The 59,618-nt window shown below is 40.9% G+C and overlaps 1 protein-coding gene across 1 annotated transcript; it reads left to right on the top strand.

Moving 5' to 3' along the window:
* Positions 1 to 13,556: 13,556 nt before the first annotated feature.
* Positions 13,557 to 58,184, top strand: LOC128643905 (28S ribosomal protein S5, mitochondrial; the record flags this gene model as incomplete). The annotated part of the gene is made up of 3 exons (XM_053696677.1): positions 13,557 to 13,682; positions 13,830 to 14,063; positions 58,037 to 58,184. Coding segments are annotated over 3 exons (508 nt in total), but the record flags the coding sequence as incomplete, so codon positions are not given.
* Positions 58,185 to 59,618: the final 1,434 nt, after the last annotated feature.

The raw sequence follows: 59,618 nt of genomic DNA, 5'->3' as shown, positions 1-59,618 counted from the left end.
TTCCAGAAATAGATCTGATGGCTTCTCATCTAAACAGGGAACTTCCCAGGTATCTGTCCAGATCCAGGGATCCTCAGGCGGAAGCGGTGGATGCGTTGTTACTTCCTTGGAATTATCAACTTGCTTATATCTTTCCGCCTCTAGTTCTTCTTCCAAAAGTGACTTCCAAAATCATGATGGAACATTCGTTTGTACTGCTGGTGGCACCAGCATTGCCACACAGGTTTTGGTATGCGGATCTTGTTCGGATGGCCAGTTGCCAACCTTGGACACTTCCGTTAAGGCCAGACCTTCTATCTCAAGGCCCATTTTTCCATCAGGATCTCAAATCATTAAATTTATAGGTATGGAGATTGAACGCTTAATACTTAGTCATAGAGGTTTCTCTGACTCAGTGATTAATACTATGTTACAGGCTCGTAAATCTGTATCTAGAAAGATTTATTACCGAGTTTGGAAGACTTACATTTCTTGGTGTTCTTTTAGAATTCCTAGAATTTTATAGTTTCTTCAGGATGGTTTGGATAAGGGTTTCTCTGCAAGTTCATTGAAAGGACAAATCTCTGCTCTTTCTGTTCTGTTTCACAGAACAATTGCTAATCTTCCTGATATTCATTGTTTTGTACAGGCTTTGGTTCATATCAAGCCTGTCATTAAGTCAATATCTCCTCCTTGGAGTCTTAATTTGGTTTTGAGGGCTTTACAGGCTCCTCCGTTTGAACCTATGCATTCTCTGGACATTAAATTACTTTCTTGGAAAGTCTTGTTCCTTTTGGCCATCTCTTCTGCTAGAAGAGTTTCTGAGTTATCTGCTCTTTCTTGTGAATCTCCTTTTCTTATTTTTCATCAGGATAAGGCGGTGTTGCGGACTTCATTTAAATTTTTAGAAATTTAGAAATTGTTGTCCCTTCGTTGTGTCCTAATCCCAAGAATTCTCTGGAGAGATCTTTACATTCTTTGGATGTAGTAAGAGCTCTGAAATATTATGTTGAAGCTACTAAAGATTTCAGAAAGACTTCTAGTCTATTTGTTATCTTTTCTGGTTCTAGGAAAGGTCAGAAGGCTTCTGCCATTTCTTTGGTGTCTTGGTTAAAGCTTTTGATTCATCATGCTTATGTGGAGTCGGGTAAATCCCCGCCTCAAAGGATTACGGCTCATTCTACTAGGTTAGTTTCTACTTCCTGGGCTTTTAAGAATGAAGCTTCTGTTGATCAGATTTGCAAAGCAGCAACTTGGTCTTCTTTGCATACTTTTACTAAATTCTACCATTTTGATGTTTTTTTCTTCTTCAGAAGCAGTTTTTGGTAGAAAAGTACTTCAGGCAGCTATTTCAGTTTGATTCTTCTGCTTATAATTTTAGTTTTTTTCATTATAAAGATTAAAACTTTTGATTTGGGTTGTGGATTTATTTTTCAGCAGAATTGGCTGTCTTTATTTTTATTCCACCCTCTCTAGTGACTCTTGCGTGGAAGTTCCACATCTTGGGTATCTGCTATCCCATACGTCACTAGCTCATGGACTCTTGCCAATTACATGAAAGAAAACATAATTTATATAAGAACTTACCTGATAAATTCATTTCTTTCATATTGGCAAGAGTCCATGAGGCCCACCCTTTTTTGTGGTGGTTATGATTTTTTTTGTATAAAGCACAATTATTCCAATTCCTTGTTTGATGCTTTCGCTCCTTTCTTATCACCCCACTTCTTGGCTATTCGTTAAACTGAATTGTGGGTGTGGTGAGGGGTGTATTTATAGGCATTTTGAGGTTTGGGAAACTTTGCCCCTCCTGGTAGGAATGTATATCCCATATGTCACTAGCTCATGGACTCTTGCCAATATGAAAGAAATTAATTTATCAGGTAAGCCCCTAATCACATGACTTTTAGTTATTATCTATTGACTTGCATTTTAGCCAATTAGTGCAGTGTCTGCCACTAGCCACGGACGTGATCACAATGCTATCTATATGGCCTACAAGAGCTAGCTCTCCCCTGCTGTGAAAAGTAAATAAAATAGAGGCGGCCTTCAAGTGCTTAGAAATTATCATAAGAGCCTTCCTAGGTTTGCTTTCAACTAGAATACCAAGAGAACAAAGCAAACATGTTGATAAAAGTAAATTGGAAAGTTGTTTAAAATTACATGCCCTATTTGAAAAATGAAAGTTTTTTTTTTTTGGACTTGACTGTCCCTTTAAATCCAAATGAAGGTACGGTGACTTCTGGTGTTCAAATTTCTATTTTTTTTTTTATAACTCCTGAGCAGATGTTATAGCTAATCAGAAGTTCATGGGACATCAACCCATGGAGTGATCTGTCCACAAAGGTCATTTTATGGGTTAATTTGTTATGTATGTTTCATTAGCTCAGCATTCAGTAGAAATGCTAATCGGTTAAACAAATAGTTAAAGCTGTACAAATGGGCTCAATGTAGTGCTACTCCCGACACGAAAACAGCCAGTGAGCCAATCAGAAGAGAGATACTGACATATCCACAAATCAACAGCTGTGTCCTGCTTATGAACAGTAAAATTGCTTGCTGGGTGCTCAGTGTTATGCGTTTAACCCTTATTTAGAAGAAAAATAAAAAAAAAGGAAGTGCCTGCTTTAGTGTTCAATTTCCTAATATTAAAGTCTTAACAAAAAAGACACAATAGGATGAAAACATAATGGGACAATATGTAATATTGTTTTCTCTTGTTAAGTGTGTTCAGTCCACGGGTCATCCATTACTTATGGGATATATTCTCCTTCCCAACAGGAAGTTGCAAGAGGATCACCCAAGCAGAGCTGCTATATAGCTCCTCCCCTCATATGTCATTTCCAGTCATTCTCTTGCAACCCTCAACAAAGAAGGAGGTCGCGAGAGGAGCTGGAGTTTTTACTTAACTATTCTTCAATCAAAAGTTTGTTATTTTAAATGGCACCGGAGTGTGCTGTTTTTTCTATCTCAGGCAGTATTTGGAAGAAGAAACTGCCTGCGTTTTTTATCTATGATCTTAGCAGGCGTAACTAAGATCCACTGGCTGTTCTCGACATTCTGAGGAGTGGGGTAACTTCAGAAACTTCGAATAGCATGCGGGGTCCTCCGCAAATGAGGTATGTGCAGTACTTTATTTTCTGGGAATGGAAATGACTAAGAAAATACTGCTGTTACCGTATGATGTAAGTACAGCCTTAAATGCAGTAGTAGCAACTGGTATCAGGCTGATAAATGTATGCGCAGTCGAGTTATATTCTAGGGACTAGAATTTGACTGAGAGAATACTGTTAACACTGAAATAATACTTAAGCTTTCTCTGCAGTGGTAGCGACTGGTAGCAGGCTTAGTGATAGCTTTGCATGACATTGAAAAATGTTGTTTTTTAATAAAACGTTTACTGGCATGTTATTCGTTTTTTTGTGAGGTACTTTGGTGATAAATCGCTTTGGGCATGATTTTTTCCACATGGCTAACATATTTTCTGCATGGAAACCGTTATATCAGGGCTCCCACTGTTGTGATTGGAGTGGGAGGGCCCTTGTTTTAGCGCCTTGTTGCGCAGTTAAAATTATTGCACAGTCTTTCTGCTTCTTCCTCCTTGATCCAGGACGTCTCTAGAGAGCTCAGGAGTCTGCAAATTTCATTTGTGAGGGAGGTAATCAGTCACAGCAGATCTGTGACAGTGTGCTGACTGTGATTAAAAGCGTTAAATCTTAATTGATATCTGTTTTATCCGTTTTGGCTATCGAGGGGTTAATCATCCTTTTGCTAATGGGTGCAATCCTCTGCTAATAGTACACTTCTTGTTAAGAATTGTTTAATTATATCTGTATTTTTGAAGCGCTGCAGCGTTTTTTTATATTACTTGTAAAACTTATTGAAAGTGATTTCCAAGCTTGTTAGTTTCATTGCTAAGTCTTTTTTAAACATGTCTGATTCAGAGGAAACTGTTTGTTCATCATGTTCAAAAGCCAATGTGGAGCCCAATAGAACGATGTGTACCAATTGTATTGATATTGCTTTGAATAAAAGTCAATCTGTACCGATAAAGAAGCTATCACCAGACAACGAGGGGGAAGTTATGCCGCCTAACTCTCCTCACGTGTCAGTACCTGCGTCTCCCGCTCGGGAGATGCGTAGGATTGAGACACCTAGTACATCTAGGCCCTTACAAATCACTTTACATGATATGGCTAATGTTATGAAAGAAGTATTATATAATATGCCCGAATTAAGGGGCAAACGCGATAGCTCTGGGTTAAGGACAGAGCACGCTGATGACACGAGAGCCATGTCTGATACTGCGTCACAACTTGCAGAACATGAGGACGGTGAGCTTCATTCTGTCGGTGACGGTTCTGATTCGGGGAGACCGGATTCAGAAATTTCAAATTTTAAATTTAAGCTTGAGAACCTCCGTGTGTTACTAGGGGAGGTATTAGCGGCTCTGAATGATTGCGACATGGTGGCAATTCCAGAGAAATTGTGTAGGTTGGATAGATACTATGCGGTACCGGTGTGTACTGACGTTTTTCCTATACCAAAAAGACTTACAGAAATTATCAGTAAGGAGTGGGATAGACCCGGTGTGCCTTTTTCCCCTCCCCCGATATTTAGAAAAATGTTCCCTATAGACGCCACCACACGAGACTTATGGCAGACGGTCCCTAAGGTGGAGGGAGCAGTTTCTACGTTAGCCAAGCGTACCACTATCCCGGTGGAGGATAGCTGTGCTTTCTCAGATCCAATGGATAAAAAATTAGAGGGTTATCTTAAGAAAATGTTTGTTCAACAGGGTTTTATATTGCAGCCTCTTGCATGCATTGCGCCTGTCACGGCTGCAGCGGCATTCTGGTTTGAGTCTCTGGAAGAGGCGATTCGCACAGAGCCGTTGGATGAGGCCTTGAGCAAAGTTAGAACCCTTAAGCAAGCTAATGCGTTTGTTTCAGATGCCGTAGTACATCTAACCAAACTTACGGCTAAAAATTCCGGATTCGCCATACAGGCGCGCAGAGCACTCTGGCTTTAATCCTGGTCAGCGGATGTAACTTCCAAGTCTAAACTACTTAACATTCCTTTCAAAGGGCAGACCTTATTCGGGCCCGGCTTGAAGGAAATTATTGCTGACATTACGGGAGGTAAGGGCCACGCCCTTCCTCAGGACAGGGCCAAACCAAAGGCCAAACAGTCTAATTTTCGTGCCTTTCGTAACTTCAAGGCAGGAGCAGCATCGACTTCCTCCGCTCCAAAACAGGAAGGAACTACTGCTCGTTACAGACAAGGTTGGAAAGGCAACCAGTCATGGAACAAGGGCAAGCAGGCCAGAAAGCCTACTCCCGCCCCTAAGACAGCATGAAGTCAGGGCCCCCTATCCAGAGACGGATTTAGTGGGGGGCAGACTTTCTCTCTTTGCCCAGGCTTGGGCAAGAGATGTGCAGGATCCCTGGACGTTAAAGATTATATCTCAGGGATACCTTCTGGATTTCAAATCCTCTCCTCCACAAGGGAGGTTCCATCTTTCGAGGTTATCGACAAACCTAGTAAAGAGAGAGGCATTTCTACAATGTGTACAAGACCTCTTAATCATGGGGGTGATCCACTCAGTTCCGCGATCGGAACAGGGACAAGGATTTTACTCAAATCTATTTGTGGTTCCCAAAAAAGAGGGAACCTTCAGACCAATCTTGGACTTAAAGATCTTAAACAAATTCCTAAGGGTACCATCGTTCAAGATGGAAACCATTCGAACCATCCTACCCATGATCCAAGAGGGTCAATATATGACCACGGTGGACTTAAAGGATGCTTACCATATACCGATTCACAAAGATCATTATCGGTACCTGAGGTTTGCCTTTCTAGACAGGCATTACCAGTTTGTGGCTCTTCCCTTCGGGTTAGCCACGGCCCCGAGAATTTTTACGAAGGTTCTGGGCTCACTTCTGGCGGTACTAAGACCACGAGGCATAGCGGTGGCTCCGTACCTAGACGACATTCTGATACAAGCGTCAAGTTTTCAGAATGCAAAGTCTCATACAGAGATAGTTCTAGCATTTCTGAGGTTGCATGGGTGGAAAGTGAACGTGGAAAAGAGTTCTCTGTTACCACTCACACGGGTTCCTTTTCTAGGGACTCTTATAGATTCTGTAGAGATGAAGATTTACCTGACGGAGTCCAGGTTATCAAAGATTCTCAATGCTTGCCGTGTCCTTCATTCCATTCCAAGTCCATCGGTAGCTCAGTGCATGGAGGTAATCGGCTTAATGGTAGCGGCAATGGACATAGTGCCATTTGCGCGCCTGCATCTCAGACCGCTGCAACTATGCATGCTCAGTCAATGGAACGGGGATTACTCAGATCTGTCCCCTTTGCTAAATCTGGACCAGGAGACCAGAGATTCGCTTCTCTGGTGGTTGTCACCGGTTCATCTGTCCAAAGGAATGACCTTTCGCAGGCCAGATTGGACGATTGTAACAACGGATGCCAGCCTTCTAGGCTGGGGAGCAGTCTGGAATTCCCTGAAGGCTCAGGGATCGTGGACTCAGGAGGAGAAACTCCTCCCAATAAACATTCTAGAATTAAGAGCAATATTCAATGCTCTTCTGGCTTGGCCTCAGTTAGCAAAGCTGAGGTTCATCAGGTTTCAGTCGGACAATATCACGACTGTGGCTTACATCAATCATCAAGGGGGAACCAGGAGTTCCCTAGCGATGTTGGAAGTCTCGAAGATAATTCGCTGGGCAGAGTCTCACTCTTGCCACCTGTCAGCGATTCACATCCCAGGCGTAGAGAACTGGGAGGCGGATTTCCTAAGTCGCCAGACTTTTCATCCGGGAGAGTGGGAACTTCACCCGGAGGTATTTGCTCAACTGATTCGTCGTTGGGGCAAACCGGATCTGGATCTCATGGCATCTCGCCAGAACGCGAAGCTTCCTTGTTACGGATCCAGGTCCAGGGACCCGGGAGCGGTGGTGGTAGATGCATTAGCAGCCCCTTGGGTTTTCAACATAGCTTATGTGTTTCCACCATTTCCGTTGCTACCTCGGCTGATTGCCAGGATCAAACAGGAGAGGGCATCAGTAATTCTGATAGCGCCTGCGTGGCCACGCAGGACCTGGTATGCAGACCTAGTGGACATGTCGTCCTGTCCACCATGGTCTCTTCATCTGAAGCAGGACCTTCTAATTCAGGGTCCTTTCAACCATCCAAACCTAATTTCTCTGAGGCTGACTGCCTGGAAATTGAACGCTTGATTCTATCAAAGCGTGGGTTTTCGGATTCGGTTATTGATACATTAATACAGGCTCGGAAACCTGTGACAAGAAAAATTTACCATAAGATATGGCGTAAATATTTATATTGGTGCGAATCCAAGAGTTACTCATGGAGTAAGGTTAGGATTTCTAGGATATTAGCTTTTCTACAAGAGGGTTTAGAAAAGGGTTTATCCGCTAGTTCGCTAAAGGGACAGATTTCAGCTCTGTCTATTCTTTTACACAAACGTCTGGCAGAGCATCCAGACGTCCAGGCCTTTTGTCAGGCTTTGGCTAGAATTAAGCCTGTGTTTAAAGCTGTTGCTCCTCCGTGGAGCTTAAACTTGGTTCTTAAAGTTCTTCAAGGTGTTCCGTTTGAACCCCTTCATTCCATTGATATTAAGCTTTTATCTTGGAAAGTTTTGTTTTTGATGGCTATTTCCTCGGCTCGAAGAGTATCTGAGTTATCTGCCTTACATTGTGATTCTCCTTATCTGATCTTTCATTCAGATAAGGTAGTTCTGCGTACTAAACCTGGGTTTTTACCTAAGGTTGTTTCTAACAGGAATATCAATCAAGAGATTGTTTTTCCATCATTATGTCCTAATCCTTCTTCAAAGAAGGAACGTCTTTTGCATAATCTAGACGTGGTCCGTGCTCTGAAGTTCTACTTACAGGCAACTAAAGATTTTAGACAAACTTCTTCTCTGTTTGTCGTTTACTCTGGACAGAGGAGAGGTCAAAAGGCTTCGGCTACCTCTCTCTCTTTTTGACTTCGTAGCATAATACGCTTAGCCTATGAGACTGCTGGACAGCAGCCTCCTGAAAGAATTACAGCTCATTCCACTAGAGCTGTGGCTTCCACCTGGGCCTTTAAGAATGAGGCCTCTGTTGAACAGATTTGCAAGGCTGCAACTTGGTCTTCACTTCATACTTTTTCCAAATTTGACACTTTTGCTTCTTCGGAGGCTATTTTTGGGAGAAAGGTTCTACAGGCAGTGGTTCCTTCTGTTTAATGTTCCTGCCTTGTCCCTCCCATCATCCGTGTACTTAGCTTTGGTATTGGTATCCCATAAGTAATGGATGACCCGTGGGCTGAACACACTTAACAAGAGAAAACATAATTTATGCTTACCTGATAAATTTATTTCTCTTGTAGTGTGTTCAGTCCACGGCCCGCCCTGTCTTTTTCAGGCAGGTTCTAAATTTTAAAATTATAACTCCAGTCCCCACTGCACCTTATAGTTTCTCCTTTCTCGTCTTGTTTCGGTCGAATGACTGGATATGACATGTGAGGGGAGGAGCTATATAGCAGCTCTGCTTGGGTGATCCTCTTGCAACTTCCTGTTGGGAAGGAGAATATATCCCATAAGTAATGGATGACCCGTGGACTGAACACACTACAAGAGAAATAAATTTATCAGGTAAGCATAAATTATGTTTTTTAAGTGTAATATTGAAGGTCTGACTGTAATTGATGATCATAATTGTGTGGAAAAAAATGTTTGTGTTGATTTCGACTATATTATGTTAGTGTTGTAGCAAGGGAATTACACCTTTTCTACTTAAACAGGAATAGTCCACAGCTGCATTCATTACTTTTGGGAATTCAGAACCTGGCCCCAGGAGGTGGCAAAGACACCCCAGCCAAAGACTTAAATACCTCCCCTATTTCCCTCATCCCCCAGTCATTCTTTGCCTTTCGTCACAGGACGTTGGCAGAGAAGTGTCAGAAGTTTGAAGATGGTCTCTTATGGAGGGTAGTTCTCTTCGGAATGGGACTGGAGTTTTAAGTAATCCTTTCAGCCTCTCAGCGAGAGCATGGATGAAAGTTAAAGTCCGTAGAAGCAGGGAGTGTCGTCTCTGCTTTTTTTGGCTTACACGTTGCACCTTGTGACCGGGTGTGGTCCCGTTGTATTCCATTTCTGCACCTTGACCGAGTGGTGATGGAGAGAGTCTGTTCGTTAGTTGTCTGGTTCACAGGAGGTGGTTAGTGCCCCAGCCATTGGAGGTGTAAGGTGCCGATAGTGTTTGTCCATAATTACAATCTCCAAGTTATAGAGGATTCTGATTTTTTGGAGACGGATATCTCCGATTCGGAGTATACGTTTTGTGAAGAGTATGAAATGGCGAGGGTTATCCATGCCCATCAGTTATGTTCCGATTGCCGTTCTAGAGTACTCTCTTCTCCCGAGTCAGGGACTTTAGAGAGTGCTGAGCCATCCGGCCCTGAGGATTCTATGTCCCAAGAGGCGCATGTCCCAGGCAGTGTTCCCTCTAAGGCCAGTTTGTGTGCGGTCCAGCAGTGAAACGGTTAATTAGGTAACCACACCCTGCAATTATGAAACACTGCACAATGCAGATGGCAAGGTATGGTTCTCTTGTTAACTGTTTCACTGCTGGGCTGCACACAAAACTGTCCTTAAAGGGAACACTGGTCCCAGAAACTTCCTTTGCTACGCCCTTACTCCTTCTCCAGAAGGCGGCTTGTTTCCTCCAAAGGTTACAGTACGGTTCCGCATGGCCATATCTATGGCGCTGGCGCATTTATATCTTCCTAATGAAGTGTTTTTAAGATACTGTCCATGTTCTGCTAACCGGGGTTCGTTGGGCGTGGGATCGCCTGAGTCATTTAGACCTTCCGGGGAAGCTATGGCCTTTGAGGCTTCAGGGGCCCCACCATCGGGGCCGGGGTCCTCCTATTGATCCGGCGGGGGAACATTTTGCCTTCCGTTATAGACTGGCACATCTTAGTGTCCTACTAAGACATGTCTTGGCGGTGCTGGAGGATTCCAGTCCTACTGAGCCAAGGGATCCTCGATCTGCGGTGCCAGACGGCAAGCTGGGTTAGACATGTAGGGATGAAGACAATCTCTTTAACGACTCTGTTTTTCTTTCCTTGAGCTTGGGAGGATGGGGCCTCTAATCGGCTGGTCTGGTTGATATGCCGTTTTCCTTGGGCGTTTACCTTCGGGTGCTGCCTTCATTTTATTTAAATCCGGATAGGATATATTTAATTTGTTTTAGGAAGCTCATGTCTGTTATAATTTTCCATTTGGGAACATTTCTTCTCTGGAACTGATATTTGTGGTCGCGTGCGCACTTCTTTGGAAGCTGCACATTTTATATATCAGAACTAAGTTATGATAATTTTATGTTTTCAATCCCTTTGGGGCTTAGATTTTTCTTGGACCTAGGACAGTTCAGGTGTTCCTTGTAACAGGCAGGTACTGGTTGGGCGCTAACTGCTGTTCCTTAGGGTTCATGTCACCCACGTGGTGCTGGTTATTCTGTCGGTGTTGAGTCATTCACTTGTTGGAGTATTCGAGTGTCGGAGGGATTATATAGGTCCTCTGCCGTCCCTTATGTGGGGATCCATCTACGACTCCTCGTGGGTCCTGGAGGTTTTTGGCCTCGGTTCCGAGGTTTTCCATTCCCAAAGGATTTTGGAGGTCGGGGTGACCGCGGGACAGTTGGGGTACCAGTTTGGATAACGATTTTCATTTCATTCTTGGTATTTTCCGTGTGTCTTTTTTTTTTTTTTTCTTGTGACCTAGTCGCAGATACTCCTTGAGGTTGAGGGGACTGGTTCTCCCTTCTTGAGTGGTCTGGTCACCTGAGACCAGGAGTTCGGGTATGTCCGTCTCCCCCCATTTTTCAGTTTCTCCCTCACTCTCATAAGTTGGAGCGCAGGGGTTGATTTCTCCCCCTTTTTCCCTGGCAACCGCCGCTGGTCCACTTCTCAGCGGGATTTCTGGGGTTGTATATGTTATTCCTGGTACAGGTTCTTCTGGGAGGCTGATCTAAGAGGCGTATTACGCTTGCCGGCGTAGCCTAGTGGGTCGCCTAGTTGCCCACATGGTTAAGGTGGCGTGTTGAATCCGGCTACTGTGGTATGTCTCCATTTTATGAAGACCTGTCTCTGGTAATCCCCAGGATCCTTGGACTTGGAGTGTTGCCCTAGATCTTATAGGAGCTTTTGGTTTCTGCGGATGCAAGCGGAGGATCCAGGGTTCTGTTCCACCTACGGGTGCGAATTGCCATCTCTGGGGCCTGTCTAGATGTCTTCTATGATATTGGTCTGAGTCTCTTGCGAGAGTCCAATGTTCAAGGCCACGTGGGGGGGTGGGGGGTGGATTGCTCTACCTAGAATGCCCTTCTCCGTATGAGGCAACTTGGTGGTTTCTCAGGACATACGGTCTGTCCCGGGTTTCACGGGGTCTGGCCTAGGGCCATGTCTCTTGTCTGAATTTTTGGGGTCCGGGTCTATGCATTCGGTCCCGGGCAGTTCTGTTTCAAGCTTTAGGGTTTATAATGTCCACTTTTCCCTTGGGAGGGTTGGTTTTATCTCTCATGGGAGATTTGATATCGGCCTGAAGGTTAGTTTGCTGCCTTCAGGTGGATCTGTGGTTGTCGCCAGGAGCTGTTTGTCTCAACTGAGCTGGCAGTACTGACTGTTGGGTTATTACTCAATGGTAGTGTTTTACATTTCTCTTTGGTCCCTTCACCTTGCCTATGGCAGGGGAAGTGGTCCCCTTGACTCTTGTCCTTTTGGGGAGGATTTGGAAGTATAGAGTCTACATGGAGACCCTGTGGGTCCTTATCTTCTCGTTAAAGGATTTGTTTCTTCCCTCCTTGCGTATGGGATAGTCTGTGCCCTATCTCCCTTTTTTGGAGTGTTCCTTCGTAGTGGAATTTGAGCATTGTAGAGCCAGCTGTAGTAGCCTGATGTTTAGCTTTTGCTGTCTAGCAAGCGGAAGGTTCACAGTTTGAAACTAGCGGCATCTTCTTGCACCTGGTATGTGTGCTCGCAACCCTTTTATCGTGGCAGTTGCTTGTAATTGGTCAGAGTGGTTCTCCAATGGGTTAGTTCCTCTTAGGCCCTCCGTTCTTCTTAATGCGAATGTTACCAGCCCCTTTTTAGGTTGGGTCCGTTCCTTGGAGGGGAGATCGGAGATCTATTTGCTCTCTTGGATCTGACCCTGTACTTGCTCTTGTCCCTGCTATCCTCCCTGGGGGGGAGGGGTGGTTCACGGGTGTTCCTTTCTCAACTGGTTGCATTGCTGTTGGGGTTGGATGTCTCTGGGGGCTGAATTCCTGGTGGGAGTTTCCATCAATAATTCAGCACTCTCTGTGCGGGATGGGGTCCTTTGAAGTCTTGGGGTCAGCTTACTGCCCTGGAGGTGGAACTCATGAGTTCTGTCAGTTGTGTTCTGTGTTTCTTTTTCCTTGGGGCAGTTGCTTTTCCATCCTGTCGGTGGGCTCCGGGGTTTCCTACCTATATATGGCTAGTTTTAGCGATTGTGTCTGCTAGACTAGGGTTCAGCAGGAATGCGTGGCTTCCTTGGAGCACCATTAGTTATATAGTGCGGTGTCAGGGGATATGAGGTTGGATTTTGTTCTTCCTCTTGTTCGCTTTTTCATAGGTTGGGAGTGTCTTTTAGGAGAGGGACTTCTCAGAGAGTTCTTTTCCTTGGGGGGTTGTCCTGTAACCACCTTCGTTCGCTTGTCTTGGGCCCTTTTCCGTTGGTCCTTTGGACCTCCTTTTGGGTTCTCCCCTTCGGGGGTAGTTGGAGGTGCCTTTCTTTCGGATAAGTTCGTGCGATTTGGGAGCCTTGCGGGACTTGGCTCCTCAAAGGTATTGTGCTCAGTGGAATCTAAGGATTTTGAGTGGTCTCCAGCATGGCATGCCAGTTGTTTAACTGATGGGCAGTTATTTTTTCAGGTTTTTTTGTGGGTAATTTCAGGCTGTGGTGCCCATCGAAAGAGCCGCCTTCTGTACCCGCCCTTTGTTTGCATTCAGTGTCCTCTATAGCTTGGGTATTGTTTTCCCAAAAGTAATGAATGCAGCTGTGGACTCCTGTTTAAGAAGAAAAACTTAAATTATGCTTACCTGATAATTTTCTTTTCTTCTGACGGGAAGAGTCCACAGCTCCCCGCCCGCGTTGAGCGATGTGACGGCTGTGATTTAATTTCTTCTTCTGGCACCTTTTCACCCTGATATTTCTCCTACTGTTCCTTGTTCCCTTGGCAGAATGACTGGGGGATGAGGGAAGTGGGGGAGGTATCTAAGCCTTTGGCTTGTTGTCTTTGCCTTCTCCTGGTGGCCAGGTTCTGAATTCCCAAAAGTAATAAATGCAGCTGTGGACTCTTCCCGTCAGAAGAAAAGCAAATTATCAGGTAATCATAATTTGTTTTTGGCAACAACAACAGCAGCCTTTTCTTGCCATAGTTGTAGTAAATGAACAGTTACTTTCTCCTTTTAAATTTGCAAAGAGGTCAGCAAATTCTGCGTTTAAACTTTACTTTCTTTTATTGCAGTGACTGCAAATGAACTATGGAAGGGTGTCTTGGCAGAAAGTGGTGCCGGTGCACGAAAAGGAAGGGGCAAAAGAACTAAGAAAAAGCTCAAGAAAGATCTCAACCGTGGACAGTCCCTTGGGGAAGGTGCTATTTTTTTTATTTATTAATCTATTATTTTTTTGAGGAACACTGCAATATTTATTTTCTTTGTTGCTTTTAATGAGAACCGCTATTAGCTGATACATTGTTTTATCATGTGTTTTACTTTTTTTTTTTTTTATCTTTCTTTAGGGAGATCTGGATTTCTTTGGCCTGGCCTGAATACACCTATTGTAAAAAGTGGAACCATTCAAGGTATTGCCAAAAGGGATCATGAGAAACAGGTGGAAGTGCAAGCAGAAATGATAAAGCAAAGAGATGAATGGGAGAAAAAGAGAAAGATGAGAGTTAAAAGAGAGAGAGGTTGGACTGGAAGCTCCTGGGGCGGAGTCAGCATTGGAGCTCCTGACCCTGGACCAAATGGAGGTACTAAAATCAAGATGTTTTTCAGATACATATTTTGTATGGATAAATATTGGTCATGTGAGGAAGTAGACTTTATATAGATAATGAATGCAGATTTCTAAAATGGCTTTTCTCCTGTTAAGTGTGATCAGTCCACGGGTCATCATTACTTCTGGGATATTACTCCTCCCCAACAGGAAGTGCAAGAGGATTCACCCAGCAGAGCTGCATATAGCTCCTCCCCCCTACGTCACTCCCAGTCATTCTCTTGCACCCAACGACTAGATAGGATGTGTGAGAGGACTATGGTGATTATACTTAGTTTTATACCTTCAATCAAAAGTTTGTTATTTTATAATAGCACCGGAGTGTGTTATTCCTTCTCTGGTAGAATTTGAAGAAGAATCTACCTGAGTTTTTACTATGATTTTAGCCGGAGTAGTTAAGATCATATTGCTGTTTCTCGGCCATCTGAGGAGAGGTAAACTTCAGATCAGGGGACAGCGGGCAGATTAATCTGCAAAGAGGTATGTAGCAGCTTATTATTTTCTGACAATGGAATTGATGAGAAAATCCTGCCATACCGATATAATGTAAACTCAGCCTTAAATGCATTAGCAACATCTGGTATCAGGCTGTCATGTATGTATATTTTACACTTCAGTATTCTGGAGGATGGTACTTCACTGGAATTGCACTGTGTAAATAAGACTTTAGCCTTTTTTGCAGGGACTAGCAACAGGCTTTTTAATAACTCTTAATTTATGTTAAACGTTTTTTGCTGGAATGTAAAATCGTTTTCATTTTCTGAGGTACTGGGTGAATAAAATGTTTGGGCACTATTTTTCCACTTGGCAGTTGCTTGATCTAATTTCTGACAGTTTACTGATCTCTCTCACTGCTGTGTGTGAGGGGGAGGGGCCTTTTTTGGCGCTTTTGCTACGCATCAAAAAATTCAGTCAGAAGCTCATTGTATTTCCTGCATGATCCGGTTCATCTCTACAGAACTCAGGGGTCTTCAAAACTTGTTTTGAGGGAAGTAATCACTCACAGCAGAGCTGTGAGATTGTAGTTGACTGTAATAAAAAACGTTTATTCTGTAACTTTTTTCTGCTATCAGGGTTAGTTATCCTTTGCTAATGGGAACAAACCTTTGCTAAAATTGTGTTTTTCTTTTTACAAAGATTGATGCTATAACCTTTTCAGTTTATTAATTTTCAACTGTCATAACTCTTTCTGTGCTTCTTATAGGCACAGTACGTTTTCATATCATAGTATTTTACTTGAATAGTATTTCCAGGTTGCAAGTTTATTTGCTAGTGTGTTAAACATGTCTGATTCAGAGGAAGATACCTGTGCTATATGTGCTAATGCCAAAGTGGAGCCCAATAGAAATTTATGTACTAACTGTATTGATGCTACTTTAAATAAAAGTCAATCTGTACAAATTGAACACATTTCACCAAACAGCGAGGGGAGAGTTATGCCGACTAACTCGCCTCACGTGTCAGTACCTGCATCTCCCGCTCGGGAGGTGCGTGATATTGTGGCGCCGAGTACATCTGGGCGGCCATTACAAATAACATTACAGGATATGGCTACTGTTATGACTGAAGTTTTGGCTAAATTACCAGAACTAAGAGGCAAGCGTGATCACTCTGGGGTGAGAACAGAGTGCGCTGATAATGCTAGGGCCATGTCAGATACTGCGTCACAACTTGCAGAACATGAGGACGGAGAGCTTCTTTCTGCGGCTGACGGTTCTGATCCAAACAGATTGGATTCAGATATTTCAAATTTTAAATTTAAGCTGGAAAACCTCCGTGTATTACTAGGGGAGGTGTTAGCGGCTCTGAATGATTGTAACACAGTTGCAATACCAGAGAAAATGTGTAGGTTGGATAAATATTTTGCGGTACCATCGAGTACTGACGTTTTTCCTATACCTAAGAGACTAACTGAAATTATTACTAAGGAGTGGGATAGACCCGGTGTGCCGTTCTCACCCCCTCCGATATTTAGAAAGATGTTTCCAATAGACACCACCACACGGGACTTATGGCAAACGGTCCCTAAGGTGGAGGGAGCAGTTTCTACTTTAGCTAAGCGTACCACTATCCCGGTGGAGGATAGCTGTGCCTTTTCAGATCCAATGGATAAAAAGTTAGAGGGTTACCTTAAGAAAATGTTTGTTCAACAAGGTTTTATATTGCAACCCCTTGCATGCATTGCGCCGGTCACGGCTGCGGCGGCATTCTGGTTTGAGTCTCTGGAAGAGACCATTAGCTCAACTACTCTGGATGAGATTACGGACAAGCTTAGAATCCTTAAGCTAGCTAATTCATTCATTTCGGAGGCCGTAGTACATTTAACCAAACTTACGGCTAAGAATTCCGGATTCGCCATTCAGGCGCGCAGAGCACTGTGGCTAAAATCCTGGTCAGCTGATGTTACTTCTAAGTCTAAATTACTTAATATACCTTTCAAAGGGCAAACCTTATTTGGGCCCGGTTTGAAAGAAATTATCGCTGACATTACAGGAGGTAAAGGCCACGCCCTGCCTCAAGACAGAGCCAAACCTAAGGCTAGACAGTCTAATTTTCGTTCCTTTCGGAATTTCAAAGCAGGAGCAGCATCAACTGCCTCTGCTCCAAAACAGGAAGGATCTGTTGCTCGCTACAGACAAGGCTGGAGACCTAACCAGTCCTGGAACAAGGGCAAGCAGGCCAGGAAGCCTGCTGCTGCCCCTAAAACAGCATGAATTGAGGGCCCCTGATCCGGGATCGGATCTAGTGGGGGGCAGACTTTCTCTCTTCGCCCAGGCTTGGGCAAGAGATGTCCAGGATCCCTGGGCGCTAGAGATAATATCTCAGGGATACCTTCTGGACTTCAAATACTCTCCTCCAAGAGAGAGATTTCATCTGTCAAGGTTGTCAACAAACCAAACAAAGAGAAAGGCTTTTCTACGCTGCGTACAAGAGCTTTTGTTAATGGGAGTAATCCATCCAGTTCCACGGTCGGAACAGGGACAAGGGTTCTACTCAAATCTGTTTGTGGTTCCCAAAAAAGAGGGAACTTTCAGACCAATCCTGGATTTAAAGATCCTAAACAAATTCCTAAGTGTTCCATCTTTCAAAATGGAGACTATTCGGACAATTTTACCCATGATCCAAAAGGGTCAGTACATGACCACAGTGGATTTAAAGGATGCTTACCTTCACATACCGATTCACAAGGATCATTACCGGTATCTAAGGTTTGCCTTCCTAGACAGGCATTACCAGTTTGTAGCTCTTCCATTCGGATTGGCTACGGCTCCAAGAATCTTCACAAAGGTTCTGGGTGCTCTTCTGGCGGTACTAAGACCGCGAGGAATTTCGGTAGCTCCGTACCTAGACGACATTCTGATACAAGCTTCAAGCTTTCAAACTGCCAAGTCTCATACAGAGTTAGTACTGGCATTTCTAAGGTCGCATGGATGGAAGGTGAACGAAAAGAAAAGTTCTCTCCTTCCTCTCACAAGAGTTCCCTTCCTGGGGACTCTTATAGATTCTGTAGAAATGAAGATTTACCTGACAGAAGACAGGTTAACAAGACTTCAAAGTGCATGCCGCGTCCTTCATTCCATTCAACACCCGTCAGTGGCTCAATGCATGGAGGTAATCGGCCTAATGGTAGCAGCAATGGACATAGTTCCCTTTGCACGCCTACACCTCAGACCACTGCAATTGTGCATGCTAAGTCAGTGGAATGGGGATTACTCAGACTTGTCCCCTTCTCTGAATCTGGATCAGGAGACCAGAAATTCTCTTCTATGGTGGCTTTCTCGGCCACATCTGTCCAGGGGGATGCCATTCAGCAGGCCAGACTGGACAATTGTAACAACAGACGCCAGCCTTCTAGGTTGGGGTGCCGTCTGGAATTCTCTGAAGGCTCAGGGACAATGGAGTCAGGAGGAGAGTCTCCTACCAATAAACATTCTGGAACTGAGAGCAGTTCTCAATGCCCTTCTGGCTTGGCCCCAGTTAACAACTCGGGGGTTCATCAGGTTTCAGTCGGACAACATCACGACTGTAGCTTACATCAACCATCAGGGAGGGACAAGAAGCTCCCTAGCAATGATGGAAGTATCAAAGATAATTCGCTGGGCAGAGTCTCACTCTTGCCACCTGTCAGCAATCCACATCCCGGGAGTGGAGAACTGGGAGGCGGATTTTTTAAGTCGTCAGACTTTTCATCCGGGGGAGTGGGAACTTCATCCGGAGGTCTTTGCCCAAATACTTCGACGTTGGGGCAAACCAGAGAGAGATCTCATGGCGTCTCGACAGAACGCCAAGCTTCCTCGTTACGGATCCAGATCCAGGGATCCGGGAGCGGTCCTGATAGATGCTTTGACAGCACCTTGGACCTTCAGGATGGCTTATGCGTTTCCACCCTTCCCGATGCTTCCTCGATTGATCGCCAGAATCAAGCAGGAGAGAGCATCAGTGATTCTAATAGCACCTGCATGGCCACGCAGGACTTGGTATGCAGATCTGGTGGACATGTCATCCTGTTCACATTGGTCTCTACCTCTGAAACAGGACCTTCTGATACAGGGTCCTTTCAAACATCAAAATCTAACTTCTCTGAAGCTGACTGCTTGGAAATTGAACGCTTGATTTTATCAAAACGTGGTTTTTCTGAGTCAGTTATTGATACCTTAATACAGGCTAGGAAGCCTGTTACCAGAAAAATTTACCATAAGATATGGCGTAAATACCTATATTGGTGCGAATCCAAAGGTTACTCTTGGAGTAAGGTTAGTATTCCTAGGATATTGTCTTTTCTACAAGAAGGTTTAGAAAAGGGTTTATCTGCTAGTTCCTTAAAGGGACAGATCTCAGCTCTGTCCATTCTGTTGCACAAACGTCTGTCAGAAGTTCCAGACGTTCAGGCTTTTTGTCAGGCTTTGGCCAGGATTAAGCCTGTGTTTAAAACTGTTGCTCCGCCATGGAGTTTAAACCTTGTTCTTAACGTTTTACAGGGCGTTCCGTTTGAACCCCTTCATGCCATTGATATAAAGTTGTTATCTTGGAAAGTTCTATTTTTAATGGCTATTTCCTCGGCTCGAAGAGTCTCTGAGTTATCAGCCTTACATTGTGATTCTCCTTATTTGATTTTTCACTCGGATAAGGTAGTTCTGCGTACTAAACCTGGGTTCTTACCTAAGGTAGTCACTAACAGGAATATCAATCAAGAGATTGTTGTTCCATCCTTGTGTCCAAATCCTTCTTCAAAGAAGGAACGTCTTCTGCACAATCTGGATGTAGTTCGTGCCCTAAAATTTTACTTACAGGCAACTAAAGAATTTCGACAAACGTCTTCCCTGTTTGTCGTTTACTCTGGTCAGAGGAGAGGTCAAAAAGCTTCTGCTACCTCTCTCTCTTTTTGGCTTCGTAGCATAATTCGTTTAGCTTATGAGACTGCTGGACAGCAGCCTCCTGAAAGAATTACAGCTCATTCCACTAGAGCTGTGGCTTCCACTTGGGCCTTTAAGAATGAGGCCTCTGTTGAACAGATTTGCAAGGCTGCAACTTGGTCTTCACTTCATACTTTTTCCAAATTTTACAAATTTGACACTTTTGCTTCTTCGGAGGCTATTTTTGGGAGAAAGGTTCTTCAGGCAGTGGTTCCTTCTGTATAAAGAGCCTGCCTATCCCTCCCGTCATCCGTGTACTTTTGCTTTGGTATTGGTATCCCAGAAGTAATGATGACCCGTGGACTGATCACACTTAACAGGAGAAAACATAATTTATGCTTACCTGATAAATTCCTTTCTCCTGTAGTGTGATCAGTCCACGGCCCGCCCTGTTTTTTTGCGGCAGGTAAATATTTTTTAAATTATACTCCAGTCACCACTACACCCTTGGCTTCTCCTTTCTCGTTGGTCCTTGGTCGAATGACTGGGAGTGACGTAGGGGGGAGGAGCTATATGCAGCTCTGCTGGGTGAATCCTCTTGCACTTCCTGTTGGGGAGGAATAATATCCCAGAAGTAATGATGACCCGTGGGCTGATCACACTACAGGAGAAAGGAATTTATCAGGTAAGCATAAATTATGTTTTTAAAAAAAAAAAAAAAAAGCTTCTAAACTTCATAAATATTTCTGAACTGTATAATGTAGAAGACCAGGGAAATATAAATTTTTGTTTGTTCTGTTCAAGTGTAATAACAGAAGTAGCCTATTTAAAGAGAGAGAAAAGTAAAAATAGAACTTTTATGATTTAGATAGAACATGCATTTTCTCTTGCTATCCTTTGTTCAAAACCATACCTAGGTAGTCTCCGGAGCAGCAATGCACTACTGGGAGCTACTTGCTGATAGGTAGCTGCAAATATATACCTCTTGTCATTGGCTCATATGAAATGTTCAGCTAAATTCCAGTAGTGCACAGTTGCTCCTTCAAGAAAAAGTACTAAGAGAGCAAATTTGATAATACAAGTAAATTGGATAGTTATTTAAAATCGTGTGCTTTTAATCATTAAAAAAAGGTTTCATGTCTCTTTCAGAATCAAACTACATTTAAAAATAAAAACATTGATTTGTTGTTAATATTATAATAATACTGTACATGAGGCGATAAGTCCACAATTTGATCAGTTGAGACAGGATGTTTTAGCTCTAACTAATTAAATACATTAATTTAACAATAGGCTTGGAGTTGCGTATATCAGATATAGAGGACAGAATGAATATAGCGGAACAGGATACAAATGTTTACAGATCCTCATTGAAAAAACTTCAGGATAGTCAGGACGATCTTGAGGTTTGTTCCAGAAAGAATAATTTAAGAATCATAGGAGTACCAAAGACATCTGAATTTAAGGATCTGAATAAATTTATAACAGAAAGCTTACCCTCCCTCTTAGAGATACCTGGCTCAAGACAACAGTTCATAATAGATATTCACAGAATAGGGCAGGAAAAAACAAGGCCAGACGGTTCAAAGGTAGTAAGACCAATTATTGTGAAGATGCTAAACTTTCAAGACAAATTTAATCTGCTAAATTTCTATAGAAATAATAAAACTACTATGATAGGAGAATCCATAATAATGATTTCTTTCATGTAATTGGCAAGAGTCCATGAGCTAGTGACATATGGGATATACTTTCCTACCAGGAGGGGGCAAAGTTTCCCAAACCTCAAATGCCTATAAATACACCTCCCACCACACCAACAACTCAGTTTTACAAACGTTGCCTCCTATGGAGGTGGTGAAGTAAGTTTTTGCTTGATTTTTATGATTTCTTCTATGATAAGCGCTTCTAAGCATTCTGAAACCCAATTCCTCTCAGAGTACAGTGTTTGTCAGAGGGATGTGAAGAGAGTATCGCCTATTGATTTTATGGTTTCTCTCACAGGAAATCTTTTCAAGGGTTCTCTGTTATCGGTCGTAGGGATTCATCTCCTACCTCCCTTTTCAGATCGACGATATACTCTTATATACCATTACCTCTGCTGATAGTTTTCAGTACTGGTTTGGCTATCTGCTATATGTGGATGGGTGTCTTTCGGTAAGTATGTATCATTATTTAAGACACTCTCAGCTATAGTTTGGCGCTTTATGTATTAATATAAAGTTTTAAATATATGTATTTTACTTATATTTGCCATAAGTCAGGTCTATGTGTATTTCCCTTTGCAGTCTAAACAGTTTCAGTATAGGAATCATGTTTGAGAAGTTTATTTAAACTTTTTTCTTACCTGTGGTTCAGTCTTTTTCTAATTTGACTTTCATTTTTTCACGGGCAAATCTAGGCTCACAAGTGCACAAAATGCTGTTTTTTATTGCGTCATTCTTGGCGCAAAATTTTTTGGCACGAAGTTGCGCCTTTGTAGGCGCAAATTTCGTCATTTCCTGCTTCTTAGTTGACGGTAGTTTTGGTGCGAAATCGCGTTTGTTATGACGCGAGTTGTCTCATTTCCTGGTGTTAGTTTTGCTCCAAAATGTTTTAACTTCTTTTTGCGTAATGCGTCATTCTTGGCGCCAAATTTTAGTTATTTTACACCTCTCCCTCTATTGCTCGCTGTTTTCATGAACTTTGAAAGCTATTATGCCTGCTTTTTGATTATACTACTATTTCTATGGAAATTATTTTCAGGATTCTTTAGAATTTGAATATAACCTTAGTAGAGCATATTCACACCTACATGTTTTGAGAGGTGATGATATTCTACAACCTTATATCAAAGATTGCAAATTTGTAGCAAAAAAAAACGCCTACATTAGCCACAAAGCTTTCACCTAGTTTAGTGAAATCCAACACCGGCACTGACACTAATTGGCTCAGAGGTAAAGGTATTTTTAAGGCACATCTTTCCAACTGTTTAACATGTGACACCATGGACTACACTAATAAGTTTTGTAGCGCAGTTAAAGGTGAAACTTTTAAAATTGATTTTTATGCTACTTGCCTTACTTCTTATATAGTATACTTACTTGATTGCCAACTTTGTGGGGCCCAATATGTCGGCCAATCAACTAGGAGTCTCAGAGATCGCACTAGGGAACATTTAAGAGATGTGAAGAACTTTAACAAAGATTCTGCAGTAGCGAAACATTTTAACCTTTTTCATCTCACTAATGTTCCAAGGTTTAAAATTAAGGTCATAGATATAGCTAGAGTTTCCTTACGTGGTGGTTATGTTTCAAAAATATTGGATAAGAAGGAATTATTTTGGATCTATAAGTTAAGATCTAAATCACCATTAGGCATGAATTTAGAGTGGGATATGAGATATTTTGTCGATTAGATAAATATGAGTTTGTATATTTACTAATGTATATTGATATTCATACATATATTTTCATATTAGTATGCTCTCAATACTCATTTATACAATTCACTAGACAGGTTCCATATACCCAAATCTATATTTGTCTATATCTGTCTGGATTACAAGAGAGATATATATATATGGGGTAACACAAGTGGTCATATATATGCATATATATTTTTTCAGCATCTTATAAGGTATGTACAGTATATGGATATTTGTGCACATTTATGCATGATTAATTCTAATATTAATTTATTTCTGTTGATTTTTATATACATGTATTTTGCTTTTTACATATGTCCAATGCATGTATTTTGTCAACTTGAGTGATCCCCCAATTATATTAATACATGGTTATAATGCTATCATTTGAGAAAAGCTATACATGGTTACCTTTTTAAATATTTCAAATATTCTCAATAATCTTTCACCATGTTACATATGGGGATGATAAATATCAAATGTTCTTTAATATGAATTTCTCCTGTTAAGTGTGATCAGTCCACGGGTCATCATTACTTCTGGGATATTAACTCCTCCCCAACAGGAAGTGCAAGAGGATCACCCAGCAGAGCTGCTATATAGCTCCTCCCCTCTACGTCACACCCAGTCATTCTCTTGCACCCAACTAATAGATAGGATGTGTGAGAGGACTGTGGTGATTTTACTTAGTTTTTATAACTTCAATCAAAAGTTTGTTATTTTAAAACAGCACCGGAGTGTGTTGTTCCTTCTCAGGGAGAATTTGAAGAAGAATCTACCTGAGTTCTCTGTATGATTTTAACCGGAGTAGTTAAGATCATGTTGCTGTTCTCGGCCATCTGAGGAGTGAGGTAAACTTCAGATCAGGGGACAGCGGGCAGGTTCACCTGCAAAGAGGTATGTAGCAGCATATTATTTTCTGAGAATGGAATTGACTAGAAAATACTGCAAATACCTATATAAAGTAAGTTCAGCCTTAAATGCAGTAGTAGCAACTGGTATCAGGCTGTCATGTATGTATATTTTCACTTCAGTATTCTGGGGAATGGCATTTCACTGAAATAATACTGTTTACATAAAGCTTTAGCCTATTTTGCAGTAAAAACGGCTTGCAGCAGGCTTTTTATGACAAATTCATTTATTGATGTTAAACGTTTTTGCTGGCATGTGAAATCGTTTATTTTTCTGAGGTACTGGGTGAAAACTTGTTTGGGCATTAGTTTTATCCACTTGGCGGGCATTTTGTTTCATTTATGACAGTTTACTGATCTCCCTCACTGTTGTGTGTGAGGGGGAGGGGCTGAATTTGGCGCTTTTACTATGCATCAAAAATTCAGTCACAAGTCTGTTCTTCTTCCCTGCATGATCCGGTTCGTCTCTACAGAGCTCAGGGGTCTTCAAAAGTTATTTTGAGGGAGGTAATCACTCACAGCAGACCTGTGAGATTGTGCTTGACTGTGATAAAAAACGTTACATTCTGTACTTTTTTTCTGCTATTCAAGGGCTAGTTATCCATTACTAATGGGGGCAATCCTTTGCTAAAATTGTATTTTTACTGGGAAAAAATTTGATTTCATAAAATTATCTGTTTTATTGTACTCAACTGTCATATCTTTCTGTGCTTCTTAAAGGCACAGTACGTTTTTTTCATACTATTTGTAAAAGTGAATTGAAAAGTATTTCCAAGTTTGCTGGTTATTTGCTAGTGTGTTAAACATGTCTGACTCAGAGGAATATCTCTGTGCCATATGTGCTAAAGCCAAAGTGGAGCCCAATAGAAATTTATGTACTAATTGTATTGATGCTACTTTAAATAAAAGTCAATCTGTACAAATTGAACAGCATTCACCAGACAACGAGAGGAAAGTTATGCCGACTAACTCCCTATATAGAAAGTGCTTAGTGAGTACAGCGCTACAAAATCCCAGATAGAAGGATTTGTGGCTAAAGATGGTGTCCACGATTGGTATAAATATATGTGACGAGTTGCTGATAATGCAAATAGCCTAAAGGTCTAAGTGCATGGGTATTATGATATATATATACGAACAATAACAACTTATAATGGATCAGATGCTCCTATATGTTAAGTTAAAAATCATTTATTTTACTGATAACATTCGACAATGTGTGTGTACATAAAATACATAAAAGTCCTTTAAAACACAGTTCTATGACAGAATGTAAAAACAAATCTATGGTACCAATATGTGCACATAAAAATTGGGGGGTTCCGGAATACAGTCTTAGTACTGAAGAATGGTCATGAGATCCTATGTTATATCGACTTGGTAGAGTTTTCCAATAAAAATACAAAAAACAAAAAATACAAAAAATGTTTTGTGAAAAAATGTGAAAAAAATTAAAATTATCGAAAAAAATATCAAAAATATCAAAAAATATAAAATTGAAAATACAAATTGTGTGATATCACAACTGTGAAAAAATATGAAAAAAATATATATATGAGGTGTTTCCAAAAAAAAATTATACCTTAGTGATAGTCAAATATATCCTTAAAAATAGTGATATATATAAAATATTGTAACAAAGGTGTAACAGATGTTCCCAAAAAATTGCTGATAACTCCAAATTAAATGGTAATGAAAAAGTCTATTGTGACTTAAATGTGTCCAAAGCATATATCCAAACAGGTGTAGTTGTACTGTGTGGGTCCTCTTCTTGAGGTGTATATTTAGAACTTCATTATAATATCTTGAACCAATATGATCCTGAGCCGTAATACCAGTTAACCAACGCGTTTCGGTTCACATAGAACCTTTCTCAAGACTGGTATCGGCTCTATCGTATGTCTGCCTTAAATGTGTTTGTATGGCCAATAGGATTGGGTTAATTTTTGCGCCAAAAATTCCCGCCAAAATGTGCCGTTACGAAAAAAGGCATTTTTTAGTTATATATGAGGCTTAATTAATGCTTTCCTTCTTACATGTTTTATAGTCATATATTTGTTCCATTATCGTCCTTATCCTTATAGTTGTTATATCTTGTTAACCGGATGTTTATACCGGAAATGGGGATTAACCGGAAGTGACATCATAGTCCGTATGCGCACTTCCGGTTAGCGCATATTATACTTCTTCCCACAGAGAATATGTCTCTGTAGATAACGGTTGTTGGTATTTGGCTCAGGATCTGTATACATGTTAAAAAATGTTAAAAAATGTTAAAACATGGTGGATTTCATTAAACACAAACTTCAATGAATTGGTCCATTCAGGAGCACTAAAATTATATACAAATAAATATAGAAATACAGAAGGTCCATTCTGGAGTAACAAAAATACATACATATATATTAAAAATACAGATGCAATACAATAAAGATACATAGTTATATAAATGGAAATACATATCTATATTAAAAAAGGGAAATACATATTTGTATAAAAAACGTATATATATTAAAAATGGATCCAATAAAATCATATATGTTATTATTTCATCGGTCTATTATCCATTAATTAGGAACGTACAGATATATATAGAGAAAAATAATGATCAATAGGGACAGATGTAGGCCTATAAATACACTTAAAGACCTATAGGAAGGAAATACGTTTCCTGTGTTACTTAGAGTCTGAGTCTGATGGTCCAACTGTACGTTGGTCACAGTGGACCCTAATTCTGATATACAGGTTATATGTGTACGTATGTGTGTAAGACAATGTCTGTATATAAAAGTATATGAGAATGGCTTTCTCGATATTTGTATAGAGAGACATACATATAAAAAATTTTAAAAAATATATAAGACTGAGAGTGGTGGGATAGGGACGGGAAGAACAAAAAGCAATAAGTTACAATATTAAAACAGAGGTAAAACTGCTAGGTTAAAACATGGGTTAAGACATCGGTTTTTCTAGGAAAAAAGTCAGTGGTGTCTAAAATGCCAGTGATTTCTAAAATCTAAAATTTTAAAACTTAAAACTCCAAAGAACCAAACTCTCACAATACACAAGTTCCAAAATGTCTAAGCTGGATGGCCCTTTGGTATATTTCCACAATTTTCACCCATTACATAGGGGGTTCATCAAATTTCAGTCGGACAACATCACGACTGTAGCTTACATCAACCATCAAGGAGGAACAAGAAGCTCCCTAGCGATGATGGAAGTATCAAAGATAATTCGTTGGGCAGAGTCTCACTCTTGCCATCTATCAGCAATCCACATTCCGGGAGTGGAGATCTGGGAGGCGGATTTCCTAAGTCGTCAGACTTTTCATCCGGGGGAGTGGGAACTTCATCCGGAGGTCTTTGCCCAAATACTTCGACGTTGGGGCAAACCAGAGATAGATCTCATGGCGTCTCGACAGAATGCCAAGCTTCCTCGTTACGGGTCCAGATCCAGGGATCCGGGAGCGGCCCTAGTAGATGCTTTGACAGCACCTTGGACCTTCGGGAGAGCTTATGTGTTTCCACCCTTTCCGATGCTCCCTCGATTTATTGCCAGAATCAAACAGGAAAGAGCATCAGTAATTCTAATAGCGCCTGCGTGGCCACGCAGGACCTGGTATGCAGATCTAGTGGACATGTCATCCTGTCCACCTTGGTCTCTGCCTCTGAGACAGGACCTTCTGATTCAGGGTCCTTTCGAACATCAAAATCTAATTTCTCTGAAGCTGACTGCCTGGAGATTGAACGCTTGATTTTATCAAAACGTGGATTCTCTGAGTCAGTAATTGATACCCTGATACAGGCTAGGAAGCCTGTTACCAGAAAGATTTATCATAAAATATGGCGTAAATACCTATATTGGTGCGAATCCAAAGGTTACTCTTGGAGTAAGGTTAGGATTCCTAGGATATTGTCTTTTCTACAAGAGGGTTTAGAAAAGGGTTTATCCGCTAGTTCCTTAAAGGGACAGATCTCAGCTCTGTCCATTTTGTTACACAAACGTCTGTCAGAAGTTCCAGACGTTCAGGCTTTTTGTCAGGCTTTGGCCAGGATTAAGCCTGTGTTTAAAACTGTTGCTCCGCCATGGAGTTTAAACCTTGTTCTTAACGTTTTACAGGGCGTTCCGTTTGAACCCCTTCATTCCGTTGATATAAAATTGTTATCTTGGAAAGTTCTATTTTTAATGGCTATTTCCTCGGCTCGAAGAGTCTCTGAGTTATCAGCCTTACATTGTGATTCTCCTTATCTGATTTTTCACTCGGATAAGGTAGTTCTGCGTACTAAACCTGGGTTCTTACCTAAGGTAGTTACTAACAGGAATATCAATCAGGAGATTGTTGTTCCATCCTTGTGTCCTAATCCTTCCTCAAAGAAGGAACGACTTCTGCACAATCTAGATGTAGTTCGTGCCCTAAAATTTTATTTACAGGCAACTAAAGATTTTCGACAAACATCTTCCCTGTTTGTCGTTTACTCTGGTCAGAGGAGAGGTCAAAAAGCTTCGGCTACCTCTCTCTCTTTTTGGCTTCGTAGCATAATACGTTTAGCCTATGAGACTGCTGGACAGCAGCCTCCTGAAAGAATTACAGCTCATTCCACTAGAGCTGTGGCTTCCACTTGGGCCTTTAAGAATGAGGCCTCTGTTGAACAGATTTGCAAGGCTGTAACTTGGTCTTCGCTTCATACTTTTTCCAAATTTTACAAATTTGACACTTTTGCTTCTTCGGAGGCTATTTTTGGGAGAAAGGTTCTTCAGGCAGTGGTTCCTTCTGTATAAAGATCCTGCCTATCCCTCCCGTCATCCGTGTACTTTTGCTTTGGTATTGGTATCCCAGAAGTAATGATGACCCGTGGACTGATCACACTTAACAGGAGAAAACATAATTTATGCTTACCTGATAAATTCCTTTCTCCTGTAGTGTGATCAGTCCACGGCCCGCCCTGTTTTTTATGGCAGGTCTAAATTTTTAAATTATACTCCAGTCACCACTGCACCCTTTAGCTTCTCCTTTCTCGTTGGTTCTTGGTCGAATGACTGGGTGTGACGTAGAGGGGAGGAGCTATATAGCAGCTCTGCTGGGTGATCCTCTTGCACTTCCTGTTGGGGAGGAGTTAATATCCCAGAAGTAATGATGACCCGTGGACTGATCACACTACAGGAGAAAGGAATTTATCAGGTAAGCATAAATTATGTTTTTCTATGTATCAGGCAATATGATTTTGTTTTGTTTTGTTGTTTTCTCAATTTATGGCATGATATTATCTATTTTTCTTTTCTTTTCTTGTCTTTCTTATATTATTTATTATGTAAATTGTTTCTGAATAATCTGCAATTTTTCAATTTTAATATAATTGATGCAATTTTTCTATGAGCCAAGTATTGCTATACTTTCACAAGTAATATGTATTTGTTTTTAATATACAACCTATTGTATCTAAATAGGGCTGAGTACTGTAACTAATAGGGAGAAACTATATGTGTGAAATTGATTGTATTACGTCACTTAACAGATTTTTCTCCTATTGGTGCTTGGCCCTTTAAATGCATTAGCCTTTCTTACTTGCACTTAGCATCTATGAGTAAGCGCGTATCAGCGCAAAACATGTTAGATGGCTAAATACCCTCCTTGCTATTTTGTGTATTTATGTTATATTTTTTAATGGAATAAACCCTTTTTTACCTGTTGCTCAGCAGCCTTCCATTTTTTCGTTTTTTTGCTGAGTTTCCTAGCGGTTGTCCTCTGCTATTTGGTTGGCTCCACACACCCCCCTCCTGTTTTTGGTCTGGCCTGCTCACCCCGGTCCTCTGCGGAAGTGTACTGTAGCAGCACCGCCTTCTCTTCTCCATATTCACGTACTGTCTATATTTTTAGCTCAGCTTTATCTGTGGCTGACATTACTGTTCTCTCAACCTTTGTTGAACAGTTAGCATAAGCAGTTTTAGATTCTCAAGTATATAACTCTCTTTATTTACTTTAGATGTATTAATATAATTATGTTTACTATATCTATTATTATGATTTCAAATATATTTTATTATCTCTATCTTGTTAGGATAATAATTTGTTTGATTTGTATTATCTCCACTATTTTTGGAGGTTAAGATTTTTTTTTTCTGCCCTTCTTTTAGTCCGGAGATGAAGATCATTTGGTGAATGTCCTGACTACAAACGCTTGTTCTAGATCCTAGGGTCATAAATTCATTTCCCGGCAGGGTTAATACAGCCATTTGGCCCTTTGAGGTCAATTTATTGTGTACCATTTTTTGGGGCAATAATATCTGTTTTTATGAGCTGATAATTTGGTTAACTCAGAGTGTAAGCACTAAAAAAGCGTTTTTTTGTATCCTTCTGGGAGAAAAATGCTATATAATTACTAGTTTTTAGACTGCATGAAGGTGTGGTTCTCAAACCAGTCCTGGTGGGGGGGGGGGGCAGATTAAATTGTTTTTGGATGAACTCTGTTCAAAATCTATATTATTCTTACTGTTTGAATAGATTTTTAGAATGAGACCTCCTATGGGAAGGATCTTTCTTTCTCAGTACACTCACACTGTGATTTTTTTTCAGGAGTGATTATACCAGTTCTTTTAGAACAGGGTTTGGGTTTTTATTCAATTCTATTCTTTGTCCCAAAGAAGACCGGTTTATTCAGTCCAATTTTGGATCTGAAGACTTTTTTATATTGTTTTGGTAGCGTCTCAACTTTTAAGTTGGCGATTATAAGGACTATTATGCCTTTTTTGTTCAGCAAGGTTAATTTATTTCATTCAGACCACTTGTGGATTCTGAGATTGTCCTTTTTAGATAAGCTTTACCAATTTGTCACTTTTCCATTTGGTATAGCGACAGCTTTATGAATCTTTTCAAAGGTTCTTGGTGCCCTTCTTTCTGTTTTCAGACAGTAGGGTATTGTGGTGCTTCCTTATTTGGATGGTATCTTGGTATTAGCTTAAACTTTTCTTTTATTAAAGCCGGACAGATAGCTCAGCATGCTAATGCACTGTGGCTTAGCTCTGTAGCAACCTGAAGGTTGCAGGTTCGATTCCCGGCGAGGTCCATTCAGCCTTTCATCCTTCTGAGGTTGATTAAATGAGCAGCGTCTTTAGTCCCTTACAGGTGATTAGACGCACTTTACAAGTACCCAATACATACATATGAAAGAGAAATATTCAAATATATGGACTTTTCTTTTTTTGGAATCTCTCATGAATCAACTAAGTTTGGTTTCTTTAAGACATGGTTAGAGGATTTAATTTACCTAAGAGTTTTGTGATTCCTCAGACAAGGGTCACTTCTTTTTGGGTTTCTAGATGGATTCTGTGTTCATGTCTTTGTCTTTATAGGACAAAAGTCAATTGTAATTGGTGTTAGCCTGTCTAAATTACAGTCTAGAACATTTCTTTCAGTGGCTATGTGCATGGAAGTTTTATGTCTCATAACTGCAGCATCGGGCGTGGTTCCCTTTGCTTGTTTTTCTTCTGAGATCTCTTTTTGCTTTGCATACTGAATCAATGATACAGGGATTTTTTTAGATATCACAGTTGATATTTTTAAATCCTAACACATGATTAGTCTATCATCATTTTATTCAGGGGGCCTCCTTTTGTTCGTCCTTCCTGGACTGTATTCTTAATGGATGCAAGGCTTACAGGTTGGGGAGCTGTCTGAGGGTCTCTGACAGCACAAGGGGTTTGGAAACTTCAAGAGGCGAGGTTTCCAATCGATATTTTAGAACTCTGTGCTATTTTTCAGTGTTCTTTCAGGCTTGGCCTCTTTTAGGAGAGAACTTTTCATTTTTTGATTTCAGACAGACAATATCATAACTGTGGCATATGTCAATCAACAAATAGGGACTCAATTACGCAATTAAGAAGTATCTTGAATACGTTCTTAGATGGAATTCATCTCCTGTCTATTTTCTATGATTTTTTTCGCTCAGATTTAGACATTTGGAAGGTGGATTAGCTCAGCCGTCAGTCTTTATATCCGGGAGAGTGGTATCTCTATACAGATGTGTTTTCTCAATTTCCCAGGTACCTTTTCAGGTCCAGGGATCCTCAGGCAGAAATGGTGGATGCATTAGCAGTGTTTTGGTTTTGCAACCTGACTTCATTTTTCCACCTCTGTTTGTTTATTCCAAGGGTGATTTCCAAGATCATATTGGAACAGTCTCATGTGTTTCTGATGGCATCAGCATGGCCTCACAGGTTTGGTATGTGGATGTTGTTCAGATGTCCAAGTTACCATCCTTGGCCGCTTTCTCTTTGGCCAGCCCCCTTGTTTTAGGGGCTATTTTTCCATCGGGATCTCAAATTACTAATTTGATAGTTTGGAAATTGATTAGTGTTTAGTCATAGAGGTTTCTCTGTTCCAGGCTTATAATTCTGTTTCAAGGAACATGTATTATCAGGTGTTCTCATAAATTCTTTTGCCCATCTTTTAAAATTCCTAGGATTTTACAGTTTTTTCAGGATGGTTTGGATAAGTTTTTCTGCAAACTTTTTGAAGGTACAAATCTCTGTTATTTCTGTTTTATTTCCTAGAAAGATTGTTTAAACTTCCTGATATTCACTGTTTTGTTTAGGCTTTGGTTGGTATCAAGCCTGTTCATTTATTAATTTCTCCTTTTTGGGGTCTTATTTGGTTTAAAGATTTTGCAGGCTCTTCTCTTTTGAGCCTATATTTTCTTTGAAGATTATTTACTTTCTTGGAAAGTGTTGTTTCTTTTGACTATCTCTGCTACAAGAGTTTCTGATTTATCAGCTCTCTCTTGTGTGTCTCCTTATCTGATTTTTTTTCATCTAGATAAGTTGTTTTGTGGACTTCTTTTTTCCTAAAGTTGTGAATTTGAACAACATTAGTAGAGAAAATGTTGTTTCTTCTTTGTGTCCTAATCCTAAAGAATTCTTTGAGAGTTCTTTACATCCTTTGGATGTGGTAAGAGCTTTATAATTCTATATCAAGGTTTCTAGGATTTCAGAAGACTTCTAGTCTTGTTTTTCTGGTTCCCGAAAAGGTTATTTGGATTCAGGGCAGGCTCCGCCTCGGAGATTTGCAGCTCATTATACTAAGTTCAGTCGCCATTTCTTGGGCTTTTTCAGAATGAAGCATTGGTTGATCAAAATTTCAAATCAGTAATTTGGTCTTCTTTGCATACTTTTCTTGTTTTTATCATTTTGATGTATTTTGCTTCTTCTGAAGCAGTCTTTGGTGGAAAAGTTCTTCAGGCAGCTGTCTCAGTTTGATTATAATGCTTTTGATTTAAATTTTAATTAAACGTGTGGATTTAATTTCTCAGTGGAAATAGCTGTTGTTATTTTATCTCTCCCTCTAGTGACTCTTCTGTGGACTTCCACATCTTGGGTATTTCTATCCCATACGTCACTAGCTCATGGACTCTTGCCAATCACATGAAAGAAAACATAATGTATGTAAGAACTTACCTGATAAATTCATTTCCTTCATATTGGCAAGAGTCCATGAGCCCCACCCTTTTTATGGTGGTTATGTTTTTTTGTATAAAAGCACAATTACATTTCCAGTTCCTCTTTTTGTATGTTTTTTTACTCCTTTTTGTTATCACCTCACTGCTTGGCTATTTGTTAAACTGAGTTGTGGGTGTGGTGGGAGGTGTATTTATAGGCATTTGTGGTTTGGGAAACTTTGCCCCCTCTTGGTAGGAATGTATATCCCATACGTCACTAGCTCATGGACTCTTGCCAATATGAAAGAAATTAATTTATCAGGTAAGTTCTTACATAAATTGTGTTATTCCCGGACTATTCAGTAGAGACAACCAATCGCAAAAAAGAGATAGCCCTCTTATGTACTCGAATAATTAAGAAAGGCTTTCGTAATGTATCCTGCTAGAATTAAGGTCCTTAAGGACAATATGTGGCATATACTGAATACACAAGATGAAGCTAGCAGGTTTTTAGAGGTGTGGTTTTTCCCGGTTGTTGTTCCCCCCACCACCCACCCACCCCTCTACTCCTCCATCCCTATGCTTGCCCAATCTATTTTTGTAGCACCTATTTTTAATGTTGAATAAAACCAGCATAAATCTAGTATCATGGAATGTACAGGGTATCACCTCTCATATTAAGGGTAAAATTATTATAAAACACCTTAAAAAATTTAAAAGCAATATTGCTGAATGAAGCATAAAAACTTAGAACAGATTGGGGAGGCGACGTAGTTGCAACTTCTGGAATCACTAGAAAAAGAGGTGTAGCAATACTTTTTACACAAAAATTTGAAATATAAGAGTATAAAATCAGAAATAGATTATAATTTTACAGCTTAATATAATGGAACAGAGATATGTTTTATGTAGCATTTATGGCCCTAATACCCAAGGAAAATAATTTTGGGATAAAATGAAAAGGAAATTAATGCAATTTGCGGACAGTAGGTTGATAGTGGCAAGGTGATTTTAACTTAATTGCGCAATACCCATTAGATAGATTATGTTAAAAGGGAGAAGGGGTCCCACCAAGATATGAACACATAAAACTCTTTCCCGAATAGATTATTTCTTAGTCAATGAAAAATGAACTGGTCATATAGAGGCTGATATTGCATCTATTCTTATTTCAGATCATGCTCCTATCTCCCTGAGTATAGCAATGGACGCCTCCCAGAAAACATCCGCTTCTTATATCTTTCCTAAATATCTTTTTACCAATGTGAAATTTAAAAACTGGATGGTAGAAACTTGGAAGGATTTTGAACTCCATAATGCAAAATCAGTTAAAAGTCCTGAGATATACTGGGAGGCTTCCAAAGCGGTGCTCAGAAGAGAAATAAAGGCATACATTTACAAATCACTGGGAAAAAAAAAATCATACATGATATAGAATGAACTATTCAGCTCACAAATGCTTATAATTCATATGTGCGGGAAGCCTCAGCCCTGAATTGGCTGAATTATGTGCGGGCAAAGAAAGTAAGATAAATCTTTTTACAACAAAAGGCAGCAAGTGAGGTCTTAAGAACTAATGCTAGGTTATATAAATATGGAGGTAAAGTAGGAAGATGCCTTTCTAACCTAGTTAAACAAAACAGGGGTACTAGTCATATATTTCAGTGATACAAAGTAAAAAAAAAAAAAGGCTAACGCAGTCTACTGAAATTAGGGAAGAGTTTTTGGAATATTATAAGCAAATATTTCCATCTTAATATGAGAAGAGTCCACAGCTTCATTCCTTACTTGTGGGAAATACTGAACCTGGCCACCAGGAGGAGGCAAAGACACACCAGCCAAAGGCTTAAATACCTCCCCCACTCCCCTCATCCCCCAGTCATTCTTTGCCTTTCGTCACAGGAAATTGGCAAAGAAGTGTCAGAAGATACAGAGTGTTTCCTTATGGAGGGTAGTACTCTTCGGAATGGAACTGGAGTTTTAAGTAGTCTTGTCAGCCTCTCAGGGAGAGCATTGGCGGATGTTAGAGTCTGGAGATGCAGGAAGAGTCTTTCTGTGAACCCATCCAGAATCGTATTTAACAGCTCTTAAGCAATCAGTGTTGACGAGTTTCACTGCCTGCTTCTATCACTCAAGTCCATGTCAGGAGCGATGCTACAAGACTGTCAAACTTAAGAGGCTGTGTTTCTGTTCCACAGCATAGATTCCAGTAAAATTGTTTCAATTTTTCATTCACATTTGATATCGCAAGAAGAAAGGGTCACAGTGTGATTCCTTTTATCTGAGGGAATCAAGGGTTAATGTCTCTGGAAGGGGATTATTGAACAGGAGGGATTTATCACATATTTTTAATATTGTGTTTATGCTGTGACATGTGTGAGATGTGGCTCAGGCAGGTTTATGAACATACAGATTTTACTGGAGCACTGTGCAGCCAGTTAGGCTTGGCGCGCTTATAGGTGCAGGGACGGTCCTGCATGGTGCACCTTGTGACCGGGTGTGGTCACAGTGATCTCTTCTTTCTGACCGTGCAGTATCTGGAGACAAAGTGGTTTCTCTCTTGGACCTAGGTCATATGAGGTGGTGCGTGCCCCAGCCATTGGGGGGGGGGGCCGAGTATAAAGGTGCCATTTATCCTTGTCTTTAGTCCTTTTTATAAGCGCAAGCTATGGAGGACTCTGATACGTTAGAGGGTACTCCCTCTTTACCTAAAGCTAATGCCTGTTTATATTGTGAGAAGGCCACGGTATATCTGCCTGTTCAATTATGTTCCACATGCCTTGATAAAGTAATCTTATCAAAGAAAGCTAATATGTTTAGTACTACTGAGCCTTCTACCTCTAAGGAGTCTCCGTCCCGTGAGGTGCGCACTCTACATTTATCTCCTAATACACATACAGCTTCCCGTAGCACTCCTATTCCTCCATCTGGAGGGGCCCTTTTACCGCCAGACTTGAACAGTTACAGACGACAGTGTCTGCGGCCTTTAGTGCTTTACTCGCACTGCTAAGTGCAAGCGAAAGGTTAAATATTGGTATCCTTCCCAGGGGTCATCTACTAGCTTATTGGATTTATCTGATACAAGATTATCCGATGATGAAGATGCCTCTGATACTTAAGAGGATGCTCTTTCTGGGTCGGAATCTGCTGCCTCTAAGCCTCCAGCTGCGGAGGAACCAGACTTTAGATTTAGGATTAAACACGCTTTCTGCTAAAGGAAGTTTTGGCTACTTTAGAGGTTCCAGAACCTAAGTTTCCTGAGGAACCTTGTATTCCTAAATTAGATAAGGTCTATGAGGACAGGGTTGTACCACAGACTTTCCCAGTTCCCGTAAAGATGGCGAACATTATTAAGAATGAATGGGAGAGACTTGGTTCTTCTTTTTCCCCTTCTTCCTTTAAGAAATTGTTCCCGGGTCCGGACTCTCAGTTGGAGTTGTGGGGTTCCGTCCCAAAAGTAGACGGTGCTATCTCCACGCTTGCTAAGCGCACTACTATGCCACTTGAGGATAGTTTGTCGTTTAAAGAGCCCATGGACAAGAAACTGGAAACTCTATTAAAGGGATACGGAACCCAAATTTTTTCTTTTGTAATTCAGAAAGAGCATGCAATTGTAAGCAACTTTCTAATTTGCTCCTATTATCAATTTTTCTTCATTTATTTGAAAAATAAGGCATCTAAGCTTTTTTTGGTTTTAGTACTCTGGACAGCACTTTTTTATTGGTGGATGAATTTATCCACCAATCAGCAAGGACAACCCAGGTTGTTCACCAAAAATGGTCAGGCATCTAAACTTACATTTGTGCATTTCAAATAAAGATACCAAGAGAATGAAGAAAATTTGAGTAAATTAGAAAGTTGCTTAAAATTTCATGCTCAATCTGAATCACAAAAGAAAAAAATTGGGTACTGTGTCCCTTTAAGAAAAATGTTTCAGCATACAGGATATTTATTCCAACGGGCAGCAGCGGTTGCTCAGTTGTGGGAGCGGCTAGCTACTGGTGCGACTCCTTAATTGAGTTGATCGAGGTGGAGGATCCCATCAATGCGATCAAGGAAAGGATTAGGGCCTTAAGGGTAGATAATTCTTTTATTTGTGATGCAAATATGCAGATTATTCGCCTGAACGCCAAGGCTTCAGGTTTTCTGTGCTAGCCCGTAGGGCACTCTTGCTGAAATCTTGGTCTGCGGACATGACGTTGAAGTCTAGACTTCTTTCCCTCCCATTCAATGGGAAGCTTTTATTATTTTAATCCCTCCCTTTATTGTTAATTTTGGACTTCCACATCTTTGGTGTTAGATCCCATATTTAACAGCTTGTGGACTCTCACCACCTATATGAAAGAAAACATAATTTATATCTTACCTGAGAAATTTAATGGTGGCAAGAGTCTACCAGCCCGTTTTGGGGTTATCTTTTTTTTTTTTTTTTTTTCCCCTGTTCCTCATTTTGGCTCACCATCTTCTATATACGTCAAACTAAGGTGGGAGGGGTTTTATAGGCTTTTGAGGTTTGGGAAACTTTGCCTCATCTGGTAGGAATGTATATCCCATATGTAACAACTCGTGGACTCTCGCCACCATAAAATAAATTAATTTATCAGGTAAGATATAAATTATGTTTTTGTTTCACGAAACCGTTAACTAGAGTTCTGAGGTTGCGCTATCCCGACGCGCGTTAACTTCAATTGTGTTCAAGCGATAGCATTTACTTTCAACTTGTAATACGGTTGCTACATCCGACGCACGCAAACAGCCGCTATAACCCCGATGGTGCTTGTGCGTAACTTAGTGCGCCACTCGTAATCTGCCCCTTATTGTGTAAAATTTAACACCATTCTTGACAGCCATTAAAGGATAGTAAACAGTGTTCTTTTGGAAAAAACAAATATGTTAAATCAAAGTAAATCTAAAAACAAATAGAATGTGTAAAAAATGTTAACTTGTATTTTTCTGTTTACCTTCTGGGGGAACTAATCAAAGTTATACAGCCTTGTGTCATTCATTTATTTTCTACAATATAACCACCAACTCAATTTAAAGGATTACTTTCTGTTAGAATTTTTAAGCTAAACAACTAACATATTAAAGTTAATAAACATTAATTAAAACCTACTGACCTATATTTTCTCCAAAACGAAGTTTCATAACGTTCTAAAAGTTATATCTTTTATTCGCCGATGATGTCACGTTATCCTGCCCACTATTTTCAGTACTGCATGTTCAAAATACTTAAACCAATAACTTTGTGTTTAAAGCGCCATTTTGAAACCTAGGTATTGTAAACGGATTGGTACAGAGCAAAGGATATCCACAGAGTGGGTTTGGAAAACAATTAAATTTGCAGACAAGATTTCTGATATACGGTAGAGATATGTTAATGAAATGCTATTGATAAAAAGCGTATTTGGGGTAGTTAGTAACAGGCATAGAAAATATTTACTTACAGTGGCCCTTTAACATACCTACATATGTATATGCATTGTAAAACATTTGTTACATTGGACAATGAAAATGAAGGCCTTTTGTTAATAAGTAAATGGGTCTGAAAATTAGGACTTTTTTTTTTTTTAAATTAATGCCGTATAATGAAAAAGACCTTTAGCTAGACAACCATGTCATTTTCTAATGTAGTCTCTTTACACCTGTCCAACATAATACCAAGAACAATCAGTCATCCTCTTTTCTCTTGGATCTTTTTTTCATTATAAGGCTTTTGCTGCGTCCTTTTAAAGGTCAAAACAATAAAACTGTTAACTGTGTTTCCGGGGTATTGTATTTTATCTTTTAAGTTTGGGTTAAAATGATGAGATCTAGCTGTCAAGGCAACTGATAAGCCCCCATACTTTTTTCAGTTATAGGCACATAAGTGGTTCTTCTCATAGCATGTAATTAACAATTTCAGCATTCAATGTGATATACTCTGACAAGATCAAACTACATTAAAGCCAATCACAAGTACTAAACAGTACTGTAAGGACCAATTAATTAAATAAGTAGAATAAAATGTATAATAACCCTTTAATGTCCAGGAAGTGTTTGTAGAGAGCTGGTATATAGTACAGTCCTTTATAATTGCTGTGGAAAAAGCAGCTTATCTTGTATATATAAGGTAATGCTTTGCTTTAAAAAAAAAAAATAGGTATGGCTTTCTCATCTGCTTACACTCCAGCATGCTCATATAAATTAGTAGGTCCAAGTCCTTATGATTGCCCACAACCACCTAAAATGGAAGAAGTCTCACACACCTCCCATATACAATGCAATTCTTTGCTGAATAATGGTAAACAAATAAAGGATACTTGTATTGAATGCAAATTTCTACAATGTGCAGGCAATATCAAATCATACCATAATACAGTGTCATAGAGGTTATAACACTGCATGTTGGGGAGATTTTATTATTTAAAGGGGCATGAAACCCATAATTTGTCTTTCTTGATTCATATAAAGTGATGTGAAAAAGAAAGTACACCCTCTTTGAATTCTATATTTTTAAATATCAGTACATAATAAAAAATCATCTGGTCCTTAGCAGGTCTTAAAATTAGGTAAGTACAACCTCAGATGAACAACAACACATGACATATATTACACTGTGTCATGAATTGTTTAAACAAAAATAGAGCCAGAAGTACACCCTTACTGTTTCCGTATGAATTAAGAGGCTAAGTGTGGCCACCTCTATAAAACCTAAAGTTTTAGCAGTTTGCTGGTCTGGAGCATTCAGCACAATGCCAAGGAGGAAAGATATCAGCAATGATCTTAGAGAAGTAATTGTTGCTGCCCATAAATCTGGGAAGGGTTATAAAGTCCATCATTCTACAGTAAAAAAAATTATTCACATGTGGAAGGAAAACAATCCACAGAAACCTGTCTCTCTCCTTCAGACACAACTTCTGCCGATGCACTGTCACTTGGGGGTCTTTACTTCAGCCACACTCCAAGGTCTGATAATAGACAAGGAGGTGGTGTTGGTATTTTACTTTCCTCTCGTTGCATCTTTTAACAAATACAGCCCTTCTGTTCCCTCTCATTTTCTCCTGTTAAGTGTGATCAGTCCACGGGTCATCATTACTTCTGGGATATTAACTCCTCCCCAACAGGAAGTGCAAGAGGATCACCCAGCAGAGTTGCTATATAGCTCCTCCCCTCTACGTCACACCCAGTCATTCTCTTGCACCCAACTAATAGATAGGATGTGTGAGAGGACTGTGGTGATTTTACTTAGTTTTTATAACTTCAATCAAAAGTTTGTTATTTTAAAACAGCACCGGAGTGTGTTGTTCCTTCTCAGGGAGAATTTGAAGAAGAATCTACCTGAGTTCTCTGTATGATTTTAACCGGAGTAGTTAAGATCATGTTGCTGTCTCGGCCATCTGAGGAGTGAGGTAAACTTCAGATCAGGGGACAGCGGGCAGGTTCACCTGCAAAGAGGTATGTAGCAGCTTATTATTTTCTGAGAATGGAATTGACTAGAAAATACTGCAAATACCTATATAAAGTAAGTTCAGCCTTAAATGCAGTAGTAGCAACTGGTATCAGGCTGTCATGTATGTATATTTTCACTTCAGTATTCTGGGGAATGGCATTTCACTGAAATAATACTGTTTACATAAAGCTTTAGCCTATTTTGCAGTAAAAACGGCTTGCAGCAGGCTTTTTATGACAAATACATTTATTGATGTTAAACGTTTTTTGCTGGCATGTGAAATCGTTTATATTTCTGAGGTACTGGGTGAAAACTTATTTGGGCATTAGTTTTATCCACTTGGCGGGCATTTTGTTTGATTTATGACAGTTTACTGGTCTCCCTCACTGTTGTGTGTGAGGGGGAGGGGCTGAATTTGGCGCTTTTACTATGCATCAAAAATTCAGTCACAAGTCTGTTCTTCTTCCCTGCATGATCCGGTTCGTCTCTACAGAGCTCAGGGGTCTTCAAAAGTTATTTTGAGGGAGGTAATCACTCACAGCAGACCTGTGAGATTGTGCTTGACTGTGATAAAAAACGTTACATTCTGTACTTTTTTTCTGCTATTAAAGGGCTAGTTATCCATTACTAATGGGAGCAATCCTTTGCTAAAATTGTATTTTTACTGAGAAAAAAGTTTGTTTTCATAAAATTATCTGTTTTATTGTACTCAACTGTCATATCTTTCTGTGCTTCTTAAAGGCACAGTGCGTTTTTTTCATACTATATATAAAAGTGAATTGAAAAGTATTTCCAAGTTTGCTGGTTATTTGCTAGTGTGTTAAACATGTTTGACTCAGAGGAATATCTCTGTGCTATATGTGCTAAAGCCAAAGTGGAGCCCAATAGAAATTTATGTACTAATTGTATTGATGCTACTTTAAATAAAAGTCAATCTGTACAAATTGAACAGCATTCACCAGACAACGAGAGGAAAGTTATGCCGACTAACTCCCCTCACGTGTCAGTACCTGCATCTCCCGCTCGGGAGGTGCGTGATATGGTAACGCCGAGTACTTCAGGGCGGCCATTACAAATCACATTGCAGGACATGGCTAATGTTATGACTGAAGTTTTGTCTAAATTACCAGAACTTAGAGGGAAGCGTGATCACTCTGGGGTGAGAACAGAGTGCGCTGATAATAATAGGGCCATGTCAGATACTGCGTCACAGTATGCAGAACATGAGGACGGAGAGCTTCAATCTGCAGGTGACGGTTCTGATCCCATTAGAGTGGATTCAGACATTTCTAATTTTAAGTTTAAGCTTGAAAACCTCCGCGTACTGTTAGGGGAGGTATTAGCGGCTCTGAATGATTGTAACACCGTTGCAATTCCAGAGAAATTATGTAGGCTGGATAGATACTATGCGGTACCGGCGAGTACTGACGTATTTCCTATACCTAAGAGGCTTACAGAGATAATTACTAAGGAGTGGGATAGGCCCGGTGTGCCCTTTCCCCCCCCTCCTGTATTTAGAAAAATGTTTCCAATAGACGCCACCACACGGGACTTATGGCAGACGATCCCTAAGGTGGAGGGAGCGGTTTCGACGCTGGCTAAGCGTACCACTATCCCGGTGGAAGATAGCTGTGCTTTTTCTGATCCAATGGATAAAAAATTAGAAGGTTACCTTAAGAAAATGTTTGTTCAACAAGGTTTTATATTGCAACCTCTTGCATGTATTGCGTCTGTCACGGCCGCATCAGCCTTTTGGTCCGAGTCCCTGGAAGAGACTCTTGACTCAATAACTATAGAGGAAATTTCAAACAAGCTTAAAACACTTAAGCTAGCTAATTCATTTGTTTCAGATGCCGTTGTACATTTAACTAAACTTACGGCTAAGAATTCCGGATTCGCCATTCAGGCACGCAGAGCACTGTGGCTAAAATCCTGGTCAGCTGATGTTACTTCTAAATCTAAGTTACTTAACATACCTTTCAAAGGGCAGACCTTATTCGGGCCCGGTTTGAAGGAAATTATCGCTGACATTACAGGAGGTAAAGGCCACGCCCTGCCTCAAGACAGAGCCAAGCCGAAGGCTAGACAGTCTAATTTTCGTTCCTTTCGTAATTTCAAGACAGGAGCAGCATCAACTTCCTCTGCACCAAAACAGGAAGGAGCTGTTGCTCGCTACAGACAAGGCTGGAGACCTAACCAGTCCTGGATCAAGGGCAAGCAGGCCAGAAAACCTGCTGCTGCCCCTAAGACAGCATGAATTGAGGGCCCCCGATCCGGGAACGGATCTGGTGGGGGACAGACTTTCTCTCTTCGCCCAGGCTTGGGCAAGAGATGTCCAGGATCCCTGGGCGTTAGAGATCATATCTCAGGGATATCTTCTGGACTTCAAATCCTCTCCCCCAAAAGGGAGATTCCATCTGTCAAGGTTGTCAACAAACCAAATAAAGAAAGAGGCGTTTCTACGCTGTGTACAAGATCTTTTACTAATGGGAGTGATCCATCCGGTTCCGCGGTCGGAACACGGACAGGGGTTTTACTCAAATCTGTTTGTGGTTCCCAAGAAAGAAGGAACCTTCAGACCAATCTTGGATTTAAAGATCCTAAACAAATTCCTAAGAGTTCCATCGTTCAAAATGGAAACTATTCGGACAATCCTACCCATGATCCAAAAGGGTCAGTACATGACCACAGTGGATTTAAAGGATGCTTACCTTCACATACCGATTCACAGAGATCATTTCCGGTATCTAAGGTTTGCCTTCCTAGACAGGCATTACCAGTTTGTAGCTCTTCCATTCGGGTTGGCTACGGCTCCAAGAATCTTCACAAAGGTTCTGGGGGCTCTTCTGGCGGTGCTAAGACCGCGAGGAATCTCGGTAGCTCCATACCTAGACGACATTCTGATTCAAGCTTCAAGCTTTCAAACTGCCAAGTCTCATACAGAGTTTGTACTGGCATTTCTAAGATCGCATGGGTAGAAGGTAAACGAAAAGAAGAGTTCTCTCGTTCCACTCACAACAGTTCCCTTCTTGGGGACTCTTATAGATTCTGTAGAAATGAAGATTTACCTGACAGAAGACAGGTTAACAAAACTTCAAAACGCCTGCCGTGTCCTTCATTCCATTCAACACCCGTCAGTGGCTTAATGGTAGCGGCAATGGGCATAGTCCCCTTTGCACGCCTACACCTCAGACCGCTGCAATTATGCATGCTAAGTCAGTGGAATGGGGATTACTCAGATTTGTCCCCCATTCTGAATCTGGATCAAGAGACCAGAAATTCTCTTCTGTGGTGGCTTTCTCGGCCACATCTGTCCAAGGGGATGCCATTCAGCAGGCCAAATTGGACAATTGTAACAACAGACGCCAGCCTGTTAGGTTGGGGCGCTGTCTGGAATTCCCTGAAGGCTCAGGGATCATGGACTCAGGAGGAGAGTCTCCTGCCAATAAACATTCTGGAATTGAGAGCAGTTCTCAATGCCCTTCTGGCTTGGCCCCAGTTAACAACTCGGGGGTTCATCAGATTTCAGTCGGACAACATCACGACTGTAGCTTACATCAACCATCAAGGAGGAACAAGAAGCTCCCTAGCGATGATGGAAGTATCAAAGATAATTCGTTGGGCAGAGTCTCACTCTTGCCATCTCTCAGCAATCCACATTCCGGGAGTGGAGAACTGGGAGGCGGATTTCCTAAGTCGTCAGACTTTTCATCCGGGGGAGTGGGAACTTCATCCGGAGGTCTTTGCCCAAATACTTCGACGTTGGGGCAAATCAGAGATAGATCTCATGGCGTCTCGACAGAACGCCAAGCTTCCTCGTTACGGGTCCAGATCCAGGGATCTGGGAGCGGCCCTAGTAGATGCTTTGGCAGCACCTTGGACCTTCGGGAGAGCTTATGTGTTTCCACCCTTTCCGATGCTTCCTCGATTGATCGCCAGAATCAAACAGGAAAGAGCATCAGTAATTCTAATAGCGCCTGCGTGGCCTCGCAGGACCTGGTATGCAGATCTAGTGGACATGTCATCCTGTCCACCTTGGTCTCTGCCTCTGAGACAGGACCTTCTGATTCAGGGTCCTTTCAAACATCAAAATCTAATTTCTCTGAAGCTGACTGCCTGGAGATTGAACGCTTGATTTTATCAAAACGTGGATTCTCTGAGTCAGTAATTGATACCCTGATACAGGCTAGGAAGCCTGTTACTAGAAAGATTTATCATAAAATATGGCGTAAATACCTATATTGGTGCGAATCCAAAGGTTACTCTTGGAGTAAGGTTAGGATTCCTAGGATATTGTCTTTTCTACAAGAGGGTTTAGAAAAGGGCTTATCCGCTAGTTCTTTAAAGGGACAGATCTCAGCTCTGTCCATTTTGTTACACAAACGTCTGTCAGAAGTTCCAGACGTTCAGGCTTTTTGTCAGGCTTTGGCCAGGATTAAGCCTGTGTTTAAAAATGTTGCTCCGCCATGGAGTTTAAACCTTGTTCTTAACGTTTTACAGGGCGTTCCGTTTGAACCCCTTCATTCCGTTGATATAAAATTGTTATCTTGGAAAGTTCTATTTTTAATGGCTATTTCCTCGGCTCGAAGAGTCTCTGAGTTATCAGCCTTACATTGTAATTCTCCTTATCTGATTTTTCACTCGGATAAGGTAGTTCTGCGTACTAAACCTGGGTTCTTACCTAAGGTAGTCACTAACAGGAATATCAATCAGGAGATTGTTGTTCCATCCTTGTGTCCTAATCCTTCCTCAAAGAAGGAACGACTTCTGCACAATCTAGATGTAGTTCGTGCCCTAAAATTTTACTTACAGGCAACTAAAGATTTTCGACAAACATCTTCTCTGTTTGTCGTTTACTCTGGTCAGAGGAGAGGTCAAAAGGCTTCGGCTACCTCTCTCTCCTTTTGGCTTCGTAGCATAATACGTTTAGCCTATGAGACTGCTGGACAGCAGCCTCCTGAAATAATTACAGCCCATTCCACTAGAGCTGTGGCTTCCACTTGGGCCTTTAAAAATGAGGCCTCTGTTGAACAGATTTGCAAGGCTGCAACTTGGTCTTCGCTTCATACTTTTTCCAAATTTTACAAATTTGACCCTTTTGCTTCTTCGGAGGCTATTTTTGGGAGAAAGGTTCTTCAGGCAGTGGTTCCTTCTGTATAAAGATCCTGCCTATCCCTCCCGTCATCCGTGTACTTTTGCTTTGGTATTGGTATCCCAGAAGTAATGATGACCCGTGGACTGATCACACTTAACAGGAGAAAACATAATTTATGCTTACCTGATAAATTCCTTTCTCCTCTAATGTGATCAGTCCACGGCCCGCCCTGTTTTTTATGGCAGGTCTAAATTTTTAAATTATACTCCAGTCACCACTGCACCCTTTAGCTTCTCCTTTCTCGTTGGTTCTTGGTCGAATGACTGGGTGTGACGTAGAGGGGAGGAGCTATATAGCAACTCTGCTGGGTGATCCTCTTGCACTTCCTGTTGGGGAGGAGTTAATATCCCAGAAGTAATGATGACCCGTGGACTGATCACACTACAGGAGAAAGGAATTTATCAGGTAAGCATAAATTATGTTTTCTTCATTTCTCTCCCCTCTCTATACATGTTGCAGTCATATACCACTAGTGGTGGGCATCTTCACTGTTCTCACGATTCGATTACGATTATCCTGTCAACAATTCGATTCGATTTGATTCCGCAATGCATCACGATTACTGTCCATGATTTTCATGAACTGGTTCTATTCCATATTTTTTATATATATATATATATATATATATATATATATATATATATATATATATATATATATATATATACACAATATATATATATATATATATATATATATATATATATATATATATATATAATCTTTCAAACAACTGTGAAAGATGGGACATCGCTCATAAACATAATACAATATGCACAGATAGAAATTTATCTGTATATTTATTTATTTATTTTTTTAAATAATTTTTTATTGAGACAATGGATAAAAGTAACAGAAGAGGGAGTGTGTCCCAGCACAAGACAAGTACAAAAAGAAAAATAACTGTTACAAATCACATATGAAAGGTACATAAGTATTAAGACATTGAGGTGCTAATATAGAATTTGTTAAAATATTATCTAGACGATAGAGTTTCAATATTTATATAATAATAGGAGTCAAAGATATGAAAGATATCAAGGTTGAGAAGAGAGAGATAACATTTGACGTAAATTATAGCACCGACTTTATGACCTTAAATACAGCATGCGCACAGTGAGATCAAGACATGTGTGACTGGGGCATATAGAAATGAAGTCTCAGTTTTATAATAGAGGTAACTAGTGGTCCCTACTCTCAAATAAGGGGTATTCTATACGCTGAAAATAGTGAGAGGAAGGGAGCTGGCATTTATCAGGCCTCCCATAGGCCTGCGTATATAGGGGGATGAGGGATGCAGCGGGCAAGAGCCGCTCATAATGGGGGGATAGGGGAGAGGGGAAGGGAAGGGGGGGCGGAGCCAGATAATTTGTCTCAAGAATATAAACTACAGGGCGATGTGAAATGGAATGGAGTAGGGTCTCAGGGCTTTTGAGTATACTCCTGGAAAACATCTCTAAAATATGAAACCTTGCAGAGAGGGTAAAACTAATGTACTGAGATTAGCATGACACAAGTTAGCTCTATAAATATAGGCACTCTTCTTGGTCCTTCATTAGGCAGGTAAGAGGTAATGTGATAAGTAAAATAGGGATGTGTCAGGGTGCCCCTCTTGAAGCGTAGGATTACATAGGATAAATAGAACCGTCTATCATGCATAGCATAGATAGACTAGGGATTACAGGTATATAGTCACAGAAAATTATAGTCAATAACACACATAAATATAACACAACACTTAGGTAAAAGAGAGATCACATGCACCCATATAGACAACAATAATTATTAAACACATTATAAAGAACTGGAGTATACTAGAGAGAGTCTAAATTACATGCAAACTCACTGACATCACTACAGATAATATGACACCGTATATACTGTCAGGTAGTACCAAGATACTTTGAACCGATTTAGTTATTTTATCTTATAACTTGTAGCACAACATATGTCTAGCGCCTTGTATTCAAAGCCCACATGCCTTTACAAGCAAGGAATAAAAACTTATATGCTGGACCGTGCTTTCCCAGTAGACACGGCCCAACAGCATCTATAAATGGACCCTATAATCATCAAACAATATACCCTGCTTACCAATAGGGATATGGGCACCTTACGAGCTGTGAGCTTTACTAGTACTATAAAAGTGATGTGGCAACATTTGAACATGCATATAAAAAGCTTCAGCATGGACATGGAAGTTTGTTACTAACATATGTAAAACAAACCAGGGATAATTCTGAGAGATAATATAGATTATGAGAGACTTTTATGCTAAGATCTACGTGGCTTCAGGCACAAAAGAATTAAATCCGAATAGTACATGAAAGGGTACCGACTACTATTGGTCTGGGATTACAATAGGTACTCTGTATGCTTCATATGGGGTAATTATAGCGTAATAATGTCCAAAATAGGTGGTATAGTTCTGAGTTACCTTTTAGAGATCACATTACAATTGTATGTAGGCAAGAGAAAGAGTACTTGCATATATCAAGTGCACGTAAGAAGCTATTTTGAAGCCTTATATTGAACAATGGCAAGCTATCATGGGATCTAAGATGCGATGCAATATAAGACTGCTCACAATGATCTTGTATACACAGTTATGTAGTTTCGATCATAACCATAGAGTCCCAAAGGAACCCTCAGACCTTGACACATAGATATGTATATATATATATATAAAATAACTAGGACTGTACAACTCTGAGAACTTTAAAACAGCAGGTGTTGCTAAACAGTAGAAATTTGAACATGCTATAAGTTGTGTACTTTATGAGCTAGGCTGCTGTAACAATCCATACTCTGAATGACAAACTTAACGTATGTATTGTAAATCCCATGAGAGATATATAGGAATGCTGAAAACACATTTGCACAAAACATGAGATAAATTGCAATGGTGAATGGCAAGACCTGCATGCTCAAATTACATATAACTACGCTAAAACGCCATGCAACACCTCTCTATATTGTAACTAGAGGATAAACCCAATTGAGCAAAAACAGGGCAAGTCCCAGGATTGTAATCCTGATGTATAGAAGGGCCAGAGAACATAAAAAGGTGGAGAAGGATAGTCCTGTATAGTGGGTTGGTTGTCCGTATGATCTCCTCATCACGGAGCTTTTCCAGGCTGGGGAGTTAACATTGGTATATGGATGAATGTAACCAGTTCTTAGGGAATTTAAAGAACCTTCAGACATCAGGACAGTGGTAATAGGTGCAGTTAGGGAACATTAATGATTGTCATTCGGGCTGATGTCTAGTTCGTCTGGAGGAGACCTCCGATCTGTCCTCAATCTTACAATGTATCATCCAATGCCTGTTCTGGCTAGGGAGCCTTCAGTGACAAGAGTTTTGTACAAGTGTACAGTCCCGGCTGAGTGCGAGCAGTACACGTTGAAAGCCCTTTTAAATTCAAAGTACCTTGCGCTCTGTTTAGATCTTGGCTCTGACATCTTATTTGACAGGACTCCGTTAGCTATCAAAGGACTCCCAGACAGATTGTGCTGCTGCCGTCGTGACATGTCTAGGCGTATTGCACTTAGGTTCTCCGGTCCCGTGCAAGCGAGGGAGGGCTGCACGATGTGGGTCTGCTCCTCCGTATCTGTCAGATCTATATTCTCAGAGCCGGGGCTCTTTGTGTCTATCATGTGCGACTCCCCTGCTCCTCGGTAAGGGTCCTCTGTCTGCTGCGCCGGGTCTGTTGCATGTTGATCGTATGTTGCGTGTCGACCGGCTTCCTCCGCCGCCTCCCCTATCTGAGTTAAAGTCTGTGGTGTGGCCATAGCTGTTCTCAGCTCCGCAACGAGCGCTTGCTGATGGGAGTCCAGGGAGTACATGAGTTCATGTAGCGCGGTAAGAATAAGCTGTTCCATCAGTGAGCTGAAAGGGTAGTAAGCGTAGAGGCAGTATCCTTATTAACCAGAGTGGTGCGTAGGTCTCCAGAAATATGGCGCTTTACTCTGTGTCGTGGTCTCAGCGAGACAGAGGGCCTTTGTGTTATTAGTATGTTAATTACTTTGTCCCTTCGTCCCAAAACCTGGAAGCAATGATCCAGTATGCTTTAAGAGTCAGAAATGAGCATAAACCTATTCTTGATGTGCCATTAATTGATAATTTGATGATCAAGTGCTGGGAGCTCTAAGTCGGCACGTCTTGCTGCTTTGGCTGTTGGCTCCGCCCCCCCTGTATATTTATTTTAAAAAGGAAAGTGTAAATGCACAATGAAAAATAATGAGAGGTAATGGTCTGGAGCTGGAAAATACTTTAAGCAACCACAAAACTGCAGACTGCATACAGGATATATATATATATATATATATATATATATATATATATATATATATATATATATATATATACACACACACACACACACACACACACACACATACACACACAGGAAGGTGGTTATTCCACCCCTCTTCTGTATAGCCAAGACTCTGCTGACCTCGGTGCTTCCTCTCTCTCCCCAGTATGCACTGAGTCTGGAGTTCCAGAATAGCTTTGTCTCCCTAACTACAGCTGCATGTTCAAGGGAGTCTGGCTCTGGGTTTTACACCAGCTGCACCACATCAGGACTTTCTGTGTGCACACTGTGCAGATATCTGACACGGAGAGCACTCTCAACAGACCTCCCCTCTCACACACAAATGTTCCGGTCAGGAATTTTTATGACACCTACTGCCGACAGCAGCCTGATGTAAACAGTGAATCTTTTCTTGTATTATCGATTACTGTTGCGGTCTCTGCTCTGCTGCATGTTTGCTCTCATATCCCTAGCTAACAAGCATTTATGGGTTGCTATTAGATATAGTAAGTCGAGTTTTACAAAAGTCACACAATTGCCTCTCAAAATGTATAAAATAAAGTATAAATTGTGCGACTTTTGTAAAACTCGACTTACTATATCTAATAGCAACCCTCAAATGCTCGTTAGCTAGGGATATGACAGAGAGCAAACATGCAGCAGAGACCCCAACAGTAAACAGTGAATCGATAATACAAGAAAAGATTCACTGTTTACATGAGGCTGCTGTCGGCTCTTTAGGATATAGGTGTCATAAAAATTCCTAATCGGAACATTTGTGTGTGTGAGAGGGGAGGTCTGTTGGAGTGCTCTCCGTGTCAGATATCTGCACAGTGTGCTTAGCAAGTTCTGATGTGGCGTGGCTGTAACCATGAAAACTGCAAGCCGCTGCAAAGCATAAGGACAGATTGATCCTTATGTCGGCTTCTCTGAATATACTGCTCTGTGAGAGAGGCGGGGTCACGTGACGTTGCTTGATGACGTCACTGACCCCTGAATCAATTCAGGTCTGCACTGCATCGATGCAGCATCGTTAACGGCTGCATCGCGATGCATCACTGAATCGATTTTCAGCAGCCCTATATACCGCCCCCCTGTCTCATCAACTTTATTTCTAGATCACTTTGCTGCCTGGTTACCTTATTTCATTTCCTCAGACACCCCTGCCCTCATTCTTAGCAACTTCAACCTCCCTGTTGACATCCCCACTGCCTCCTCTGCAAAACAACTTCTGCAACTCACTTCCTCTTTCGGACTGACTCTCCCACTTACAAAGATGGTCACTCCCTTGATCTGATTTTCAGCTATCGATGCACTCAAACTTCACAAACTCCCCTTTTCCTCTTTCGGATCATCATCTTCTCACTTGTAACATCACATTCCTCCCTACAACTCTCCCTCCTTCTACCTCTGAAACCAAACTTCACAGAAGCATCAAGTCATTATCTCAGAAACAGCTCGCTATCTGTCTCAAACCTCTCCTATCTTCCATTCCCTCCTTTTCCTGCCCTTATGAATCTATCTGCAACTCCACCCTTACATCTGTCCTTGACAATCTGACCCACACGCACTGGTCACACCTATCCTCAAAAAAACTCGATCCAACCTCCACATCTAACTACCGCCCTATCTTGAAGCTTCTCGAAAAGCTATTATATGTACGTCTATCCCATTTCCTTACACTAAACTCCCTCCTTGATCCACTGCAATCTGGATTTCGCCCCCACCACTCCACAGAGACAGCAATTGTTATTGTACGAACAACCTACTTACAGCAAAATCCAAAGGCCACTTCTCTCTGCTTATCCTCCTTGATCTGTCTGCAGCCTTTGATAATGTTGATTACCCTCTTTTGCTCCAAACCTGCAGCCTTTGATAATGTTGATTACCCTCTTTTGCTCCAAACCCTCCAATCCTTCGGCATTTGCTACACAGCTCTCTCGTGGTTCTCTTCCTATATAACCGTACCTTTAGTGTATCCTTCTCTGAGGCATCCTCTGCCCTGTTACCACTATCTGTTGGGGTACCACAAAGTTCTGTCCTTGGTTCCATTCTCTTCTTAATCTACACATCATCTTTAGGTTCCTTAATAAAGTCCCATGGGTTTCAATACCATTTGTATGCCGATGACACCCAAATCTACCTCTCTGCACCAGACCTATCTTCTTCTTTCACACTAGTTTGGGCTGTGCATTGCACTGGGCTGTGCATTGCTATAACAACATATGTTCACATTTTCAAAGTGAACATTTTATAAGTGAGGCATTAACATTAGAATTGTACAAGAATTGAACAAGGATTGGGCAAGGGGCAAGACACAAGGCAAGTACTTCTGTAATATTATGTTTTATATACCTTTTTGTTTTCTTATGCAATTGCTACTGTAATTCTGTGTCATATGTGTTTAACTGGTTCCCAATTTTGTAAAAATGCTCAATATATTCATATTTCTTTTTGCTACCTCTTGTCTCTATAACAAACTGCATTAGTCAATTACTCCTTATCCCTCTCCACCTGGACTGTTCATTAGCCCATCTCTCTTAAACTCACCTTATTTTTGTACTCATGAACTTTACCTATTCCTCAACACTCTCTCTCCCCCCTGCAGCTCGTCTCAAAAGCAGTCTCACTACTGCAAATCCGTATCTCATCTCATGTCACTCTCCCTCTTGCTTTTACTTACTGCTGGTGATATCTCCCCTAATCCTGGTCCCCAACCACTGCCAAGCCATGCACATCCATGTGTACCGTCCCATAGACTCAGAAAACAAAACTCTGCAAACCTTACTCACATTCATCTTGCATCAAAAGCCACTACCCCTTTTACTTGCGCGCTCTGGAGCTCTCGCTCTGTTTGCAGCAAGCTCACTTCTATACATGACCTCTTCATCTCCCGCTCCCTCAATATTCTGGCCCTAACAGAAACCTGGCTCTCTCCCCTAGACACAGCATCCACTGCTGCTTTGTCACATGGGGGTCTCCACTTCAGCCACACTCCTAGGTCTGGCAATAAACAAGGAGATGGTGTAGGTATTTTACTTTCCTCTCGTTGCACCTTTCAACAAATACATCCCATCTCTTCCCTCACATTTCTCTCATTCAAAACCCACATGATTCGCTTATTCTCCCCCCTCTCTGTACGTGTTGCAGTCATATACCGACCCCCTGGCTCCTTAACTCAATTTCTAGATCACTTGGCTGCCTGGCTACCTTATTTCCTTTCCTCAGACACCCCTGCCTTCATTCTTGGCGACTTCAACATTCCTCTTGACAATCCCACTGCCTTATCTGCAAAACAACTTCTGCACACTCTTCCACTCACAAAGACGGTCACTCTCTTGACCTGATCTTAAGCTATTGATGCACTCTCTCAAACTTCACAAACTCCCCCTTTCCTCTTTCTGACCACCATCTCCTTACTTGCAACATATCCCTTCCTACAACTCTCCCTTCTTCTACTCCTTACACCAAACTTCACAGAAGCATTATGTCTTTAGATCAGCAATAGCTTGCTAATTCCCTCAAACCTCTCCTCTCATCCTTCTCCTCATTTTCCTGCCCTTAACAATCTATCTGCCACTATAATTCCACTCTTATATCCGTCCTTGACAATCTCGCCCCTCTTACCATTGCTCGGAAATCACTAACTCATCCTCAACCCTGGCATACTCCTCTGACACTGTACCTACGCAGATGTTCCCGTACTGCTAAACGGCACTGGAGAAAATCTTGGAGTTCAGCTGATTTTCTTCATTACAAATTCATCTTGAACTCCTACTACTTACAGCAAAATCAAAAGGCCACTTCTCTCTGCTTATCCTCCTTGATCTGTCCGCAGCCTTTGACACTGTTGACCACCCTCTTTTGCTCCAAACCCTCCAATTCTTCGGCATCTGTGACACAGCCCTTTCATGGCTCTCTTCCTACCTGCCAAACCATACCTTTAGTGTAGCCTTCACTGGGGTCTCCTCTGCCCCGTCACCACTTTCTGTCGGAGTACCGCAAGGCTCTGTCCTCGGTCCCCTTCTCTTCTCAATCTACACGTCATCACTAGGTTCCCTCTACCCATTTGATCCCTATAATTGTTTTGTTGTACTCCCACTTTGTTTATAGCACTGCGGAATCTGTTGGCACTCTACAAATAACCGATAATAATAATAAACCCGTGTCACTAACTATCTTTCTCATATCTCATCTTGGATGTCCTCTCACTACCTTAAGCTAAATTTTCTCCAAAACTGAGCTCCTTATTTTCCCCCCTTTTTCAAAAATCTCCACCCCCAACTTCTCTATAACTGTTGATAACTCCATCATTACCCATACCCCAAATGCTCAATGTTTTGGGGTCACACTTGACTCAGATCTTTCTTTCACTCCTCGCATTCAGTCCTTGGCTAAAGCCTGCCGCTTCCACCTTAAAAACATCTCTAAAATTAGACATTTTCTTACACAAGACACAACTAAGACTATAATCCACTCTCATAATTTCCCGCCTCGATTACTGCAACTCTGTCCTCTCTGGTCTCCCCAGCTGCCGCCTAGCTCCTTTACAAACCATAATGAATGCCTCTGCCAGGCTCATCTTCCTTACACTTCGCTCTTCATCTGCTGCACCTCTCTGCCAATCCCTTCACTGGCTTCCTCTTGCCTCCAGGCTTAAACACAGAATTCTCACTCTGACATACAAATCCCTCAACTGCACTGCCCCCGCCTACATCTCAGACCTTGTCTCCAGATACACTCCCTCCTGACCCCTTCGCTCTACCCACAATCTCCTCCTCTCCTCCTCTCGTTACCTCCTCACATTCCCGTTTACAAGACTTCTCCAGACTGGCTCCCATCTTGTGGAACTCTCTGCCTCGCTCCACAAGACTCTCCCCTAGTTTTGAAAGCTTCAAGCGCTCCCTAAAGACTGTACTATTCAGGGATGCATACAACCTACACTAACCTTTCCTAACTCCACTGCTATCCCCTTGAACCCCTTATCATGTAAGCCTATGAGCCCAGCTGTTTGTAGATCACCCGCATAAGAGCCGATTACAACAGTGCAACTCTCGGCAGGGACCTCAACCCATTTGACCCCCTATAAATGTTACCTTGTATACCGCCTATGTTTATAGCGATGCGGAATCTTTTGGCGCTCTACAAATACCTGATGATGATGATGATAATAATAATAAAGACAGTTGCCAATCTTCCCAGGAGTGAACGTCCCACAAATTCACCCCAAGGTCAGACCGTGCAATGCGCAGAGAAATCGCAAAAACCCAATAGTTACAACTCAGACTCTACAGGCCTCAGCAGGTTAAATGTTAAAGTTCATGACAGTACAATTAGAAAAAGACTGAACAAGTATGGTTTGTACACAAAGAGAGAAGCGCTTGTTCTATGGCGAGTTACCCCCCAGGAGCAGCCTCTTTTTTTAGCCCAATTGTGCTGATGTCCCACTAAGTAAGGTCAGCCCAGCCCCGAATTACCAGGCAATTCTCCTCTGAACAAGGAACATGACAACCCCAGATTTTTTTCGGCTTTCTGTGGACTTCCTCAATGAGGTGCAATCATATTCCTCTAAGCACACTGGGCAAGGAGTCTTCGTCTGGTTTCCCCATCACACTTAGAGAGACCTCCCCAGGGTCATAATACAAATGCATACAAAGAGAGAAGCGCTCTACCAGGAACAAACAGCTCTGTAGCTTGTTCTATGGCTTGTTGCCACCCAGGAGCAGTATGGTTTGTATGGAAGGGTTGAGAAACAAACAAACAAACGATCTGTCCATAAAAAAACAACAACTTTATTAATCCATTAAAAGTTTGTATAATTCATATGGAGGAATTTCAAAAAGAAGGTGTTTTCTGGTACACAGCACCTTCTTTTTGAAATTCCTCCATATTGATTATACAAGATTTTAATGGATTAATAAAGTTGTTGTTTTTTATGGACAGATCATTTGTTTGTTTCTCTACTTTGGATTGCCAGTGATCTGTCTGTTCTTTTCCTCTGTGTTGTCGGCTGGCCTGTTATTGGTAATTTGTTCCCCCATGAGACCCTATCGTCATCGCAACCCGAAACCGGTCTGACGTACACCATGGTGAGTCGACCGTGAAGCGTAATGGAAAGTTCCTGGAGCAATCGTGTTTGTTGGTAAGACTCCACCACCAAGATATCATGGGATGCACCAGATGAGTCGAGAGGGTGAGCGTTATCATTTCTATGCGTTGTGTGTGATGCTGTTTATGCGCTAGTTTATATGGACAGCGCTTGTTATTCACAGCTTTACCATTTAATTGTAGGCCAGCCATTATTAGTTACATGCTACACATTTGTTGAACATATGATCAGTATATAAAGGCATCCTTTTAGACTTTTTTGTGGATTTGTATGGAAGGGTTGCCAGGAAAAAGCCTCTTCTCTCTAAAAAGAACATGGCAACACATCTTAGGTCTGCAAAGTTGCATCTGAACAAACCACAAGACTTCTGGAACAATGTCCTTTGGACAGACAAGACCAAAGTGGAGATGTTTGGCTATAATGCACAGCGCCACGTTTGGCGAAAACCAAACCCAGCATATTAGCACAAGCACCTTATACTTGACTTGTTTTGCATCCACAGGACCTGGGCAACTTGCAGTCATTGAGTTGAGCATGAACTCCTCTGTATACCAAATGTGAGGCCTTCTGTCTGACAGCTTAACTTTGGTGGAAATTGGGTCATGCAACAGGACGGTAATTCCAAGCACACCAGCAAATCTACAATAGAATGGCTGAAAAATAAAAGAATCAAGGTGTTGCAATGGTCCAGTCAAAGTCCAGACCTCAACCCGATTGAAATGCTGTGGTGGGACCTTAAGAGAGCTGTGCATAAACGAATGCCCGCAAACTTCAATTAAAGAAGAAAATTCCTCCACAGCAATGTGAGAGACTGATAAAGTTATACAGAAAACGATTACTTCAAATTATTACGCTAAAGGTGGTTCTACAAGCTATTGAATCATAAGGTGTATTAGTTTTTCACTATGGCTTCTCCATTTTGGCTTTATTTTTGTTAAATAAATCATGACAATATGTCATGTGTTGTTCATCTAAGGTTGTATTTACCTAATTTTAAGAGCTGCTAAGGAGCAGATGATTTTTATTGTGCCCTGATATGTAAAACCATAGACTTCAAAGAGGGTGCACTTTCTATATCGCATGACTCTAGAGCATACCATTTTAAACATCTTTCCAATTTACTTCTATAACATAATATGCTTTCTTTTCTTGGTATCCTTTGCTGGCAGCATACCTAGATAGGCTCAGGAGCAGCAGTGTACAACTGGAAGCTAGCTGCTGATTGGTGGCTGCACATATGTATTTTGTGATTGGTTCAGCTAGCTCCCAGAAGTGCTTTGCTGCTCCTTCAACAAAGGATACCGAGAGAGCAAAGCTAATTTGATAATGAAAGTACATTTAAAATCGCATGCCCTATCAATTATGAAAGAAAAAAATTGGGATTCATGTCCCTTTAAAGTGATGGTAAATTAGTGTTCCTTAACGTTATATGTAAATCAGTGTGCCTTTCAGTTAAACTTTATTCAGCCCTAAAATGGTTAAATCTGTTTTGATGTTAGGATTCCTTACCTCTGCCACTGCCAGCCCTCTTGGAATAGCATTTTCACTGCTTATTTAATCTTCTTGCTAGCCATACGGATAGTTACAACGTCACAAACCACATGGGTTTATGCTAGCTGTATGACTTGCAAGAAGATTTATTTATTATATTTTTTTATGGTGACTGGATATGTAGTACCAATAGGCTGGACAATGAGTGAGCTAGATGCTAGCTGTGTTTGGCCTTGTCTAGACTTGTGCATAAGCTTCTCTTATCTTAATTCTGGTAAATGTGTCTGTTTTATAATTATGCTTCTCACATACGCATCATTTTTGTTTTCTTTTTCTCATTAGAAACATATGAAGATTTTGATTGCAGAGTGATTGAGGTAAGTTTTATATTACAACCAGAATGCTACAAATGGGATTGCAATTTAAATATAGAAGTTCCTTTTCATTCAGTTCATTTCATACATCAAATTTATAGCGGTGGAACTGTGCTGTGAGGGAGACTTCTGAAACAACGCACAGCGAGATAGAGTATATTCTAAGTTAATGGATGAATTATCAGCTGAGCTGCAGATACAATTTCCAAGGGAGGCAGCTGTTGGTGACTTTGTAAAGGGCAAAAGAGAACTTTGAAGAAATTTTGAAATAACTGTTTTCCCTTTGTGTTAAACAGGTTCTTTCATCCTATTGTGTTTTAAAGGAACAAAAAACCCCAATTTTTTTCTTTTATTATTCCGATAGAGCATACAATTTTAATCCAATTTCTAATTTAATTCTACTCTCCAATTTGCTTCTTTCTTTTGGAATTATTTTTTAAAAACGTACCCAGGTAGGCGCAGGATCAGTATTACAGTACTTGTGAGGTAGCTGCTGTTTTGTGGCTGCACCTATGTCATTGGCTCACTTTTTGTTTCTTTCATGTAATTAGCAAGAGTCCATGAGCTAGTGACGTATGGGATATACATTCCTACCAGGAGGGGCAAAGTTTCCCAAACCTCAAAATGCCTATAAATACACCCCTCACCACACCCACAATTCAGTTTTACAAACTTTGCCTCCGATGGAGGTGGTGAAGTAAGTTTGTGCTAGATTCTACGTTGATATGCGCTCCGCAGCAAGTTGGAGCCCGGTTTTCCTCTCAGCGTGCAGTGAATGTCAGAGGGATGTGAGGAGAGTATTGCCTATTTGAATGCAGTGATCTCCTTCTAAGGGGTCTATTTCATAGGTTCTCTGTTATCGGTCGTAGAGATTCATCTCTTACCTCCCTTTTCAGATCGACGATATACTCTTATATATACCATTACCTCTGCTGATTCTCGTTTCAGTACTGGTTTGGCTATCTACTATATGTAGATGAGTGTCCTGGGGTAAGTAAGTCTTATTTTCTGTGACACTCCTAGCTATGGTTGGGCACTTTGTTTATAAAGTTCTAAATATATGTATTCAAACATTTATTTGCCTTGACTCAGAATGTTCAACTTTCCTTATTTTCAGACAGTCAGTTTCATATTTGGGATAATGCATTTTAACATTTTTCTTACCTTAAAATTTGACTTTTTCCCTGTGGGCTGTTAGGCTCGCGGGGGCTGAAAATGCTTCATTTTATTGCGTCATTCTTGGCGCAGACTTTTTTGGCGCAAAAATTCTATTTCCGTTTCCGGCGTCATACGTGTCGCCGGAAGTTGCGTCATTTTTTGACGTTATTTTGCGCCAAAAATGTCGGCGTTCCGGATGTGGCGTCATTTTTGGCGCCAAAAAGCATTTAGGCGCCAAATAATGTGGGCGTCTTATTTGGCGCGAAAAAATATGGGCGTCACTTTTGTCTCCACATTATTTAAGTTTCATTTTTTATTGCTTCTGGTTGCTAGAAGCTTGTTCTTTGGCATTTTTTCCCATTCCTGAAACTGTCATTTAAGGAATTTGATAA

Source organism: Bombina bombina, unplaced genomic scaffold, assembly GCF_027579735.1.
Source record: "Bombina bombina isolate aBomBom1 unplaced genomic scaffold, aBomBom1.pri scaffold_1471, whole genome shotgun sequence".
NCBI classification, from domain to species: Eukaryota; Metazoa; Chordata; class Amphibia; order Anura; family Bombinatoridae; genus Bombina; species Bombina bombina.
Note: the sequence above shows the minus strand (reverse complement) of the source record. Positions and strands in the feature narration are given on the sequence as shown.